The sequence below is a fragment of the Acomys minous genome (assembly GCF_964271855.1).
Source record: "Acomys minous genome assembly, chromosome: 2".
Classification (NCBI taxonomy): Eukaryota; Metazoa; Chordata; class Mammalia; order Rodentia; family Muridae; genus Acomys; species Acomys minous.
The window spans coordinates 27,006,591-27,078,679 of NC_140484.1; the positions used below are offsets into that span (position 1 = coordinate 27,006,591).

The 72,089-nt window shown below is 43.8% G+C and overlaps 1 long non-coding RNA gene across 1 annotated transcript; it reads left to right on the forward strand.

Moving 5' to 3' along the window:
• Window positions 1-1,010: 1,010 nt before the first annotated feature.
• LOC311581704 lies at window positions 1,011-24,483 on the forward strand. Its single transcript, XR_014773860.1, has 4 exons — window positions 1,011-1,074; window positions 6,057-6,226; window positions 21,278-21,356; window positions 24,095-24,483. It is a non-coding gene; the product is annotated as an uncharacterized lncRNA (long non-coding RNA).
• The last annotated feature ends 47,606 nt before the right edge of the window (window positions 24,484-72,089 follow it).

A 72,089-nucleotide genomic window follows, 5' to 3' on the forward strand; every position in this document is an offset into this window, starting at 1 on the left:
GGCCCCACTCCTTACTGAGGCGCTATTGACACTTGATGGCTGCTGGGGGGAGAGAGAACCAGCCCTCTTTGAGGGTGTGGCCACTGATAGATTCCCCGTACTTCAGAGAATATGGACAACGGTAATTGGACTTAATGGACTATCACAAACACACACACACACACACACACACACACACACACACACACACACACACAAAGATCTGAAGTTCACAGGAGGACATTCTGGAGAAAACACAGGAGTAGCAGGAGGGGGGAAGTGGGTATGCATAGGATCATATTCCATTGTGTGACGTTGTCAAATTATTTTTAAAATATAATTAAAATGTACATGAAAGTTTGAATGTGCACATGAACGGCTGCAGGTTCTAAGGATACGCTCTACAGATAGGAATTCAATACGTTACCACTCAGTACCTACCACGTGAGGGGAGGCAAGACAAGCATGGTTCCTTGCAAAATCCTCACAGACCCTCTATTTCCTATGCCTAAGTCCCGAGGGAGGGCAGTGGGAAACAACACTGCTTAGTGGAAAGACAGCGGCCCAGGGACCTTCTTTAGGGCCTAGCATGTCTCAGGCCAGCAATTTTCCAAAGGGCAGCCCTTGTACCAGTTATTATATTACAAAGGTGCATCTTTGGTAATTAACATGTGTACCATATCAAACCTATTTTTTGTGTGTGTGGGATTTATGGCTTAAGACAAGGTTTTAAAAAAAACCAGTCTATTCAAAAATGATATTAAGAAAGCCGTCATGTTAGTAGCATGAGGACACAGCCAAGTTTCTGAAATATCAACAGAGATAATGTTTGCAAGTGACTGAAATAAAGAATGCCATGTGTGAAAGTGCACACAGTCCACGGAAATAGCAGTGGCTCCAACGATCCCGCATTGCACCTTTGCTCACCCATGCGCTCAGGCAACGAGCTAAAGCAGCAGCTATGCTACAAACCGCAAGACTCCAACTGCGCATGCTCTTGCCACGCATTCGCATTCGGAAGACAATGTGCATGCTGAGGCCATGGGGGACCTCAGCAAGAGCAGGATCTGCTGCCTGGTCATCGGAAAAGAAAAGGCAGGCATACAAATAACTGTAAAATGGGATAAGCCCCAAAGAGGAGGTACAAAGCCCCTGAGAAGAAACTCAAAGGAGGGATAAGTCACGCCTGTGGGGAAAGGTCACGGAAGACTTCATGGAGATTTCAGATGGCATTTGAGATAAGCTGGGGGTAGGGGGGACCGGGTGGGGGGGGAGAGAAGAGAAGAATTTCAAGGACACAAAAGAGGGGGTGAATATGAAACATTCCAGAAATGGACGGAGGGCTTGAGCACCAGTACAGAGAGACCAGGAAGTGACAAGAGGGTAGAAAGTCCCTTCTGTTGATTCAGCTGGGGTATAGAATGCAGCTCAGGCAGATGATTAGGGAGTTCAGAGTGTGGCCAGAGATCAGGGCAGAAAGTGAGGTCAAAATTAGCACAGAAGAGAAGCCAGAAGCAGAAAGGAACACTGGCGCTTCATCCTCCAGAGCTGACATCTAACAGATCACACACACGCGCGCGCACGCACGCACGCTACGTGAACGACCCACCGATCCGCCAGGCAGGTGTGCCGTCCAGCATCTAACCTTTCTCCCAGCTCTGACTTACTTCCTCTCTTCGAAGTACACCTTTCTAAACTGTCTCTGCCTCTGCTACCATCCATATGTCTTTGTCCAGTTTTTTGGTTTGGGACATGAAAAACCCTGGAAACCCCAGAGGGTGCCTGCTTGAATCAGGTGTCTGGAGACAGTATCGTAGCCAGCGCCAAAGAGCAAACTGAATATGTTCTGCGGAAAGTAACGGGAATGGCAGGCTGCTGGGGAGAGGACTGTGAAAAGCTTAAAAGGATGAGTGGTGAAGCCGAGCTCAGTGGCACATGCATGCCTGTAATCCCAGCACTCTGGGAGGCAGAGGCAAGTGGATCTCTATGAGTTCGAGGCCAGCCTGGTGTACAAAGCAAGTCCAGGGCAGCCAAAGCTACAAAGAGAAACCTTGTCTTGAAAACAAAACAAAACGAAGCAAAAATAATGAGTGGATCTGCCTGCACCAGAGTCTAGAAATGAGGTAAAGGTTATTGCCACCAAGGCCCTAGTTACTGTGACTCCCTGAAGAAAGTACAATAAAAGTGTGAATTTGGGGTATCAAAGTGATTACACTGGGGGAAGAATCTGTAAGACCTGGGAATTAATTTAAACTGGGAGAGAGACAGGAAAACTCCCAGGGTAAGCAGATAACTACAGGTCTCAGACAAGGCTTTGGGGCAAAGGGAACACATGCAAGCGGTGTGATGCAAATGCATGCCTTAGGCATCCATGCTGGCCTCGGAAAGCCAGATGTGGTCCAAAGAGGAAACTAGAAATGACAAGAGCTGGCCAGGTGGACGATCCCTGTGTTATTCACACATGAAAACTCAGGGACAGAAGAAAAAGCAAAATGAGACATAACAAATGCCAATTACTTCTATGCACAATTAAGAGGTTTTTTAAAAAATAAGGAACTTTATAATAAGGTACCTAAATTACTCCCATAAGCAGGAATATAACAACATCAAAAGAAAAGGCTGTGTTGTTATTAATGTCGTTGAGAGCATTAAGCATTGCAGAAGCCTGAGAAATGGCCCCTAAAATATATCTGATCATAACCCCTGGAATTTATAGACATGACATTATTCAGAACAAAAAGGATATTGATATGTGGTGTATATTCTGGATTATTCAAGTGGGCCCTAAATGCTATCACGCTTGTCCTTGATCAAGGAAGCTGTGACACGTACAGAGCTGGAGAGATATATGGAGAAGTCAATATGAAAACCTAGCTGTTCCAGTTAGCTTTAATAGTCAACTTGACACAGCCTACATTCATCTAAGGGAGAAAACTTCAACTGAGAAAATGTCTAGGTGAGATTGGCCTGTGGACGTGTCTGTGGGGGTTGTCCTGATTATTAATTGATGCTAAAGGGCCCAGCCCACTATGGGCAGCACCATCCCTAGGCAGGTAGTTCTGGGCTACACACTGAAAGCCTGCTAAACACAAATCTGAAAGGAAGCCAGCAGGCAGCTTTCCTCCATGCTTTCTTCTTCAGGTTCTTCTCAAATGCCTGCCCTAATTTCTCTCAATGGACTGAATAAGCCAAAAAAGACCTTTTGTCCCCTAAGTGGCTTCAATTAGCGTTTTATCACAGTAGCAGAAATGAAACCAGAACTCTAGCCTAGAGAGTTTTGAGGATTTTGGCCTTGATGACGGCTTCCAGCTTATTGAGCCCATGAGGCATGGATATCAGCAACCAACAGAAACTGGAAGAGACGAGGCATGGAACATCATGTCAGGCTTCCACAGGGTCTACAGAATACCTTTGTGATTTTGATATCACACTTCTGGCCCCTTAAAATTTTTTCTGTTGCTTTAGACCAGTGGATTGTTAGTAACGTATATTAACAGCTCCGAGAAACTAATGTAAGCAGAAATCCTCACTGAATTCCTCTTCAACTAAGAGGCCACCAGAAGCAGCTACATAACGTCAGATGAGCTAATGTTTTCCTTGGGCTCTCTTTGTTAGATTGTGAGCTGATAAGTCCTACCCTTTTAAGTCGTTTCAAGGTTATAAGAGTGAATATATTTTGTGCCAAGTCCTGGACATGTAAGGCTGGTCTTCTATATCTGGAGAGTCCCACCATCCAAGCAGAGCACAGGAATGATACGCACCAAGTCCATAATTAATACTACAAATACCATAAGGATGCTGAGAATGTCTTAAAGCTCCCGAAGTAAGGCATGGAGGCATGAAATGTGGAGACCTTTGGATCATGATAGAATCTCTATGGTAGGTAAGACATTTTGCTGGGATTCAAAGATCTAAAGATGAGCAACTGATGAACTCAGCCTGAGGAAGGCTTATAGCCAAGGCTAGCATGAGTCAACATATGCTAATGGTTTGGAAATCCTCAAATCTTCTATTGAAAGACCTTAATAATGTACAGAGATGACGTGTATATTCTATCCCTGTCCATCCCCTGACCTCTTCCCACACCCGTACTTTCTTTCTGAAGACTTAACATACTAGTGAATTTGTCGCATTGAATCCTGGGTACTAGCCTGGTTGGACTTTAACTGTCCTAGCTTTTTCCAACTTCCTTCATGTGCATTAGCTATTTATTTTTGGGACAACCATTAGAATAGTGTTCTCCTCCTTAGGTTGTCATTACTTAAAGGTAGTAATTATTATGCACTTAAAGATTATGTTAGGCATAGTAATCCATCAAAATGTGCACACAGAGTCCAGAATCTGTGACTATGTTACCCGACATAGCGAGGAACCTTGAGATGACGCGTTTATTCCAGATGATCTGGGTGGGCCACCTAGACCACAAGAATCCCTTAAAAGTAGAGATACCTTCTCAACCAGTGTCAGAAAAGAGGGCTGATGAAAGGAGGAAGAGTGAGAGAAACAAGGCACTGCTGCCTTTAAAGATGAGAAAGGCAAGCAGCTGCTGATGCGGGGAAAGGCAAAAGACAGATTCCTTCCCTGAACCTGGGGAAGGAACATCGTCAAGAGCCTTCTACTACCGTGCCTGCTACCTCCTCCTCAGGGGAGGGGGGGGGTAATGGGAGGGGGAAGGAGGCACAACACATAGTCTCTTGCTTCTCTGGGTTAGGCAGGTCAGTTGGAAGTCCCGTCTGCTTCTGAAAGGAAAAAAAAAAATAGCTAATGCAGTTAGCAACTACTAGGTCATATCCCTTCTCAGCTCAAAACCTCCCACAGGCTCTCCCTAGCTCAGTCCCAGAGCAGCCTGAAAGACTTCCTCTGTTCTCTAGTCTTCAGGGCACAGCTGATCCCATTTTCCCTCTAGCAATCCCCTTCCTTTCTGACCCTTGCTCCCAACCCACTGGCTGCCTTGCTGGTCTGTGCACACCAGGAGCTCCAGGCCCAGGACACTTGCACTTGAGGCCTCTCTGCCTAGAACCCTCTTCTCCCCCACTTTGTTCTCTCAGCACCTTCAGATACTCTCCTACACGTGGCCTTCCTCCTGACAATCCTATGGAAATAGCAGGGTCTCCCCAACCCAAACCACCACAGCAGTTTCCAATTCTATCATGACGCAGAGTGTTGTGGAAATGTCGGCTTCCTAAGAGTTCTTCGTGGAGGATGTATTAGGTGTGTGATAAATATCAAATCGGCATATATCCAAACTATAATCAAGAACTGAATCTCTGTGTTGTCTGTCATTAATTACCTAGCCATTTGGTTACAAACGGGAAACGAAAGTCCGTGGTCTGTCTGTTGTTGAACAATCAAGATCAAATCCTGAGCTGGCCTCACTGAGGCCAGACAAGCCAAAGAGTGGAGCCGTGAAGGTTCTCAGCAGCCAGCTCTGGCCACCCGCTGGCTCCCAACGCAGAGGGTTGGTTTTCTGAAACTTTGGCCTTTCCCATTTCAGCCGGCGGCTAAGAAATCCTAAGAACAGCTTGTCTCCGTACTTCAGTGCTTCCGCTTCCAAGCCCAGGAAAGAGCAGGAAGTGCAGGGGCGTGTGAAAATTGAGAGAAAAGAAGAATTAAAGCCACTACACGGAAAGGGCCCCAGAGACTTCCTCTGTCTACCACGGCACACACTGTGCTTTCACAACGAGGCTGAGGAAACCACTCTCGGGCAGAAGGAAAACTAGACTATGTAGCTGCTAGGTCTCTGTGATTGCACACACACTTATTCAGGGACAGCTAGGGGTGCAGCCGAAGACAGACCTGGCCCCTGCGCATTTGAGTTTCCCTTTCTCAGCAGTCTAACATTCCAAGGGTCAACCTAGTTCATATTCCCACCTACTCCATGTTTGCTCTGGACAGTCTGAGTGCCCAGCATGTCCCAAGGGGGTATCTTAGATGATAAGAAATTATATGTAGATTTTAGGTAAGCTCCAGAGTCAAGCCAACCAAGGCTCCAGTCTTGACGCTGCCACAATTAGTAGCTGAGTGCCAGCTCCCTACAGGAAGGACCGAGCTTATCTCATTTCCCATTGTATCCACAGCATGACCCACACAATGGCCAACGTGCTCAAGAACCCCTGCGTGGAAGAAAATCAATTTTAGGCGCCTCGGTTTCTTCGTTACTAAAAGGAGAATATAACTTGAGTGCCCCATCTCTATACCGGGCCTGCTACACGACAGCGTTTGCCATTATGATGCCGGTGATCTGAAGGTAAAAGGTGGGGTTAGCTCTAAGTGAACTGTAGAGTGTTGGCAAAGCTTGATTTTCTACCTGGGATTTTTCGACTCTGCCCCAACCTGAAGGCTTGACCATCCTGTCCTCTGGAAAAGTCCTGTTTCAATTCTGCCAGAGACCCTGGAAAGGGGAAGAGCGAGCCCTACATCCCAGCTGCTGGGGTGATGGGCAGCAATGACCGAAGCATGACTAAGCACAGCCAGGTCTCACTTGTCACAGGGGAGGGGGAGGGCAGGGCACTCAGGATAGTCAAACCCGGTAAGTGCTTGGTGAAAACCCAGGGCAGACAGCTGAACCGGATTCCTAGTCTTTTCTGTTAGATTCTCACAGCCAGAGGAAGTGTGGGGTGTCTTTTCCTTAACTGCAAGTCACCCTGTGAAGCCCGGTTAAATCCCTCTCCTCTCTTGTGATTCATCAGCCTGGGCCTTAGGAGCCACCTGTCAGTGTTAAGGGATTAAATACAGAAACGAATGCCTAAGACCTTTCTAGAATCTCCAAACCCCCCAGGAATCCTTAACACATTCATTTGGTGGGGGGCGGGGGGGGAGGTCAGTTCACAACCTAATTAGTTAAGAGGTTTGCTTCTCTGTTTCAAGCTGAGCTATTCTTTCTGCCTTTGCTGACATTTCTCACTGTCATAATTCAATGAGGGAGATCTCTTCCAAAAATAAAGGAACGAAGCCTCAAACTGATGTGTGGGTAAGGGGTCCATTGGTCTAGCAAGGAGCAGCTTTGTCGTCACGAACCATTTCAAAAGCGTCTACAGATACGGTGGGTTTGTTGTGAGCCGCTGTGGTGGGGAAGAGAGGCTGTCCTCTCAAAGAACCAGAAAATGCAATGACTCAAATTGTCTCACGCAATTGCCACTGTGACTAGGCTTAGTCATTCACATTGCCTTTGTCTTATTTTTAGACACCTAGCTTTAAATTAACCGCTCCGATAAACAGCAGCAATTTGGTAATGAGTTCCTTTGATTTTTTTTTTTTTCCCCTCCTGCGTGGTGAAGGAGACTCCTGAATTCCACTTCTCTAAATAACCAATAAGCCCTTGTATGAAGCTATTGCAAGCCTTCAGGGGAGGAGAGACATATCAGGAAAGCTCAGGGGACCCCCCCCCAAAAAAAAAAAAAGAGTCAAGACTCTGCCTCCCAAGCTGTCTTCTCCATCATCCACCTATCCTTTCCCTGGGGGCAAACTGGCTGTGCTCACTGTGTTGGGTGAGGGAGACAGGCGGGATTTCTGGAAGTCAGCTCTCCCACTGTCTCAACCGGTAACTAAAAACCCACCAATCAGAGAAGAGATGGAACAGTGGGGCCTGACACTCAGCTTCAACTTTGCTCCTTACTTACACCATGCAGAGGGACCCTGTTCCCTTCAAAGGAGCACAATCGAGTCGTGCCCATCCCCCTTGAAATGTTCTGAAATGACTTCGAAGCCTAAAGTTTGAGCTTTCCAAATACCTCCCCGGTGAGGGTGCTGAGTCAACCACTGCCTTGAGCCAACGGTGCTACAACCTGACTTCGGGGGACTTTGCACACTTCAATCGCCTAGCTGGAAGCAAGGTGACTTCTCCACCCACATGCCCCCTCCTTAGGTATGAATTGAGAAACCCAGGGGTGACCACAGCCCTGGCAACTATGTATAAAAAGGGGAACTGTTGCTTGGCAGGCCCTCCCATGAGTTTAACCAGAAGCATCAGCCGATAGACTCAGGAACTACGTGGCTTGACCATTTTGCACGTTAAGCCATATACACTGGCCTAAAGGAGACGAGTGAGCAACAATTCAATTTAGAGTTCACTGAATCCTCTGGTTTGGGAAGGAAATTGCCGGTAATCAATTGCAGCAAGCATACAGGCTCAGGGCCAGGAAGAGAAAAAAATCACTTTAATGGGCAAAGCAGATGTTGCTAAATTCATTGCAAAAGTGAGATGGGCACAGAGCCAGGCCGCGCATGAGAGATGCTGATTTTTTTTTCTCCTGAATGAACAAAACAGAGACACTTCAAAGCAAAGGCTGGGGGTGGGGGGGCAGGGGGTGTTCCATAAGGGAAGCAGAGGTCTAGGTCCCTGTCAGGCTGAACAAAAGAAAACGCAGCCAGGTGTTCAGGTCTCTTTTATCACCACAGGACTTAAAGCTGTTAACATCTCTGAAAGGGTTTTAAACAAGTTCGGAATACCGGCTTAAAACTCTTTGGGAAGTCTTATTCGGTCCTAAAGGGCTGTGTGGCCTAGGGGCTAGAATATGGACTTTTGTCTACCAGTGCGTTGGTTCCTTCATCAAGATGTAGTTTGCTAAACCAATTAACCTCCTTCAGTACCAGTTTGCTCAACTATGAAATGGGCTTAACCTAGTTACTATAACAGAGCAGTGGTGAGGGTTAGTAAGACTGTGTGTAAGGACAGTAGAGAGATGCACCTCAGCAGTAACACATGAAAAAACTAGGAACACAAGGGAAAATGCTTAGTGACTCAGAGTATTCAGGAGTTAGTATTTATTGATACCAGTGTATGGAAGGGTTGGGTACTTCTAAGCCAGGCCAGATGTTTCTTTGTCTGTTTAAGACTCATCAAATGACTCTTAGGTGTATAAGAACGGAGAGAGCAATGGTATAGTCCATGAGAGATCTGTATCTGCTTAGAGTGTCTTCCTGAATCTTCTAGTGAAACTCATGCAGAAAGAAAGGTTGTTCCCACTTTCCAAGTCTGAAAAGTTCCTAGTGGCATCCCCTCTCCTTTTTTTTTGCAGCCCGACAGAGTCACTTCCCCGAGGGTCGTGCCTGATTCCATCAGACCATTTCTTCCTACTCACACTCACCCAGGTCTCCATCAGCTGCCGCGGGGGGGTCTCTGAAGCCAAGCACATGACATTAGGCATAGTTAGTTAAAAACTACATCCTACGGGCCCACTGCTTTGCCCTACAACAGTAAGTTATCACATACTAAATGTGATATCGTGTGGGTCTCCTCCAAATATTTTGTAACATGCTAGAGTCCAAGCACTGATCTTGCACTAGTTTAAATCTCCAAACCAGATGCTGAGAAGGCAGAGGACTTCGCTTTGTGGTTAGATCCTATGAACTGAAAGCAAGGTCCTCAGCTTTCCTAAGCCTTCTTCCTGGGGCTTATGTAAGGATTCTGTGAACTCAGCCTTAGGAAGGGCTGAGCCTCATATACCAGTTGAGTGGTAAGTCAATTCCCCAGGGGCTTCTTCACAAGGCTGTCACGTTGGCAAGTGGGACTAAGCCACCACCACCACCACCACCCCCAAAACAACCAAAATTGCATACACATTGCCTGAGATTTCCAAACCTCAGGCTTTTTCCACCAGTGGCCACCCTCCAGGAAGCTGTGTCCCAGCAAAAGCATGTTTCCAAGTTGCCATAAGCTTCAGAATGTTCCCGATAAGCAAGCAAAACTGCAAAGGAGCTTCAGCCCTGCATTTCTGAGGGCTGGTGAGAGAAGGATGTTTACCAGAGCACAGAGGCCAGGTCCTCAGCACAGAATATCTTGGCCCAAATAGATCTTGGAGAAGGCCTTTTTTTTTTTTTTTCTCTTCCAAGAACAGGCTCCGTTCTCAGGTCCCGAAGTCAGCATTAGAAACTAAACAAACCTCCCGAGTTCCCGTTTGTTTACTTTTGACCAAATGCAACTTCCTGTCTGAAAGGAAATGGGCAGTAAAGCTTTCTATAGCCTTCTTGGACATAACGTCTCTCTTAAAAACAATTGATTTGCTAAGCATAAATGAACCACACTCACACAATGGGGATCTCCCTTCTCCTCAAAATGTTCATGTTTTTTAACAGGGAAAGTGCTCCACAAAACCAAAACAAATATTTTTTCAACTGTTGGCCTGCAAGGATTATTTAGGCCGTTGCTTCTCCTGAGAACAAGAAAAACAGACGTCAGGAGGGAGCCAGTCTGCATGTGCTGTGTCAGAAAAGTCGCTTTGACACACTCAGGGGTTGAGATTTCAGAAACACGCGAAAGTTGAAGTTCCCACAGCCACTCAAACCACATTCCTAGCATGAACACGGGACAACCAGGTCTTTCACTATATGGCAGTGTCCCAAGTGACGTCCTCAAGGTCTTGTGACCCCCTTTGATGGGACCAACATTTGAAAACTGCCTGGCAGCCCCTAGAACAAACCCACCATAATCTTTTGACAAGATTTGAGATAATGTATTCTGTAATGGGTGTGGAATGCAGGGGGAACGTCTGCCATTAATTTCTAGAGGACCTCTAAGTTAACAGAAGAATCAGAATGAAAGTTGGATTCATCCTTTTGTTCTAAAGCATTAGATTTGTACAAGATCTTACAAACTATCTGGTCAACCTCTCCCTCCCAACCCACTCACAAACCACAACAAAAATAAGGGAACAATGTAGAAGTTTTCAGAAACCTAGATATAATTTTTTTTTGTACTTAAGGGAAGAACTAGTTCAATTATTCTCACTTCTCTAATGCAATACTCTGTCTGAATACAGTAAGGTCTCCAGGAGAACGTGGCAAATGAACACAAAAGGGCTAAAGTCAATCACAGATTTCCTCTTAGTTATCTAGGCTTCCTGGTCTACCCCTGTGGACCCTCTAAATTGCAATTTTCCTGAAAGCTAATGAAGCCATATGTGCTTCTTGCAGTGGTTTGAATTAGAATGCCCTGTCCCATGGGTTCATATATTTGAATATTTGGTTCCCAGTTGGTGGACTGTTTAGGAAGGATTAAGAGGTATGGCCTTGTGAGGAAGTGTGTTGGAAGGTTGGGGGGAGGGTAATTAAGGTTTTAAAAGCCCATACCAGGCCCAATCCCCCTGCCTGCTCCCTATGGGTCAGGATGTAAAGCTCTGAGCTACTGTTCCAGGGCCATGCCTGCCTCCTTCTCATCAAATGATAATCCTGACCTAACCCTCAAAACCTTTAAGGAAGTTCCTGGTCAAATGCCTTTCCTTGTAAGTTGCCTTGGTCATTGTGTCTCCTCACAGCAATAGAACAGTAACTACCACAGTTCTTTTGGGTGGCCATACCCTATGTGTGAATAAGCACACTTTGTGTATTGAATAACTAAAAGAAAGAAATTAGTCATCAAATACAAGCACATGAATAAGATACCAAAGTATGTTTCTTGGGTAAATTCAACATTGGCATGCCCCCAAAAGAGACTTCCCATGTCTGGGAAGAAAAAAATGAATGTGTGTATATTTCATGTGCTTCCTTGGCTCTTCTCTGCTGCTATCTAACGGGACAATCATTAAACAAGAGACAGGTACAACAAACTATGTCTCCTCCCTCCCCCTCCTCATTACAGAACAGCCCACAAACCAAAGCTCACTAAGTCTGTTGCCTACCTAAAGAATTAATGAACAGAGTGCATCTTAGCTTAGCCCTTACATCCATCTCTGCCCCAACTGTCCATCTTACCCGCCAACATCTTACCCACACACGCTTTTCCCAGGTTTGGGGACCTAAAAAAGGTCTTTCATGCCCCCAGGTGTGCTGTGGCCTCTGTCTGGACTAGATTGTTTTATTACTATAATTGTTGGGACAACTGTGGTCACCGCAGCCATCTCACCACCATTTTATCATCATTTTATCACCACCGCCCTCCTCCACTATCAATATTATCACCACAACCACAAGCACCGTCACCATCACCGTCACCCATAACCACAGCCGTTTCATAACCAACATCACAGGCTTGGGGAAATAGCTCATCTGGTAAGGGTGCTTATCATACAAACACTAGGACCTGAATTTGAGCTCCAGCAACCAAGTAAGGGAAAAAAAAAAAAAAGACCAGGCCCAGTGGTATGCCCTTCTAATCCCAGTGTTGGAGAGTTAGAGACAGAGGGATCCCTGAGGCTCTCAGGTTGGCCAACCTAGACAAGTCAGTAAGCCTCGGCTATACTGAGAGACCCTGCCTCAAAAACTGAGGTGAGAACCTCCTGAGGAATGACATCTGAAGTTGACATCTCCCTACACATGTGTGTAACTACCCCATGCATGTGCACACTCACACACGCACCCATGCGAACACACATTTTTACTTTAAAATACACCTTGACAAACTCTTCACAGTCTTGACTACCCAATTACCACCATGGCCTTACATTTGAAACAAACAAGCAAACTTCTTGTCTCAGAAAAATTCAAATGTAGCTGCCTCCTACAGCCTGCCAGTGTCTTGTGTCTAGCAGCTCTCTAAGCTCCAATAGTCGCTTGGTATCAACTACGCAATTGCATTGAACACAGTTGCATCGAACACATTGTACTGTAGCTTAGTTGGTTGTACATACTTCCTCCGCACAGATCCTCTGGTAGGCCCTGAGTCACTGGCTTAAAAGAATAGTCAAGGAGTGTCTGACCACACACTACACAGAAGTGCAGGTCAGGAGGAAGGGTGGGTGTGGAGAATGATGGCACTAAGAACAGGGTGGCGATGCCTACCCAGATAAGACTGGATGCTTTCAGAAATTAATTGCTTTGGTTCTCAGCAAGCTGCCAATATAAACCACCTCTGTAGGCTGCCTCTACCATCTTCCTGAGTCTCTTGTTTTCATTCAAATAGCCACTCAACAAAGCTGTAGGCTATCTGTTCAGTCATGAGACCTCTGACATGTTGGGAGTAGGGCTCTCACACCACTCCTGTTAGGACCAGAACTGAGTGCGATGGATCCTATAGAAAGGGCACCTTAGGAGTAAGGGAAGGCTCCAAGAGGAAGGAAGGCTTAGGCTGGAGTCTGGCAGCTGGGTACTAGCCAGGTAAAGAGAGAGAAGAGGCCTCCAAGATATGGAAACATCTTTTTGTTTTCTGAACACGCCAAGCTCTGTTGCCATTCTGCCCCTTGCACTTTTTTGCTCTTGGTGCCTGAAATGTGCTACTCCCAGGTCTTGCCTCGGGCTCAGCTCAGATAGAACCTTCTGGGCACTTCCAAGCACAGTGCTTTTTCAAGCACGATCTTGCAAATGAATCATGAAGGGAATCTTGTTTAAATGGAGACTCTGACTAGTTGTCTGAGTATCTCCTGAGACTGTACATTTTTGGCAAGGCCACTGGTGCTACGGGTGTTACCAACCCAAGCTTGCCTTAGGTAGCTCTCGCTGTGACACGCCATCATGTCTGACTCTTTTCATACCACTCGTTATTATATAAAAGTATCTTGTCCATCAATTTTTCCCAGTTGCCTTCATATACAAATAATCTGCAACGGAGTAAGAGTGTACTAAAAATCAGTATATTGTTCATTTTTTTCACCACTGTATCCCTAGAGGTTAGTATACAATGACTGAATATCAAGTATTAATAAATGTATGAGTTGATTACCTAATGACTAGGGCTTTGTCCTCCTCACTCAGGACTTTGTTGCTCTCCTGTAACCTAGACCTTCACCATGGAACATTAGCACCCCAGGCCAAAGGCCCCTGTAGGAAATTTCAAGAAGCAACTTATGCTCTGTTGTAGCATCAGCACCCAGCAGGGTTTCACTGTCCCTCACAGCCATCCTAAGCTCACCCCAGGGCACGCTGTTCTTTCCTGCTCAGTTTCCCATATAAACCCTTAGTGATTCTGGACAGAGCTACCTACTCCACCTGATGCCTGACTTGGTGAAAATGTTGGCTTCTGCACCACAATCTTTGCCAGTTATGACTTTTCTTAGCCTCTTTAGTCTATAAGCTCTCAAAATTATTCTTAGGAAGTCTTCTTTCTGGTCACCTAGGGAGTCTCCTTCTGCAGCTTGATGAGCCTGTGTGTGTAGTATATATATTTTCCAATCGCACCACTTTTCCAAATCAGCTTTTCCTTTTTAAATTTTATTTGTTTGTTTGTTTGATTTGGCTGGCTGATTGGTTTTGGGCAAGGGGCCAGTGTGTGTGTTCACATGTTCAGGTGTGCATATGTGTCCGCAACTTTCATGAAGTTTCAGTTTCCCTTCTGCACAATGGGGAGGAATAGACAGGAAGTTTTCATAATGCCTGTCTGCTGGGACTGTCATGTGCAGATGGGATCACGGAATATACTCTAACCTGGTAGTGGTACTCCCTATTCCCAGAATGTCATCAGGAGATGAAAGCTACTGTGACATTCCTTGTGACGTGGTTGTCACTTCAGTGTCTGTGTTGTTGCCTTTTTCCAATGGAGTAAGACGGCCGACCTATTGCTCAGATGAGGAGACCGATACAAAGGAAGCAATTCTCACACATGCAGTCTGTGATTATGGAGATCTGTTCCAGAGGAAATGAGACTCAGCGTCATCAAAAGTTAGATGTGGAGCTAAGAGCTTCTTTGTTGCGTTTACGACTTGCTATCATGTGAGTCTTCATCTGTTGTTAAAAACAAACTAACAAAGAAAACAAAAAGTCCTGTATCCAAACCTATGCCAAACTCTGCGCGACAAATAGATCATTACAGATCTCTGCAGCTAAGAGCAGATTTCGCTCACTGTGATTTAAGGAAACAAGTTTGACTTTTAGGTTTTTGTTTGGGGGAAGCTCTTTGTTTCCTGCCTCTTCTTTTCTCAAGAGGAAGTCAAGCCCATAGATATATCCGTGGTGAGATGGGAGCTGTACTGTGTCGGGTTGGGAGTTTTTCTCTTGTTGTTTGTTGGTGGTGTTTGTTTGTTTGTTTCTTGTGTGTCAACTGGAGATAAGCCAGCGTGGTTTGGGAAGAGGAGATTTTAACGTCTCCATCAGACCGGACTGTGAGCATTTTCTTAGTTAATGACCCATGGGAGCGGGCCATACTACTCCTGGGAAGGAGGTCCTGGAGTGTATGAGAAAGCAGGCGGAGCGAACCAGGCACAGTGTCCTCCATGGCCTCTGCTCCGGTTCCTGCCTCCAGTTCCTGGCCCAGCTTGAGTTCCTGGCCTCACTTCCCCTGGTGACAGACTGGGATTGGGACATGTACGCAGGATAAATCCTTTCCTCCCCGCGTTGCCTTTGGTCATGGCTTTTATCACTGATAGAAAGACATGATTGCTTTCTTGCCCTCAAGGCAGCCACTCCACACAGCCATCTGGAATCCAAGCAAGAACAATAGATAGATGAATGGGGGAGCGGGATTCTTTTAGCAGTTGAATCCATTTCCCAGACTTCTGCCCCAGAAAGTCCGCCTTACATCTCATTGGCCAAAAGTATACCACACAGTCAGTCTTTTAAAGTATAGGGATTTATTTAATTACGTTTATGCTCACACCAAATATTTATCCTATAGATGTTACATAATTTATATTATACAACATTATATTAGTAAGAAAGAAAGGGAGAATAATATATATTGGGAAGCCAATCTCAGTGTCTGCTCTAAAATCTACATCAGGAAAGTCCTACTATTCTTTCCTTAAAAACAGACCATAGACACACCCTTCCTCTCCATCAGCACTGCCACTAGCGCCAGGATCCTGCCCACCAAGTCACTGCTTGTTTCGCCCACTGTTTCTCAGCTCAAAAGCCAGAGCATTTTTTTTAAAAAGCATAGCAGATCATGTAATTCTCTTGTTATAGTCACAGAACTTTCTGCCATATGAAAAATAAAACGCAGGTATATCCATCATAACCCAGAGGGACTGTGTGATCTCCCTCTCTGGTTTTATTATATTCCTTATTCTGTCATTCATGCATTCAATTCACTCACACTTACTTGAGCACCTACTATCTACCTTGCGTTGTTTCAGATACAAGAATGAAGTATCAGATCAGACAGAATCGCCCTACCTTTTCTACTTTAACATAATAAGTGGGGAGCTAGGGCCAGGGCTATGTTTTGGAATACATTCCATTATCCCATCTGCACGTGAGCCTAGCCCACAGAAAAACATTTTGGTTTGGGGGTTTTTTTTCTTTCTTTCTTTCTTTCTTTTTTCTATTATTAATCCCCACCTTGCAGAAGGAAATCTGAGGCTTTGTGAGAGGAAGTGTTGCTTTCAATTTCACGCAGAATTCAGAGTTGAGCCCAGATACTTAGATCCATGACACGGAGCTATAAAATGCAAAGCATCCCATCATAATCCCGGCTGCAGAGGACCTGTTTTGAGGACTTGCTCCATGGCAGATGTTGTTGCAAGAGTTGTGTCTTCCTGCAAGCAGAGGTTACTTGAACGGTAGCTCCTGGGGGAAGGTAAATAGTCCCTTAGAGGGAAAAAAAAATCAAGAAGAAAAAGAGACTTGTCTTATTCCATCCTCTTTCAACCCGAGAGAGAACTGCCTTTACAGAAAACTGAGACCCAGAGACAGGGTGCTGGGGGCGCTGCACAGCCTTTGCTGGTGAGAACCAGTTAGAACTGGTTCCAACTTCTTTGAAAGTAATCATCTAATTGATTCTTCTGAAAACATGGAAGAAGAATTGACTTCTAAAACTAGAGCCCCAGGGAAGAGGTATATCAATCATGGTTTAAAACAGCAAGAGGTAACTAGCAAAGAACCCCCGCCCTCCCCATCCCTCCTCCACCCCCAACCCCCACCCACCCTCACCTCCCCACCCCCCACCTCCCCCACCCTCCCACCCTTAACCCATCCAAACTAAAAGCTTTAGAGTCTTAACTCCTCAACACTTGGCAGCTCATCTCTTCTTCTCTCCGCCCTACACTGACCTCACAGGTTTGGGCCTTTGTGTGTGTGTGTTTTTCAAAGGATCTCACCTGGTCTCCCTGCATTAATCCTGATCGTTCCTCAGCCGCCTTGACCTCATCTTCTACAATGCAATGACCCACTAAAATTCCCTCGGTGTCTCCCTGATAACCTAAAAAACAAAGTTTTGATTGTATGTTCACATCATCAGATCATTCACAGGCCTTTTTTCCCACATGGCCACTTCCTCCTACCCGTGGCAGTTTTAACGAGAGTGGCCTCCGTCCTCGATTTACATATTTGAATTCCTTTTTTTTTTTTTTTTTTTTTGGTTTTTGGGTTTTTTGAGACATGGTCTCTTTATGAAGTCTTGGCTGTCCTGGGCTCTCTCTTTGTAGACCAGGCTGGCCTCAAACTCACAGCGATCCGCCCACCTCTGCCTCCCAAGCACTGGCATTAAAGGCATGCGCCACCACACCCGGCTTATATTTGAATTCTTGCTCCTCAGTTGGTGGATCTGTTTGGGAAGGATTAGAAGGCCTAGGCTTGCTAAAGAAGGTGTGTGTTCCTGGAGGTGGGCTTTGAGGTTTCCAACGCCCATGACATTTCTAGTCATTCTCCCCTCCCCCGCCCTCTCCCCCACTCCCACCTTCAACTTGCACATTAGGATGTAAGCTGGCAACTAATACTCCAGTGCCTGCCTGCCATGCCTGCCTGCCTGCCTGCCTGCCTGCCTGCCTGCCTGCCATGCCTGCCTGCCTGCCTGCCTGCCATGCCTGCCTGCCTGCCTGCCTGCCTGCCATGCCTGCCTGCCTGCCTGCCTGCCATGCCTGCCTGCCTGCCTGCCTGCCTGCCATGCCTGCCTGCCTGCCTGCCTGCCTGCCATGCCTGCCTGCCATGCCTGCCTGCCATGCCTGCCTGCCTGCCTGCCTGCCTGCCTGCTGTGAGGCTCCCCTCTCCCCCCATGATATTTATGGACTAACCTCTGAAACTGTGAGCAAGTCCCCAATAAACTTTCACAGGTGACTTTGGCTAAGATACTACCTCTGGGTATTTTATATACATCTATTCTCTCCATAGAAGTTTTCCTTTATCTTTCCACATGTAACTCTTGCTCTTCCTCCTTAAAAGAGTCAAACGAATCCATGTGTTCCTCACCCAATCTCCAAATAAACATACACTCTAAGCACACTGAGTGACATGCACCTGCTTACATGATTATCTAGCCCACCATACATATATTTCTTTATTATTATTATTATTATTAGTAGTAGTAGTAGTAGTATTGTTATTATTATTAATTTATTATGTGGAGGTGGGGTTTTGCCTGTATGTATGTCTGGGCAACATTTTCTGCCTGGCGCCAGAGATGGCAGATTCCCTAGGAATGGAGTTACAGGTGCCTGTGAGATGTCACGTGGGTGCTGGGAATTGAACCTGGGCCCTCTGCAAAAGCTGCAAGTGTTCCTCACCTCTGAGCCACCTCTCCCAGCCCCACATCTATTTCTTGAAAGAAGTTACAGTTGTTTCGGTCTTCTCTGCATCCATAACATTTATATATGTTCAATGTGCGACATAAAATGATTGCTCCATAAAGATTCAAGAATCAAAGTAAAGAGTGGGAATTAGATATCATTGTGAGCAGTATGTAAATTCTTAGCTTGTTGCTGTCTGTAATTAATATTTAGTGAACACCCCTAAGCTTGAGTAAATATAAGAAGCTGCTCATATAACCATTTGTTAGTCTAAGACTTTGACTCCTTCCATTTCATACTGGCCCATAAGTTAGTTGTTGCTACCATTTCCATTTACAGACACAAAGTATGGAATAAATTAACTTTTTTTTCCCCAGGATCACAAGTCTAGGAAGTAGCAGGGTTATAGTTTGAGTCTGACTCTAAGGCCAATTGCTCAGCCAATAAGCACAAGGCTGGTTGTCAGGGTCAGGCAACCAGCATCTATGATACAGTCCAGGCAAATATTGCCACCATGATACACGTGAAGCAAAAATAAGTAGATGATACCTACCTTAGAGACAGAACCAAAAGAGACCTGCACTGAGCATAGGTTGTCAAGGCAACTGACACTAAGGACAATGACCTGGTTTTCCATTTATTTACATGAAGCTCCAGTTCTGCAACGTAGGAATTGATGCTATGGTCAAGTTCACGTGAGCCGCCATTTAAAGGCAAAGGCTCCAAGCCAAACAGACATAGGTGTAAAACTATATACCATTCACTGTAGATCATTAGTCTCTAAGCCTGCTTCCTCATCTGAAACTAGAGATTAACCAGTTTTTAAACAGACTTAAGGATTAAAGGCAAGGATGTAAAGCAAGTATCGGGTGACCTGCCTAGCCCACAGACACACTGCTCAAAGTGTCTGTTCTACTGTGGTGCTTATTACTATCACACAAGCACCAAGTTAGAAGTCATGCCCTAGATTAAGAATCACACAGTGTGTAAGCACACTATAAACATTCTCCTCCCTTTTGGGGAAGGGGTCTTCATGATCTGGGCCTCCCCGGAAACTCCCTAAGGGCTGACTGCAGTAGAAGGCTTTTGCTAAATATACTCCTGATGAGTGACTGAAGACGAAAGCTAAGCAATATTCATGCTGTGGCCTAGAAAGAAGCTCTGGACAGATCTGGCTTCACACTGCCTTGGATTTCACCTTAGTAGCTAATCAATCAGAAACGTACAGGTGCCTCTGAAATGGACTCTTCCAGGAAGCCTGGTCTCTGTCATCTCTGATCAGGGTAAATCCTGGAGAAGCATGTTCTATGTGGCCTCAGGGAAAGCTGATGCCTCTGTGCCTCAAGTGTGTCACCGCAAGTGTATTTACCTCTCGATAAACCTGGTCTTCCCAAACACTGTTGCTGCTCTCAAGGCATGATGGGAGTGAACTGGGAGTAGCTTTGCAAATCTAAGTCATGAGGCATTGCTTGAAGTTTTCTGCTTTTGTTTTTGCTTTAAGTGATTTTTGTTGTTCTTGATGCTCATTTTTTACAGGGGAAAAAACCCTGAAAGTGAGTTTTCTTATTTTTCTAATGATATGTGTATGAATACACATATGCATGTATGTACAGGTGCACATGTGTGGAGGCCAAACGAACACCTATGATGTCACCCTCAGGAAGTCCATCCACTTCCTTCCTTTGAAACAAGGTCTTTCATTGGCTGAAAGTTTACCATGTAGGCTTGGCTGGTTGACTAGCATGACCTAGGGATCTTCTTGTCTTTCCCTACCCAGTACTGGCATTACAACCTTATACCAACACACTCAACATTTTCCATGGGTTCTGGATACCAAAGGCAGGTCACACAATTGCAAGGCAAGCGCTTTACCAAATGGCCATCATCCCAGACCCTACTACCTTCCTATTTCACTTCTGTTTCCATGAATACAGCGTTAGAGCATGTTTTTTTTTAAATTGTACAACTTCTTGACTCAACTGTAATATCATAAATAGCTAATATTTGCTGTGCTCCCTGTACTCCAAGATCTTTGTTGATAGCTTTTCCCCCTGCAGCTTATTTTATTACAGTAAGCGTACATTTCAGCACCCATCAGCACCATCCACCTCCATAATTCCCCGTCTCTAAAATGGGAACTTGACTTGCTCCAAGCTCTCTACACATCCTGTTCTGTTTGACCCTCATGGTAAGTACGGGAAGCTGGGTTTAATGGCACACACCTGGAATCCCAGCTACTCAGGAGACCAAGACAAGAAGAGACAAGTTTGAAGCCAGCCTAGATAACAATAGATAACAATCAAGAACTTATCTCAAAATAATGTAAAAAGAAAAAAAAAATAGCTGGAGATACTAGCTCAAGGGTAGAGAACTTGCACAGCACACGCCAAACTCTGGGTTTAAACCACAGTGCCACAGAAATAAACGATAGCCTTTTGAGATGGGCAGAATTATTGTCCTCAATTTTTTTTAACCAAGGAAACAAAAGTTGAAAGATAAAAAGGGGAAAAAAATACCATCCAAGTTCACACATCCAGTAAGAGATAGTAGTTTGGGATGTTCTGGGGCTTTCTAGTAATCCTGAACTAGAACCTTCTCCCATAATCCCATCGGACTGTTTCCCGACTGTGCTTGCATCAAAATGACTCAAGGAGCATTGGCTTCTGGGGCTGTGGCCCTACTTGTGCTCTGGATACTTTATGGAATTTTCTCGTTGATAAATGCATCCTTCCCACAAAGAAGTGTTTCCAAGCTCTTTTTCATGTGGCCTCTGCATCAAAAATGGACCTTGTAGAAAACAATGAGGTTATCGTTGGAGCGGCCCATGCCACTGTTTTCTCCGTCCATTCAGTCTGAGCATGTGTCCTGCCAGAATGTGGTCTTGTATTGTTTCTGCCTCATGTTAGTATTAAGTACAAGCATTTCTCCATAACAGATGCACTGCTGACAAGGATGCTCATTTTTCTTTTCTTTCTTCTTCTTCTCTTTTTCAGTTTTTTAAAGAAAGAAACCATCTGCATGGCCCCCAGCAGCAAGCCAGCTACAATTAGGCCCTGAGTCTTCCCCATCCAGGTGGCCTGGCATCTACTGTCTAAGATGAACAATTGGATCTTTTCTCTGTGGCAAATGAGAAGTGCTTGGGAGATTGGGTATCATGGGAAAGCAGTACTTTAGGAAGATCAAGTTTTCTCTCTAGAAGGGGATGGTACAGTCATCTGTCAGTTGCTCCTTGGCCCACTATGCAGAATCTCCATATTTTGACTTTTTTTTTACTCAATTTTTGCCTATGAGAGAAAGGAGAGTTGCAATGTAGAATTTTATCAATTGCTAGGAGACAGGTGACTCAGGTCTCTAATCTGTAAATGAGAAGAAAACAGCCATTGCTGGGAAATGAATAAAACATGCTCAGCATGGTTCCTGGCATATAAACACTGGCTCTCCCAATGTAGCTAATCACACAGCATCAACAGTAACTGGAGGCCACCAGAGCAGACCCCCTTACAGTCACCAAAACCACACTCCACAAATAATATCCAAGGATTCCTCCATGCTCCCCAATGTGGAGGAGATCCAAACAGGGACCAGGTCTGCAGAAGCATTGATTGGAAATGTGTTACATACTTAAGAGGGCTGAAACAGTTCATCAGGAAAGCCAATCAAGTGTTGATCCAACCATGATGGCAATCCCCCAGAAAACTTAAGGTGGTTGGACAATCTTTGACTCATCAAAGTATTCCTCACACATGTCAGTCTGTTTGGACCCCTTTACAAATGGCAGTTGTTCTCAGATATCTTTGTTTAAATCTACCCCACGGGAATTGTCCAGAAACAGACATGGCATGTTCTGGGCTCCTCCAAAGTCAACTTTTACTCCCAAAACACATCCTCTAGGAGCAATCTTCCTGTTTAGAAGTTCCTCTCTTGGGTTTTAGGGAACTTTTAGCTTGAACTCTTTGAAAAATTGAGGCCAACTGCTCTTACTATGAGATGCAAGGATACCTCGAGCTGGCCACTGCTGACCGTCCCAGACACATCCCAAACCACAGCCTTTCTAATTGTTTAAACTCTTACGCAGCTGTTCAAACATACCCTAAGATATCAAAGCCACTCTAATTAACTTCCTGCTTCTCTGGGACTTCAAAGTCTTTCAGAAAGTTTTAAATAGAGTTTTTATAGAGAATTTGACCTAATATTTAAAGTAAAATTTGCAAGCTTGCCCAAGAGACTTTGACTTCTCCTTGGCTGTTCCACCCGTGCCCCGCCCCACTCTCAGTCGCAGAGTTCAGAAACTAGCTCTGAGAATTGGTGAGAAAATTAAAAATCTGACATCAATCAAGTCTCTTCCTACATATTCACACTATTTCTCAGGCCAGTCACTGACATCCTGTCTGAATGGCCTTCCCCACCCAGCCCATTTCAATCTGGTAGTTTTGCCCAGGCACAGCTCAACGTACCTCAGCAACATGTCCCTGGCATGCTCTCTCTCTTTCTGTCTCTGTCTCTGTCTCTGTCTCTGTCTCTGTCTCTGTCTCTGTCTCTGTCTCTGTCTCTGTCTCTCTCTGTCTCTCTCTCTCTGTGTCTCTCTCTCTCTGTCTCTCTCTCTCTCTCTCTCTCTCTCTCTCTGTCTCTCTCTCTCTCTGTCTCTCTCTCTCTCTGTCTCTCTCTCTCTCTGTCTCTGTCTCTCTCTCTCTCTCTCTCTCTCTCTCTCTCTCTCTCTCTCTCTCTCTTGCTCTCTCTCTCATTGAGGGCACAATTCCTTTTTTGGGAGCCTACACAGCCCTGCTAGGCCATAGTCACCATGAATTGGAATGAATCCATTTATATGTCTGCCTCTCTGTCTAGACTGTGAAGACCATAGGGCAGGAGCTGTTTTCTACTAAGCTTTGTGTTTCCATAGCCTGGAAGAAGACTCTTCCACTTATAGGCAGAGCTTAACAGATCTCAAGAGAGTCTAATAAGTGGTTTCAGCTTATTCTTGAGAAGGTTGCATTGTAGGTTTGTTTGTTTGATTGATTAATTGACTGACTGACTGACTGACTGACTGACTGATTGTAATAGAGTCTTGCTATGTAGCCCAGGCTGGCTTAGACCTCACTTTGCAGCTATGGCTGCCTTGAACTCCAGATTCTCCTGCCTCTGGGACTCAAGTGTTAGTATTATAGGCACACACCACTACACTCACCTGAATTATACTGTAAGGTATCTGTTCCCTAATGGTTTTTCTGTCTGCCATCGTGTTTGCTATGCCAGGGGAGTACTAGCAGCAGTATCATAAAAATTAGCCAGAGCTTGGAAATAAAGGGGAGGGGGGGGGAGAGGTGCTTGCCCCTTTCAATGGTCATCCAAGGATTTTCTAGAATTGAACTCAGTGCATCTCCCTGTGTGACTCAGTGGAGTTACTTAATACCTCACAGATTTGTGGCCAATAGAAACACAGTTTCTATCTAGAGAAATAGGTAACCCCAAAGATTTACAGCCTATTAGCCCATTAATAAACATCTAACTCTTCAATATTGTTCTAGCCTTTTTATTAAATCACCTGAATTCTGGCTTGTTAGGCTTAGGCTTAGTTAGGCTGTATGGCATCTTACTGGCTGCTTCATTAATTAATGGCTACATATAAAACCTTTCATCTGTATTGCCTTTATATTTTCCTCAGTCAAGTTTTTGCCTTTTAAAAGTTACTTTTCCCCTAAAGCCTAGGAGAGGGTAATAGAGTGAAAGTGGGAGGGAGGGAGGAACAGGCAGATACAAGTGATGGGATAACAATTGAGATGTAATCTGAATAAGTTAATTTTTAAAAAAAAAAGATCCAGGGTACAGCAGGAAGCCAAGGTGTCATGGGGCAGATTTCGTGGAGCAGCTGACCTTACGGAGTGGAGTGTGAAGGATTGGCTCTGCTAGTCCCTATAACTCAGGAAAGAGCCTTTGACTGACTGACAATGGAGAAGACATCCTATGTTCCCTGTTGCCTTTCCAAGGATACGGAGAGAGTCAATGGGGACAATTTACTTAACACATTTTGGAAAAGTCAAAAGTGTCAATCCTCGGGAGGACAGTCCACAGAGCACGAAATAAAGCGGTTGCCATTCTCCTGTTTAAACCACTCTCGTCTCTCCTGGTGAAGGCTTCTAGAACTCTCACGCTTGCCTTCATCCGATCCATCCTCCCCACCACACTATTTTCAGCCACTCCCCCCAACCCCCCCCCCCCCCCGGTGGCTTTTCACCAATCTTGGATAAATGGTACAGCATTTCCTTGGCCTACGCAGCCCTGTGGTTTATCCTCCACACTCAGCCTTACTCCAGCTGCTTTGCTACACTCCTGTCGTCCGGTGCCTCGGGACCTTTGCATAGGCTGTTGCTTAGCCCTGAGCATTGCAGAGCCAATTCCTTCTTTATATCACCGGCTTCTCTTTATAGTAATTTAAAGTTGACCTGTTCAGGGACACCATCCTGCCTATTCTTCCTGAAATACATTTAGCATTTTTTCTCTCTCTGACTACCTTGGCCCTCAAAACATTCCCCAGAATGTGAAATTACCTGGATACTAACTATCTCCTCATTAGACTATGTATAGACCTGGCATGTCCCCCCAAAGGCTTGTGTGCTAAAGGCTGCTCACTGATCCATCATGGTATTGGGAGGTGGTAGACTCTTCAGGGGGTAGAGCCTACTGGGAGGAAGTTTGGCTATTGGCAGCTTACCCTTGAGGGGAATTCTGGGACCCCAGTCTCTTCCTATGTCTCTATCTGCCCTACCAGACACCCGGATATTCTGCCCTAAACCAATTAAAATACTTTCGTTTTCTTTCTTTCTTTCTTTATTTATTTATTTATTTATTTATTTTTATTATATATATATATATATATATATATATATATTTTTTTTTTTTTTTTTTTTTTTTTTTTTTTGGAGACAGGGTTTCTCTATGTAGCACTGACTGTCCTGGACTCACTTTGTAGGCCAGGCTGACCTTGAACTCACAGAGATCCACCTGCCTCTGCCCTCCCGGAGTGCTGGGATTACAGGCGCGTGCCCAGCTCTCTTTCTTCTTTTAAGTTGACTCTAGTATTTTGTCACAGCAGTAAAAACTTGACAAGCACAAACTAAGTACCGCATCAACAGAGACTGTCTCTCTTAGGTTCACCCCCCAGCCTAGCAGCCCCTAGGAGCTTAGCTCATATTTGTTGCCAAAAAAAAATATGAGGGGTAAAGTCTCAAGATTGTGGTGTTGGCCTCAAGTCTAAGTGGCCTGGACAGTGCGTGTTCATTTGTAAACCAGTGCAATAGGTCAGAATGCCTAGCACAGTCAAGATTGTAGCCAAGAAGACAGACGCCCAAGCTCCCAAGGCCTAGTCTCAGAAGCCGCCTTCAGGAACAGGACCCCTTAGAAGTGTTCTGCTTAAGGAAAAGCAAGTAATAACAGGTCTCCTCACCAACACTTCATTCCTTAACTCCAAAGATAGCAAATCTCTTTATGAGAACAGCCTTTCCTACTGAGAATTAAATGTTGCCCAGATACAAGGCTGCATCTGTGCCCCAGGGCTACGTTTGAGTCAGATGAAAGAAACACCCAACTGGAATTCAAGAATATTTCAACAACATGATGGGAGAGAAAATCCCGGGCAATCTCACAGGACTTTACCCACCCGGGTTTGCTGCAGGGTATCCAATTACACGGCTCCTTCTACACAAGCCTGCCTTTCTTAATAATCAGAGCCGAAGGGCACAGCTTCCCTTCCAGAATTTCTGTGAGGCTGTTCCCGTCCTCTACAGTGACTTCAGTACAATACTCGCCTCCCCCACCCCCAGCCCCACCCCTTGGGATCACTCCACACGCCCCTGGGCACTGCTGGCTGAGGCTCACGTAGAATGAGAAGAGACACTGGGAAGCCTCCTATGCTACCCACAAGCAGGTGACTCCTGCCAGAGCGTCCCTGCCTTCTTATATTCCATCTCAAGGATGAGAACACCGGAGCCTGTGCCTGCCAATAGCCAATAGCTGTTCCCCAAAAAATGTGCCTGGTGGGGGAAAGGTCCCCCCCCCAAAAAAAGAGAATTCACCTTGTGGCTGACTTCTGGCCATCTTTAGAGCAGGTGCTGCTCCGAAAGATCCCCTGGAAGTCCTTCCAACAGGCAATGATGCCAACAAGGCCACTTGCTAAGGGCAGGGGTGGGGGTGACGATTCTGCTACAACCATGAGCAGCTCACTACAGATACTCAGATCAAGACTGCCTCTCACCAAGAAGAGACTTGATACCCTATGAGCATATAAAAGGGGGAGGAAGTCCCCCTCAGTCACAGTCATAGGGGAGGGGAGTAAGGGGAAAACAGGGAGGAGGGAGGAATGGGAGGATACAAGGGATGGGATAACCATTGAGATGTAATAAGAATAAATTAATAAAATTAAATTAAAAAATTAAAAAAGACTGCCTCTCTTGAAGTGTTTTGCATGCACGTCAGTCTTTTTTCTCCATGTCCACCAATTGGCCATCTACACATTTAAGTTTAAACTCTCCTATCCGAGAGCCCCGTGCCCCCATCCTCAGAAACTGACTCTGTATCCAAATTGCACAGTTTCTCTTATCGTTCTGAAACCCTCACATCCCCCCCCCCAAATGGCCCCTACTTACCCAAATGCATTAACCTCTTACAACTCAGAAAACCATGCATTTGGAAATTAGGGCCATGCTTTAATTTTGTTTTTTCCTCAGAAATATTCTTGTGGCCAAAAATAGAACATTTTCCATTCTGGGAAACGAGCAGCATTCATGGGAATTGAAGTAGTGCTTCTTGCTTCTCTAGAAAATTCCTGCCAAATACAAACACACACAAACACACACACACACACACACACACACACACACACACACACACACACACACTTCTGCACACATAAGCCATCCCCAAGTTCTAAAAGGCTGCTTTCTGTACATGTGGTTATGGTCAAAAGTTCTGTGCTTATTTTCTATTCAAGAAAGTCGCCATGACGTGAGAAGCATGCAAGCCTCAAGGACACTTTATAAGACAGATATGACTTGGTCCAGCTTAGAGATTTGGGGAGTAGCCTCCTCTTGCCGACCATCATCTCAGAATTTCTCTCAAGACTCTTGTAAAATCCCAAAGCTGCCCTGAGAACAAAGTCGGCTGCCTTTACTTCAGCCAATCAGTGACGGGTGGCTTGCCTTTAGGTCTCTCTAACCTTAATTAACAGTATGATCTGAAAAGGTGGTGTGGGAGAAGTTATTTTTGATCTCCAACACTTAACAAGATGTATAGACAAAGTCAGACTTGAATAAGTGTCAGAATGACTGAATTCTAGAAATTACACTACTGGCACCAGAAATTTCCACTTTTTCAAACACTGCTCTCAGCATTTTTTTTTTTAACTTTCTTTCACAGAGCCCCACAGCTACAGTGATGGTTCAGACTTTGGGTGATGTTTTGTTTTTGTTTGATTTGAACAAGGTCTCACACTATGCAGCACTGCCTAGCCTGGCATTCTGTGAGTAGAGCAAGCTGTCCTCAAACTCATGGACATCTCCTCCCCTCTGCCTCCCTGCTACTGGAATTAAAGGTGACCATTATCACACCCAGCTGCATTTCAGACCTTTATATGGAATATCCTTTTCCCTCCCAAACAGAGACTGACTTCGCTCTGAAGTCTGCAAGGCTATGTTTGGATACACAGCTATTAACAATTTAGCATTGAGAAAAAAGAAAGGCCCCTTAAAATAGTTGGATCCATTACTGATATCACATATAGAAAACAGCAATATGCCAGTCACCGAGTGAGTGCAGGAAGGGCAGGTATGGTAAGTCAGTAGAATCAGATGGATGGCTGGGTAGAGGCAAGCAGAAGCAGACAGATTGGCCCATGAGGCCAGGGAGAGATAAGGACGAAAAGAGAGGAAGTTAGAAGGAGAGAGCGAGAAAAAGACAGTGTAGGCTAGTAGTGAAAGGCCATCTATTTACCATGTGGGCTACACGGGGCTAGCTCCTCCATCACTCTGGATGTCTTGTCACTTTGATATGAAGTGGAGGCCACACACAGTTTTTCCTAGAGGAATGTGCAGAGTAAATGAGCTGAGGCACACGATGCTCACGGTAGTACTTGGGTCCCTGAATAGGCTTTCAACAGGAGAGAGGAAAAAGAAAAATGTGGGCGTTGTTACCAAAAGACAGACACGTCGCTCGAAAGTTAGACCTTCAGGGATATTTCCTTGAGTCTTTTGTTTTTGTTTTTGTTTTTTTTTTTCTCAGAACACGCAGAAGCACAGAAAACCTAAGGAATCTGTGAGTTAGTGAGCGGTCGGTGAAGAAAAGGACTCTATGGTCATAAGCAGTTGGCATCAACAACTGAACAACAAAGGGGACTGACCGCTGCTCTTTCAGCGTCTCTTCCCTCATCAGGAAACACTGTCCAAGCACGGCCTGAGGGCATGTGCACGTCGTGTTGTTCAGACAATCTTCTATCATCAGCTGAAGGGGTCTCCACCCGTCCTGCCGTCTCACTCCAGGCTTCAACGCAAACACTCTGTCCCTTCAGTCCTGCCTATTTGATTTGCCAAAGCCTGCTCACCTGGAATCCTCCTTCCTGATTTAGTGCGGTGAAGCTGGCCAGGGTGGTATTGGGGTTTGCACCTCACCTTCTCCTTCTTTCCATCCACCATCTGTGGGTTCTTTTCTCCCAAAGGCTGGGCTGAAAATCTGGCCATAGAGCTGTTGTCGTTGTTGTTGTGGGTTTTTTGTTTTTGTTTTTGTTTTTTGTTTGTTTGTTTTTTCAGCCTTCTGGAGGCTGGCTGAAGAATGCTCTGTCCTGAGAACCGGTCGCAGAGAAGGCCTTATGGGCAGGGAGGAAGTGCTCTCAGCCTGGTTGAGACAAGAGAAATCTGTCTGTGTCTCTTCCAGAGGGGAAGAGGGCCCCAGGCTTGCAAAAGGCCAGACTACACTTTATCAAAATACAGACAAAAGAGTCAAACAACTAGATTTTAATTCACTAAGCTTAAAATGAGAAGGGCAGAGAGCTTTGAGGAAGGGATGGGGTGCGCTGCTCAACCTTCCAGCCCCTGGGTTTTTAAACCAAGCTTACATAGCAGGAGACACTCCCAGGACACTTCCCAGGACTTGTCTCCAGGGTACTTTCTTCAAAGAGCCAGCTTTTGACACCTTTTGTGTGGATTAGGGTCCACAAGGAACTATCCTTTAACACATTTGCGTCTGGCGGCCTATTGCCAGCACAGGGGTCCGCTCACCTAGTCAGAGCACAAAGCTTACCGGGAGGGAGCATCCATCCTCCTGCCTGCAGACAAAAGCCCACAACCATCCCATGAGATGAGTTGCCCTCTGCAGCCCTTACTTACACATAGTAACTACATAAACCTCATATGGCAGAAGATGACATTTTGAAGCACTGATCCTTCCTGTATGTGACCTCACTTGGAACTAACGACTCTACAGAGATAAGCTAAAATGAGGGTACAGAGTGGGCCCTGATGTAATGAGACTGTGTTTCTTAGGGACACTTGCATTTGGATACTGAAAGAGACACTCAGAGTGAGGACTAAGACAGCCATGCAAAGGCGAAAGCTTGGAGCATCTGCGAATCAGAGGATGTCAAGGTTTTCCAGTAAGCCAGACGAAGCTGAAAGTGTGGCATTCGGAGCCCTGGGACATCCTGTCCCTGTGACAACTTGACTCCAGATGTGCAGAACTGCCTCTGTAATCGAGAGCCACTTGGGTTGTGGGGCTCCGTTTCTGCAGCTGTTGGCTCTAATTCATACCTCAACTTTGTGTCTGGTTTCCATAGGAGATCCCTGAGGCAAAGAACCCAATCTCTCTTGTGTCTTATGTCATCTGGCAGGTAAAGGGCTCGCTTCGCTCTCAGTTCTGACTAACTAACTCCCAGGAGGCCGTGGTGTGGAATGCTGGCTCATAGGCTGGTCTAACTCACCACCTGCTTTGGTAAGTAAAGTTTTATAGGAAACACAGCCACATTCATTCATCATACTGGCTAAGGCTGGTTTCATCCCAAAACAGCTATACTTACTGGAAGCAGAAACCATACCATCAGCAATCAGTAAAAAAAAAAAAAAAAAAAAAAATTTTTTAATCACTACTGACCATTGCTCTAAAAGAAAACACATAAGTGAACAGTTACAGACTAAAAAAGTTCTGGGACGTTTCACAAATAAATACAAAACAAGAGATGATGGGTAGGTTGAATCCGTCCTTATGGTGAAAATGACAATTAGACACTGAGAAAATGTTTATTTGGCAAAAACAAATCATACAATACATTCACTCTACTGTGCTAGCCAGACTGCTCCTGTTGACTGGTACTAAGGGCAACGGAACGGCTGTGTCAGAAAGGTAGAGCCGATCCTTGGAGGTTAAGTTGTGATTGTAAAGCTGAAGGCAGGCTCGACAGGCGAGTGTCATAGCAATGTGAAAATGTCTTCCATCACCATTGCTGAGCAGACTAGCTTAGAGATGCCATGAGGCCTTGACGTGATAAAGATGGAATTTTCCCAAGAGGAGAAAGTAGGCCAGGAGAAGAACTTCAGAGCAGAAGCAATAGGCAAGGGAAGAGGAAGCTCCCCTGACATTCCTTAGAATAGAGAGACAGGGAGAAACCCAGAAGTGGTACCACTAAGACCAAGAGAAAGGACGAGAGAGTCGAATGCTACCTGAGACCAGTACGGGCAATTCCTCAGACACATAGCCTGATGACTCTTGTTTGCTTGCATGACCCCTAAGGTGGAAGGAGACACCTTGGTTATCAAAAAATGAGAGAAAAGAAACAAGAAGTTAAAGATGAAAGAAATAGAAAATGAAGGCAGCAAGGCTGAAGCAACATTGCACATGCGAAGTTTTAAGTGTTTCACTCTTTCTCTTTCTATGTACAGTCTATCCTTTCTCTAAATTCTGTAAGACTGAGAAGAAAGGGGCATTCCTGCTATGTACAATAACATGAGTGAGCCAAGACGGTTTTATGTCTGAGGAAATTAGCCAGACACAAACCAGATCATCTTACTTACCTGTGTTCTCTGAAGAAGTCAGATCCGCCAGGCATGGTGGTGCACGCCTTTAATCCCAGCACTCAGGAGGCAGAGGCAGGAAGATCTCTGTGAGTTCGAGCCCAGCCTGGTCTACAAAGCAAGTCTAGGATCAGCCAAGGCTACACAGAGAAATCCTGTCTTGATAACGGGAGTTTTCAAAGGGAAAGGAGATGGGACTAATAGGTGTGTATAAGTCAGGGTACCATCAGCTATAACATGGTGAGCCCTGGAGTGTAACATACAACCTGGTACCTGTAGTTCACTGCAAAGGACTACATGCTCGAAATTTGCCAGGAGATCAGATTTTAAGTCTTCTCATTCACCACTCAAAGGAACTGTCTGTGATGTTGGCTACACTAACCCTAGAAATCATGGGGCAGCATGTGCAAATATCAAAACATCACAGGTCCACCTGAAACACAGGGCAATTCTACATCAATAATCCTAAGGAGATGATAACTTCAGTGGGGCTGAAAACTAATCAAGTGCATATGACCTATTCCTGCAGCTGGCCCAGCCACTTCAACAGCTGGCTTAAAGTAAGTTAACAGGTTTTAAAGTAATCCCAGCTACAAATTACTGGCCCCATGCTCTGTGCCAGGTACCACGCAAGTTACTTTACACTGATTACCTCATTCGATCCCGGCTAAACCCAAGCGTGGAAGATATATAGTAAGGTATAATCTGTAGTTTTTCAACTAAGGAAATTGAGGCTCACGGCAGTTATACAACCATACAGCATTCTGGAAAGGAGCCAGGGCAGGGGACACCCAACGAGGAAGGGAATTAAAGTTCATGTGTATTGAAGGCTTACTCTGTGAAGTATTCTTCTTTGGCTCGTTTAAGCTTCGGGACAATCTCTGAGGAAGAGGGGTAAGTAAGGAAATGAAGTTGGTTCAGTAGAGTGGCAAAGGTCAGAATTGAATGGATGGAAAAAAAAAGTCTTCATTTTCCAAAGAAATCCCTCAAGGGCGGGGGTAAGGGATGACCAGACATTAGGCTACTTGAAGAGAAGAGCATCCATGTTGATCTAAAATAAGACAAGATAATGCCAGTTGTCTTCCAAAACGTTTAACAAGAGTTGTTCTCTTCTTGGCCTCGTGAATGACGGGAAACAGACTGTCCCATCCTCAACCCTAGAAGAGGGAAGCCCCGCCCCCCCCGGGAAGTGGCAATGGCTTCAGGATTCTCCTCCATCTATTAAGTTTGGGGATAACACGGCCAGACCTCCGTCCAGAGTGGAGGGGAGTCGAAGGCATGGATAGAGTCTGGCAGGTGAAAGTGCTTAGGACATAATCTACTCAAGAAGGAATTTTAAAGCCCCCTGTAAAGAATCTTTAGAAGGTGCTCCAGTCAAAAACACATCCCTCTAGTTGGAGGGTTTTATTCTGCAAAACAGAGGTCCTTGTCTGCTTTACAGCGCTTCGAGCTGTACAGTTCTAACCCAGCACTGCTCAACCAGGATGTCTCCCTGCTCTGTCACATGTTCACTTCACAGACAAGAATGTCCTCTGAAATGTAGGCACGAATTCCAGCAAACACTTGAAGCTGACCCTGAAAGAGAGCATGCCAGCAAGCTAAATAAAAGGTCAGTTAAGAAAATTCAAGTTCGCACACCTGGTGAAAGACAAGCCAGAGGATTGTTGTTGTTGCTGTGACCCCAATGTCTGGGATGAAGCTGTTGAGGAAGGAAAGGCTTGTTTTGGATGAGTTTTAGGATAGTTAGTCCATCATGGCAGCCAAAGCAGAGGCAGCCAGTGATGGCGAATCAGCACTCAGGAAGCAGAGACCAATGGCTGCCAACGCTCAGCTCATCCTCTCCTTTAATTCACCACTTAATGGTACTGCCAACAGTCAGGGGAGATCTGCCCGCCTCAATTAACTTAATCTAGGAACTGATGTGTCCGATGGCTTCTCTTACAGGTGATGCTAGATCTTGGCCAGGTGCTAATATTAACCATCCCGAGGTTCTGACTACGAATTTGGGTTCTTCGACATTGTCTATAGAAAGATAAAAAAACATTCATATTCTACTGGTGGAAGTTCTCAGTGATTTTGGGAAGCCTACCAGTTCTTACCACATGCTTTAAAATAAGCCAGGCCTTTAGCCATGTAATTCTTTCTAAAGACATAAGCCTAGGAAAGCCACCAACAAAACAGCTGAAGAGAAATAACATCATGCCTTGCTTGAGTTCTAGATGTACAATGTCTTTGCTTCTGTGCTCACTTACAGAGGCTTTTTGGTCTCTCTGTTCCTCGGTACCCTCATCTACAAAACAGAGACAGCCTCTGCATCACAGAATTGGGAGGACCATAAAAGAGGAGTTTTTCCATTTCTTTCTCATAGAAAGTCCTCAAGGAAGGCAATAAACACACTGGCCTGACCTGGTGGTCAGTGCTAAGCACTGAATTAAATTCATGTACATTGCAAACACTCAAAGATCACAGTTTTGTACATTACAGTGAAAGCTTGTCAAAAGTTAGTTACTCGACAATGAGAAAATCCAAATAAATGATACTTGCATGTCATAAAGTAGGAATGCAGGAAAAAAGCAAAAAATAATGAATAGGCTGTGAAGGAGCAAATGCCTAATGACCCATAATCTAACACAACACTGCAGTGCATAATAAATGCAGTCCTTGCCCCAGTTTGCTCTTTGGAACACATATCCCTCACCAGCTGCTGGGAATGTCGCTGCTAATAGCTCACAGCTGCATCCCTCACTGGGAATTGTTCTTGGCCTTAGGAAGTACACTCATCCAAAATCAACCGCCTCTAGGAAGGCCAAAGACTCCCTGATTTAGAGATACCAGTTTCACCCTAATGTTGGTCCAGAGCCATTCAAAAAGGCCCTCCCAGCTCCGGACACCTCCCCCAACCCATCCCCAACACACACACACACATGCACCCAGAGTTGGGGATGTGGCTGCAAATGCATTTGGGGTCCGACCCTGTCTTGCACAGTGGAGAACTTCCCTTACCTCCTTACAGGGCCATCTCCCTAGAGAACCCTCCCATTCATATTCAGCAGGCAGCTCTCAGCGTCTATTTCCAGGCGACCCTAAGACCCAAGATATTTTTATCAAGCTATAACAAAGAAGAGAGTCACAGAAGGTTTTACAGCAGAGAATCTACTCTACAGGAAATTTAATGCAGCGATACTCGCCCTTATTAGTTTATCCAAACCCATAAAGCTGTGCAGAAGTAAACCCCACATGCGAGCTGTGAACTTGGATTGGTGATAGTGTGTCACAAGTGCCTCTCTCTAGCTGCTGAATGCTGCACATGTGCTGGGGAAAGGGCTTGTGAATCATCTGGACACCTCCTCCTTCATTTCACTGTATAGAAAATCACTTTTTAAAAAGTGTATTTAAAAACACAGATTATGAAGAATGTTTGGGTTTTCTTGGGTTTTCTAAGTTCTCTATAAAGAGTCTGTGCTATTTAAACAATAAGATTAAGTGACATTGTTTCAAAAGAGGCGGGGCCTTCCCCGGGCTGCTCTCTTTATACAAGCTCATTTTAACACATGCATCGCACTTTTCTTCTTAATATCAGAATGAGTTTTCTTTTAATATATGTAAATAGTATGTTTACATCTGAAAGTATCCTTGTGTAGCAAAGTGCCATGTACAACTAATATTTTGAATGAAATTCTTAAAATGAGTGAGTAAAACATGTAAATAACTAAAATGATACCACTAAGGAGCAATGAACCTAGACTAGGTCCATATGTATCCACTTTGGAGAATGAAAATATCATCTGCTCATCAAACTCAGTTTACTTACATGTCCTCAAGACCCTGCTGTGGTTAAAATTCAATTCTATCCTCCCAGAGACGGATCCTTTCCATCTCAACCGCACACTGGTTATTTTAATCACCTTCCTACTCGCTCCGCTGTCCACTCACATTTGATTCTAAATACTACTAAAAGTCTCAGAAAATCTAAAGCTTCTCAAAAATATTAAGCATTCTCCTTTTCCACTGGGCTTCAGGTTTGGTGATTCACACCTGTAATTCTGGCACTCAAGAGGCTCAGGGAGAAAGATCACAGTTTGAGGCCACCATGCTCTATGTAGCAAACTCCAAGGCCACAAGCCTGGGTTGCTTGGCTAAGAAGAGGAGGAAGAGGAGGAAGGAGGAGGAGGAGAAGGAGGATGAAGAGGAAGAGGAGGAGGAGGACGAGGAGGATGAGAAGGAGGACGAGGAGGAAGAGAGGCTGCTGGACAAGCAGTCAGCCACTCAGAGTCACCACCTAAAGAAGACAGTCGTTCAACTACGTATGAGCTTTGAGTGTTTATTTAAATAAGGCCCACCACACAACCTAGAGCAACTTTTATGTTTCATGGAGACCTTGAGTAGTAATTAATACATGGATTTTTCAACCCACACCTTTGATTAAAAGCTCACAACAAAACTTCCGAAGTCACTCTTGGAGTCGAACTTAGTAGGTACGGCGCATCACTTCCCGAGGATAAACAAACGCCAGGCTATTGTGGTGAGAGCAGAAGAAGCCAGCAAGAGCCACAGAGGCTGGAGCTTTTCTGGCCCCACCCGGCATATGCTGCCCTCAGATACACATTAATGTAACCACTGAGGAAAGGAAAATATAACGCTGGCTCTAGAGAGTTTCTAAACAACAGATTTTACTTTTATGAAGACCACTTTTCTTCTATCTATAACGATAAGATGTATTCTCCAACCAGAAACACCAAGTACGGTTTCATATGGTGATAGGGTATTCAATAAAAGACATCTATGGAGAAAAACTGAACCAAATCTAGGGAAAAGAAGTGCTTTTTACATGGCTCTCTATAGTAATCCCAATTCTATTTTTCTTCTTAATCTCAGATTGGGCTTTCTCTGGAAACATAGGTTATTTCATTTAAATGGCGTCATTAGTAAGCAACGTACCTCAGTTTAGTAAACATTTATACTTTTGAGTAGAAGACTCTCAATCTGGCCATCTTAGTTGAGTTGTATATCCCCAAATAAATAGAGACAGGGACAGTCACATCGCAGTAATTTATGTGTCTTACTAACAGTGAAAATAAGCCAAATACGAGCAACACTAGGGGAATGGCTATTTAAACTCTACCGCCTCCTCAGCTCATGTTCCTGAAGACTCCAGAACAGGAAGGACGGTTCCTTAATCATTGTGTGGCATGAGCAAAGCAGGACATACATGCCCCTAGTTCTCATGATAATGCTGACTGCCTGGGAGATAGGCACAAGGCAACCGGTCTAGTTTAGTTCTGATTGCTGTGATAAAACACCAACCAAAACCAACTTGAGGAAAGTGTTTAGTTGGCTTACACACCCCAATCATAGTCCACCACGAAGGAAACCAAGGCGGGAGCCCAGGCAGGACAGAAACCTGGAGGCAGGGACCACAGCTGAGGCCATGGGGAAACACTGTTCACTGGCTTGCTCTCTGTACTCTGTTCAACCTGCTTTCTTATACCACCCAGGACTACCCACCTGGAAGTGGTACCCACAGTGGACTGGGTCCTCTCACATCAATCATTAATTAAGGAAATGCCGCCACAGACTTGGCTACAGGCCAACCTGATAGAGGCATTTTCTTGGTTGAGGTTCTGTTTTTTCCAGATGCCCAAGCTTGTGTCAAGTTGACACAAACTAACCAGTACCTCAACTGAGTAGCAAAAACCAACTAGAGAAACTAATGTAATATCAGCGAGCCAGAATCTTAGAGATGCCAGTTTATGTGACTTTAACTCTTTCCCTCTAACCTGTCTGCATGTGACTAATTATGATGAGACAAAAATTATAAACTCTATACAATAATTCCACTTTTTAATGAAAGGTTTTAGAGACAGGGTTTCTCTGTGTAACCCTGGCTGCCCCAGAACTTGCTTTGTAGACCAGGCTGGCCTCGAACTCACGAAGATCTCCCTGCCTCTGCCACTCGAGGGCTGGGATTAAAGGCATGTGCCAGCACTGCTGGGCAATAATTCCATCTTCAAAACTGATTAGGGACCGTCAGTGGAGGACATGTAGAGGAATGTTCAGGAAGCAAGGAAAATCACACATCTGTTCTTCCACGGAGTTTTAAAGAGCACAGTCACTGAGGCAAGGAAGAAGTGAGAGCACAGAGTGAGAAATGAGAAACCACTGGCCAGCCTTAGCAGCCTCAGAGAGCTCCTGTGTCTTGGGGGGAGGGGGATGGGGCAGGGGGACTGAGCTGCTGAGTGGACTGAAATTTAATTTTCATTACGCAAAGGAACAAGAACTAGAGTGAGAAATCAGCTGTTTTGCCGATACCACGATGCCGCTGGTTGTAAAATGCATCATTAATTTGTGTGCCACTAAGAAAGAAGAATGTCTCAAATTACCCTCTGAGATAGTCCATTCTCAACTCTTAAAAATTTTTATTTTATTTTTTCTGAAAATAACTCTGTAGACTTATTGGGACATAGATTTTTATTACTTGTCACTGCGACGCATATATAAAAGGGGAAAGAAATTGATCGAGAGATTCCTGCAAACATCTCATGGAGGTTCTATTCCAAGTCTGCTTTTCTCCACACTATCGCCCTGGGTGGGAGATAAAATGTTCCTCATCATATCTTTATTATTGGGTCCAGGCTTCCTACCATGATGTTGCCATCCATTCTAAAAGGACTAATGTGGGTGCATTTGGGGGGGGGGCGGGGGGCGGGGGGGTACTGGTACCTTTCGTTGACCTCCGTAAACATTGCAGCCACCTACCTTGCCACAAATCTACCTCTGCAGCACATTGCAATGACATCACTGCTTTGAAGCAGTTCCTGGAAACAACAACAACCGTGAGTTTGCTTTCCTAGCATTATATGTACATTTCCCTTCTCTATTCTTCATCTTTTCAGTGCACCACAACTTTCCATGTTGCTAATGAAAGACAAACGTTTTAAAGATGCCCTTTTATTTATGCGTGTGTCCCACATGTGTGCAGGTGCCCAAGAAGCCAGAAGGGGCCATGAGATCCTCTTGAACTAGAGTGCACGCATGCATAGACAACACCAAATATGTTAGTATTCCAAGATTTCCTCAACAAGCTCCTGAGTTCAGAGATGCTGACATGTATATTGAACTTAACTTGATGTGGCCATTTGAGGTGAGAAAACCGCACTTCCTACACACCTGAGCTCACAGAATAAAGCTATGCCCATTACACTGGTTGGGCTCTCCAAACCACAATGGGGAGTGTTTTGCGCAGCTGAAAGGCACCCAGCTGAGAGTTTCAGAAAAGCAGACTCTGCTGCAGGATAAGATCTAGTGTGGTCTCACAGCGTCTGCAGGAATTGGTTAAGCAGGAACAGTGCCCTTTGAGCTGATGACGTGAGTAGGCTTCACACAGGAAGTGTCACAATGTCCATCTTTCTGTCCCTACAGAAGACATTTCAACCTGGCCCTCAGTCTTCTACAAAAAAAAAAAAACAAACAAACCTAATCTTCTCTTCAGGATGTAGCTAAGCACGGTATTAAAAATAAATAAATAATAAATAAAACCATAGGGGAAGGGGGTATAGACATGAGGTTAACAGCTCAGCCTTAGAGTCTAATTGATATGAGCTTGAGTCCCAGATGGTATTTACTTATTTTATGACAAGTCACTTGATCTCTGATTGACAGAGACTAAGTAGGTTAAAAAAAATCCTTTCTTCTCTTTCTAATTGTATGGGAAGGTGCTCCCTAGTCTCCTACTGTTTAGAAGGAAGCATGGAATTGATTTCTGGCTGATGAGGGTGAGATAGAGGCATGGACTTTAGGCTCTACAGTGACTCTCCAAATCTTCTCTCTCTCTCCCTCTCTCTCTCTCTCTCTCTCTCTCTCTCTCTCTCTCTTTTTGTCCAGGTGACACATGATTCAGGTGACTGGAGTAGGACTCTGAAACCTTGGACTACGATTACACAGCCTGGCCTGAATCTTTGACTAAACCCATAGAATAAATGACCTTGACCATGTCTGTTAGCAAAAATGAAGGCAGGTATCCCAGTGGTTGCTATGTTCTGTATACCTCACACGACCTCATGTAGGGCGGAGGCTGGACTGATTATTGCAGAGAGTTGCAGTAAGATATCTACTAAAACTTAGTGGACATCTTATTCTTATTGTTGATAAAGAACCCAGATATAGAGTTCAAAGAACCAGGCAGTTTCTTGCAGCATGGATTAGAGCAGTGATTTTCAACCTTCCTAATGCTGTGGCCTTTCAATACATTCTAATTCAATACATTCAATACAATACAGTTCATGTGGTGCTGACCCCAACCATAAAATTATTTCATTACTACCTTGTAGCTGCAATTTTGCTACTGTTACTAGTCAGGAAAAAAAAATCTAATATACAATTCCACCACCACTACCACCACCATCACTACAAGTTGAGAACCATTCTATTAGAGAAAAGTAATATGTCTTTCTTTCTTTCTTTCTTTTTCTTTTCTTTCTTTCTTTCTTTTTTTTTTTTTTTTTTTTTTTTTTTTTTTTCCTTTTCCTTTTTGGTTTTTCAACACAGAGTTTCTTCTGTGTAGCCCTGGCTCTCTGGAACTCGCTCTGTAGACCAGGCTGGCCTCAAACTCACAGAGATCCGCCTGCCTCTGCCCACTGAGAAAGTCTGCAGATAGTTTACAAAGACCCTGAAGGAAAGAAGTGGCTGGTTCTGAGCAGACAGAAAAAGGTTAAAGACTAGCAGCGAGTGGGAGGGCACTGGCATGAGCTGGGAGACACCGGAGCAGAGCCCTCACCTGTAGGCCAGATTGGCCTGTGTTTTCCAAAGTCCCTCTGGGAACAGAAAATGCTCAGTCACCACCAGAATTCTGTCCTGTGAACGCGTGATGGATAAATCCATTTTTCATTAAATGTAGAAAGTGCTTCCTTAGCAACGTGATTCCGTTATCATCTTCGGCTAGCAGAGTCCTCCAGGGACTCACCCCATCCATCCTATGGAGTCGATTCTGGGAGGAAAACTGGTCCTCTTTGCCAAACATTGGTTTCCCAAGCTTTATCTCCAGTTGAGCGTATGGCTCATTCTATTAACTCCTGAGACTTCCCTAAGCCATCTATCTATTCCTTCATCCATTCAAGAGAAAGCAGCACCTACTCTGTGGCAATGGATACATAAATACAACCCCTGCTCAGACAGACCATATCATAGAAACGGTGATCTCTGAACGTGGGAAAACAAAGAAACCGTGTTCTGATGCAGAACAAAAAGGATTACATTTAGAGAGCCCATCCCTCCAGGGAAGCCTGCCTGAGGAGATAGTGCTTACAAATGTCCAGGAAAAGGAGTTGAGCGGGGACGAAGTGGAGGATAAGGCATCCCAAGATGGCATTAGAGCTCCTGTAATTGGAGTCCGAGAGTGAGCAAAGGAGGGTGCCTCATCAGGAGACTGAAGAGGTGCAGGCTCACCCACGTAGTCGAGGTCTAAGCCAAAACACAGCTGTGCTGTGGTCTGACTTGCAGGGTTTAAGGTCCTAAGGCCCTATTCAAATGGAGAACTTACTGGGGCAGAGGGGAGGGGGCCGCGATAAGACCCACTAGGTGGTTCTTTCAATTCTCAAGCGCAAAGATGGGGTGGGGGTGGAGGGCAAGCTGCCATTAGCAAGACGCTATGGCAGTGTAGGTCAGGGGACTTGTGAGAGATTTGGGGGCAAACCCCTCTCAGATTTCCTACTTAAACAGCTGGCCATCTGGGTGAACACTGAAGTGATCTGGGAAGAGGCAGGGAGTAGAAAGGTTTAGGAAGTAGGGAATGGGAAATTCCAAGGCGTCCAGATGTCTCCAGCGGTAGAAGCTGCCTTCCTCTGCGGCACCGACTGATCTTCCCTTCTTCAAAATCTCCCAATCTATTCCCTCCCAAGTGATTTGTTGTTGATTTGCATTGCCACTAGACAGCGTTGAATCAAGAATGAAAACCATGGGTTCGCGGACGCCTGGGTTTTCTCCCTGGCTCTGCCATTCACTGGTTATGTGACAAATTGGACACAAGCTCTTTAACTTCTTGGAGCCTCAGGCTTTTTTTTTTCCCTTAAAAGTCAGAGTCAACGCCCACTGTGACAAATACAATTAGTTATGCACTTGGTATCAATCCTACTTCTATTGTTCTGTGCTTTTATTGTTAAATATTTATTTACCTTTATGTTCATTGCTGTTTTGCTTGCCTGCATGCCTGTGTGAGGGTCCCAGATCCCTTGGAACTGGAGTTGCAGAGAGTTGAGCTGCCATGTGGGTGCTGGAAATTGAACCCAGGTCCTCTGAAAGAGCAGCCAGTGCTCTGAACCACTGAGCCATCTCTCCAGCCCCTTTCTTATTCTTTTTTGAAGAACCTTAGTTTTGTTAAAAGAAAAAAAAAAAAAAAAGGTTGCCGGGCAGCTAGCATGCTTAATCTCCAAGCCTCTTTCTCTAAGTTTGAGATTGCCAGAGACACTGTTCTGGCAGATATCAAAGAGGAGGAAATGTGCTGAGACTTCTGAGAAACCTTTGCTTTTCTTACATACATACCATCCTCTCCTCCTCCCTCCTCCCTCCTCTCCCTCCTCTCTCCTTCCTCCCCTCCCTCCTTTCTGCTTTCTCCTCTCCCTCCTCGCTTCCCTCCTGTCTTCCTCAGAAGTGTCCTTTTCATTGCGCAATGCAAGATATTGCTACACCGGCTGACACTGAACTTGAAATCCTCCCTCCAACCTCAGCTTCGAGGCCAGGACCACAAGTGTGTGCCACCAGTCCCTGCTCCTCCGCCTTCTCCGCCTTGCCTTTCAGAACTGACCTTTGAAAGAAGAGCTACATCTAAGGCTAAAGATTGTGGGGGTGGGGGTGGGGGTGGGGTGAACAGAAGATCATGAGTGCTGGGGGCCCCAGCCAGGAACAACAAACTCCAGGGTTTCTGAGGCGTAATATAAGTAATCCGTTCATTAGGCCAATATTATTTGAGTTTTCTTTTGCTAGCTAACAAACAAGGCACCTTCTTCAAGTGCTGACTTGATATCTAGCCAACGGTGTTTACACGCGCTGGAGAGCTTTGGGTAATTACTCTGTTACTAGTCCTTTATCATAGAAGTTGCTTCAGTATATACATACCTCGCTCCTCAGTACACTACATATGTTGACAAGACAAGGATTCCCAGGCTTTGGTGGTCATATCTGTCCATAAAAGGTGTGCAACCAAGTCATTGACCTGATACCCGCCTTTTCCTCCTCTAGAGAGGACATAGTCCAGATCTGAATGCCCGTGTCACCTTCATTCCAGCACCATCTCTTGCTCTCGCCTTCGCTGACAGCACCAAATTCAAGATGTTTTTCTTTGATTTTAATAAGTTTTATCATGCACATGTAAGCAATGTAACACGATGCTGTAGTAAATGTATAGAAAGTGGAATGGCTACTATAGTGAAGCAAATTAATATATCCATCATCGCACATATTTTCCTTTTTATGAGCAGGCTTTGTGGTAAAGACAGCTAAAATCTTCTCATTTCATGAGACTCGTGGCTACAGAACACTTTTCTCGCCGATGGGATTCATATTATATACTGGATCTCCACACTTGTTCATCTTACAAACCTGCTATTTTGTGTCCTCTGGGCCACGTGCCCTACTTCTCCTCTCATGGTCATTGTTTTGTTCTCTATCTCTGTGTGTTTGAACTTTTTGATCTACATAGAAGATGGTGCAATCTTTTCCTCTTGGTTTCTGGCTAATTTCACTGATCATAGTATCCTCCAGGATTATCTATATTGTGCAAATAACAAATTCTCACTTATTTTAAGGCTTTAATTGTGTGTGTGTATGTGTGTGTGTGTGTGTGTGTGTGTGTGTGTGCATGCACAGGTGTGTATGTGTGTATATATGTGCATGTACAGGTATGTGTGCGCAGGTGTGTGTGTATATATGTGCATGTACAGGTGTGTGTGTGCATGTCTGTGTGCAGGTGTGTGTATATATATGCATGTACAGGTATATATGTGTGCATGTCCATGTACAGGTGTCTGTCTGTGTATGTCTATCTGCATACATGTGTGTGTTCAGGTGACTGTGTGCTGCAGTGTCTCTATCCATCCACTGATGAACACTTAGGCTGTCCCCATACCTTTGCTGTGACAGACAGTGCTACAATGGCAGGGGAAAGTCACACTTCTTTCTGAGGTAGAAATTTTACTTCTTTTGGGTGTGTATTCAGCAGAAGGATGGCCAGATCATGTGGTAGTGTGATTTTAAATTTGGTCTCATTGTTTTTTAATATTTCCCCTAGTGTCCTTCCAGGTAGGCCTGATTTTTCATGATTTAAAAACAACAACAAACAAACAAACAAAAAACCCTAGATGGTGTTTGGGGATACTTTTGAGAAGTGCTGCTTTTCACACTGCTGAGACCAGACTATGTCCAGCTATAAGTTACTCCATAGTGTGTAAAACAGTGGTTTTCTAGGCCGTACCTTGCCCTAAAACTCCATTTTACAAGCATCCTTTGACTCCACTTTGAGGCTGAAGGATGATAGTGCTCCTGAGTGAACTCACAAACAATACCATCTGCCTGGTACCCACGGAGCATAGACTAAAAAATGACTTATGCTTGGCAGTCACTCCATACAATTATTGAGGTGAGTGGAGACGGTAGAGGAACGTGAACATATTAAAAACCATGCCTGAGAAACCAGACCCAAGAACTTAGTGGATACACCAGACCTTAAAAAGGATATAACTCTCTTGCCTGGACTCCATAAAGTGTATACTTAACACTGAAGGAACAACATATTATCTAATAACTAGAGTGTGCATGCGCAGTGCCTGCATGTGTGTGCATGTGCCTGGAGGATGCACAGGAAGAGAATTCTCAGCACCTGGAGCTTCAGCTCAACTTGATCCCCCACTGTGATGTGGCATATTCAACTGCCATCGGCCTGTCCCCCTACTCACCCATCTGGACCTGAACCTTTCATTTATGTTCCGGACCAGGCCCTGCTCTTTCATCTCTACAGTTGGCTCCATGTTCCAGCTCAACACAGACTGTCCCAGCTCTCAACAGCACTGCTTCTGCCCTGGGGCTAGTATGGGCTCACTACCTCATTCCTACCTTTCCCTCTCTCTCTCTCTCTCTCTCTCTCTCTCTCTCTCTCTCTCTCTCTCTCTTTAATAATTTACTCAGATTACATCCTGATTGTTATCCCCTCACTTGTATCTTCCCTTTCCCCCCTCCTCCCTCTTTCACCCTCTTCCCCTCCCCTAGACCTGTGACAGAAGGGGACCTCCTCTCCTACCATATGACCACAACCTATCAGGTCTCATCTGGATAGCCTGCTTCCCCTTCCTCTGAATGATACCAGCTATTAAATACAAGGAAATATTGAAATTTTCAGGCAAATGGATGGAACTAGAAACGATCATTGTGAGTAACATAACCCAGACCCAGAAAGACACACATGGTATATACTCATTTATAAGTGGATATTAACCCAACATGGGTGTCCTCTGATAGTCTTCACTCAGTGGGGGATTGGGACAGATGCTGGGTCTCACTATTGGACTCCAGATGAGAGAGGTGGAAGAATGGGGAGATAGAAGGACCCAGACGGTCTAGGAGCCCCACTAGAAGACCATCAAGTCTGGTGGATCTGGACCCGAGGGGCTTGCACAAACTGCTGTACCAACCAAGGACAATGCATGCAGTAAACCTAGACCCCCTATTCAGATCTAGCCAATGGACAGCTCATTCTCCACAGTTGTGGAGAGAGCGGGCACTGCCTCTGAAATGGACTCTGGTGCCCCCCACCCCCGTTTGACCACTTCCTTTTGTTGGGAGGCCTACCTTGTATTTCTAACAGTTCATTTTATAAAACCTCTTGAATGCCGCTGCAGCCCCTTCAGCCTACATCCCCTCCGTATACCACATCTTGCACATATATTTCTCTGTGCTGTGTGATAAGGTTGTTAACAGTAACAGTTAAGATTGGAATAAAAGACCCTGCATTTGCCTCGGTTAGACTAGCAATGTAGGTAGGATCGCAATCACTGAGTTAATCGTCATTCAATAAATACGGACACTGGAAAGACACAGACATGTTCATCTGTGGTTTTGACATAGCATGCACACATAACATGTGTGCAGATCTTTATCAGAGGGGCAGGCATCAGATGGTTTGTGTGACTTTCACCCCTTTAAAGAGCTCTCTGCTGCTTTCTTTTCTTTTCTTTTCTTTTCTTTTCTTTTCTTTTCTTTAGCTACCACCTTCCCCAAAATAAAATCTGGAGCCCCTGCTGAAGGGAAAAGTCAAAGCATGCTTTAGAAACATCCAAAATGTTATAACCAGCGAATCTCTACCTATGGAAATGAAACCGCCAATGTCTGAATTTGAGCATGGAAGCCAGCTTATGGGGATGAGAAGCGGCAGACAGCCTGCTGTTGACTCAAGCCTTTGACAAATGGTCCTTGATGAATCCTAATTTGCACAGGGATTTGAAACTTTCCATGCTCTTATATTTCATCAGCCGCTTTGAGTTACTTTTAAAGGAGCTCATTTTTTAATGAGAAATTTCTGACGGAGAATGCAGTGCAGATGTAATTCTTTGAACAATTATTTCTTTTGTTGCTGTCTTTTTTTTCCCCCACAGGACCCACTTGCAATTAAATAAAACAGTAATTAAAACTAAATTCACTCAAAAATCATTGTTCCGGCAATCACCTCCGGGACTCTTCACCCTTTCTTTCCTCCGTGGAGAGAATGCCTTATCAGCGATCCAATCTAAGACAGAAAGCCTTTGAGTTTCCTAATGTGGAGACATAAATTGGAAATACTCTGGAAACTTATGATTATAAAGTCTTCGTAATACAGTGACAATCCAAAGATATAAGGCCACAGGATAGCTGAGTTCTCTTTTTAAAAAAAAATTTTTTTTTTACAAATTCAAAACACATTGAAGAATTTAGTGACAGTAGTGTTACAGGCAAAAGCTAAAACGTCTCTCCTAGAGCCGACATGAATAATTCAGTTAAATTTAGCTGTAGCGAAAGTATCTTTCTGCATCTTCCTAAACTGAGAAAGACCTGATCATAATTCCTCAGCTGAATCTTTGGGATGTCTCAGAATGCTTTGAGGGTGACCCTCCTTTATTCCTTCCTTCTCGCCACCCCATCCCTTCAGGCTTCGCTTCCCAAAAGGCGACATCAACTTCAACAGTTTCCTGGGCAAAGGCAGACCTCTTTTCAGGCCCTTGTGAGCTACTCAGCAAATTTCTCATTTTTCTCCGTTGACTTAAACTACAGTGTTTTCTTATGATCTTGAACCAGGCCTCCAGAGGTCCACCCCATGCCAACCATCCAAACTGATGTCCCTAAAGGGAGTTACTGAATCAGTCCCAAGCTCCTGTGACTCTCTTTGACCTATCATGACAAGGCATGTTAGAGGTTGACCCCTACTTCTCTTCCTGGTCCCCATGTGTCTTCTCTCACATAGGAACTGACAGAAACTCAGCCAAGTTAAGTAACTCTTAGTTTTTCTACCTTCAGCCCTTAAGCTGTTTCCTCCAGAGAGGACAATTCTCTCATGTGTGTCTCTACCGGTGGTTCTCAACCTTCCTGATGCTGCAGCCCTTTAAGGTAGCTCCTCATGTTGCGGTGACCCTGCAATCATAACATTATTTTCACTGGTCTTCATAACTGTAATTTGCTACTGTTGTGAATCATAATGTAACTCTGACATGTAGGATATCTGATATGTGACCCCTGAGAAAGAGTTGTTTGACCCTTAAAGGGTTCTTGACCCACAGCTTGAGAACCTATGTGTGAAAAACTATTCTGTGAATTCGATCCTGAGGGATGCCTTCAGGTCCAGAACAATCCTAGAGTGTGCAAGAAAAATCCCTGGGAGTTACTTCTGGTACATTCTTCTCTTTCTCCACTCACCTGATTGTCCGTGCTTCTTGTAACTGTGTGTGTTGCCACATAAGCATGTTTTTATGTGTTTGCATGTGCACGTGCACGTGGAGGTCAGATGTCAATATCCTCAACTTCTTCTGCACCTTAGTTTTTGAGACAGAGTCTCTCACTGAATGGGAAACTCATCAGTTTGGCTAGACTGGTCAGTGAGTTTTGGGATCTCCCTGTCTCTGCCTCTACAATACTAGGGTTAGAGCACTACACAACTGTGCCCAGCATCTTACTTGAGTTCTGGGGATTCAAACTCAGGTGCTCATGCCTGCACAACAAGCACTTTCCCAGCTGAGCCGTCTTGCAGTGTCATTCCCCGTAATGTATTCTCTCCTTTCTCTTTTATTCTTTTGTTGCCCAAGAAATTGAAATAAGGCATGAGTGATCCTTTCTCCATGACTAGTTTGAGGCTCAGGTTGACGTGTGGGAGGTCCACGCAGCATCACTGCTCATTTCTTCTTCTTCTTCTTCTTCTTCTTCTTCTTCTTCTTCTTGTACTTGTTCTTCTTGTTCTTCTTGTTCTTCTTGTTCTTGTTCTTCTTCTTCTTCTTGTTCTTCTTGTTCTTGTTCTTGTTCTTGTTCTTCTTCTTCTTGTTCTTCTTCTTGTTCTTCTTCTTCTTCTTCTTCTTCTTCTTCTCTTTGATTTTTGTTTTGTTTTGTTTTTTGAGACAGGGTTTCTCTGTGTAGCCTTGGCTGTCCTAGACTTACTTTGTAGACCAGGCTGGCCTTGAACTCACAGCAATCGGCCTGTCTCTGCCTCCTGAGTGCTGGGATTAAAGGCATGCATCACCACACCCGGCTTCAAAGCTCATTTCTTTTTTTTTTTTTTTTTTTTGTTTGTTTGTTTGTTTTTGCTTTTGTTTTTCGAGACAGGGTTTCTCTGTGTAGCGTTGGCTGTCCTGGACTCACTTCGTAGACCAGGCTAGCCTCGAACTCACAATGATCCACCTGCCTCTGCCTCCCGAGTGCTGGGATTAAAGGTGTGCGCCACCACGCCTGGCTCCAAACCTCATTTCTTATAATCATTTGGTAAAACGGAAAGTAGCCATATCTCTTCACCATGAGAGCAAAGAGAACTGAGCTCTCCCTTTGATCACCAAGAACTTCATGGAAAGGTTCCACCAAGTCCTCCTTGAGGAGAAAGCTAAAGTAAAAACAACTGGTTCATGATAAAGACAAAGCTCTAAAGTTTTCCTGTCTTCCTTACAATGGATTTCCTATACCATCAATCAGTATTTTATGCCAAATCTATCCCCTTTGAGACAGGATCTCACTGTGGAGCCTTGGCTGGCCTGGGAACTCTCTGTATAGACCAGGCTGGTCCCAGTTTTGCTGTAATCTTCCTGCTTCTGCCTCCAGCATGCTGAGATTGTAGGCATACACTAACACACCTAGCCAACCAGGTTTTTGGATGGCAGAAACACTCAGTCTAACCCATATAAGGCTGATGTTGGTGATCTGAGCATCCTCAGAGAGCCAAGGGAGCTAAGAAGACACGCAGATCCCTCATAAGATATAGAACCAAGAGACTACCAGGAACAAACGGGTCACTTTTTTTCTTAGTACTCACCTGCTTTTCTCAATATAATTGTTCTCTTTCTCTCCCTCTTTCTCTGTCTCTCCAGCTCTCTCTGTCTCCTATCTGTAACTCTGTTGCTTCATTGTCATTTCTTCCTCAAAGCATCAACTTGTATTTGGCCTCTTACAACCTCTAACTTTGCCTACGATCTTCATTCCCTAATTAATTTCGTCTTGTATTTAATTTTATTTATTTACTTACTTACTTACTTTTACGTGTGATTGTTTTGCCTGCATGTATGTATGTGTACTGTGTGCATGGTTGGTGCCAGAAGAGGCCAGAAGAAGACATTGAATCCCCTTAGAACTAGAGTTACAGATGGCTGTGAGCCAGTATACGGACTCGGGTCCTCTGCAATGACAAGAGTTTTTAACTACTGAACCTCTTCTCCAGCCCCTGATGTAGTCTTCCAGTGATTTGACCCTTTTTTACTAGGAGAAACGTGACACACCCTAAAAGAAAAGCATGTTGCAGCTAGGCATGGTGTAATGACAATTTTGGAATTTTGGTTTCTTTCAAAACCCAGAAATATTATAAGAATATTTTTTGTTTTAATCCCAGGTATGGGAATGTGGGGTGGCTTGGCAGCAGCTGACTATGACTTGTCTTGTGCTCTGGCAGTGGCGTGGTTTTGCCAGCTGCGGATAATTTCTGTGGTTGTGTGACCTTTGGAATTCTGGGGACTTTTCAGGGAGTAAATAAATGCTAGGCCCCCAAGAGGCAATGTGGCTTGTTAGCTGGTTGTTGTTCACTGTTGTTGGCTGCAGTTTGTTAAGCAGTCATACACAAAGAAGAAACAGCAACAAGAAGAAATTAGATATCCTGACAGCGAAGATCAAATGTGCCCCAAGGAGCTCCACGCCTTTAATTGTCTAATGATAACGTCACCCCCTTTCTGACCCCTACCTTTATCCAGGGATCTCTTTTCCTTTCTTCTCTCTCCTTTTTTCCCTGGTATCTAGTGTTGGAAGAAAAGGAGTAGAGAAGGGTGGAAGAAAGAAGAACTCACAAAGATAGTAAAAGACAGGTTAGAATATGGTGCTTCATGCCTGCAACCTCAGCACATGGGAGGCTTAGCCAGGATTCCCACATGTCTGAGACCAGCCTTGGCTACACGGTAGGATTTGTCTCAAAAAGCAAAACATAAGAGGAAGAGGAAAAAGAGAAATGCATCTGGAACAAGGTTACGAGCCTGACTATGGCTGGCTATGAAACCTGTGTATGTGTGATGTGTGATGTGGGCGTTAACAATGGGACAAATGATCGTAACTGTGAGAACTCACTGGGAACAGGTTCTCCTCTCAGAAGGGACCTGTGATTGGGCTGCAGTGAGCTGTCATCAACCCAAATAATAAAGGTGGTGCAGACTCTTGAGTGTGAGGCCTGGAGGTCACATCAGGCCTTCCTTCTCTCTGGTGGGTAAAGCACCAAGTAACAAGAGTACTCTGAATATCATCCTAATTTGAAATCTTCCCTATATGGTTTATTTCTAGGGCTTAGTCTTTACTTGTGGTCTTAAATACTGGGTGAACACAAAGAAAGGCCTTTCCAATCACACACTCAATGGAAAGATAGTTGTTCAGCTTTGGTGAAGTGGTAGGGCAAGAGATTAATTCACATTCACATGCACAGTCCACTTGCTTTATACTTAGTTAGAAAATTCCATGATGAACTTTGTGGAAATATTGTGAGCACAGGGGTGAGTTGGGCACATTTATCAAATAGTGTCCACACAAAAAACATTTGCCCATAACTGTTGGACATCCTGGGACTTAGTTCTAAGAATTTAGAGTTAAGGAAAAATGTCTACATGAAATAGTTCAGAATCAAACCCCTTTTAGAAAATAATCAAAATGAGTAAACAGTGCAAGAGCCACTTTTGGAGAAATTTGTCCTAACTCCGCCACTGCCTCCCTATTGGCATGTTGAACTGAGAAGGAGTCCTGATATCTAGTCTACTGAGTAATAGGCAGTGGTGTTGGTCTGACCAGCAGCATTGGTGCCACGGTTGCTACTTTATTGGCTTCATCTTGTCCGATGGTTGAAGCATGTATCTGGCACCTTGGCCAGGATGCAGAGTCTTGGCAACTCCTGTTCTTGAGAAAGAGTTAAATTTTGGATAGTAATAAAGATGGGTTTTCCTTTCCTTTCCTTTCCTTTTTAAATACGAGGTCTTTTTATACAGTTCCATCAGACCTCCAACCCTCCATCCTTTTGCCTCATCCTTCAGGGTACTGGGATTGCAGCCATGCATCTCCATGACCAACTATGAAGACATTCTGCTGTGTCTTGTGGCCTTTGCAGAGAAAAGGATCCTAGAGAGGAACAGGATTGTTATGATTTTGGTTGATGGCTTTAGAGCATTCGACCCATGGACGCTTGATTCTTTTATTTCTGAGCCTGATGTAGGACAGAACATCACATCAGGGAGCATGTGGTGGCACAAAGCTGGTCACCTCATCATGAGGAGAAAGGAAAGGAGAGAGGTCAAGGGAGGAGAAGGAGAGAGACCCCTAAAGACCCACTACCTTCAAGTAGATCCTACCTCCTAAGCTACCATCACCATCCAAAAGCCCATCCAATTATGGGCTCACTAGTGAACTCAATATGAACCCACTGATGAGGTCAAACCCTTTCTAGGACGATCATGTCCTAAATGTAGATTGGCTCACAATCAAAACTTTAGGGACATGGTGTTTGGTAGAATTTCACATCCAATCCATAGCACTATGATTCTGCAGTGTAGAAGTAAAAAGAACAAAAATATAACCCAAACATGATAGGGATGTCTATGCAGGCATCAGTGCTGTATGTTGTATGCATAGTGAAAGGCTGAGTCTCGTTAGCACCGTAAGGGTACCCTCCATCAATCACTGTGACTATCTAATGGTCTGAACACTCGAGGTAGTGAAATAACAGAACTATAGCCCCAAGAAATAAAGCCATTTTAATGTTTGCATGTAACATCACTGTCTACTAATGAAAAGAACCTGCTGTTAATTTGAAAATGAGAAACTAACAGAGCCAGATAAAGTACAACAGGAGGGACACAACAACAAACGCACTGAGTTAGATCCAGATCCCAAAGTGAACATAGACGGCTCCTAGTCCTCACACTTCTGTTGGTTTGTTTGTTTGTTTGTTTGTTTGTTTTTTAATATTACAAAAATAAAGGCTTTGAGCCATGAAAACAGAATAAAAACACCATCCACTATTAGAAATCATGAGTGATATTTTGGAAAAAGGAAACAAATGTGAGAGAAGGAGAGTATGAAAAACATGACAGAAGACAAGGGCCCTAACTGAGCTTGAACAAATTCAAGAAAAGGATAAGTTCTCACATCAATATTTGATTAATAAGAAACCATCATTGACAAACACTAGATACAAATAGAATACTTTAAAGTTGGATCCAGAAGAATTTTAAGAAAATTATGTTATGAGCAACTAGAACCTAGCTTATGCCTTCTATGTAAAACACACTCAGTGACCCATAATCTTGGAGCAATGTAAAATAAATACAAATCTTAATAGTGCTTCCATAACCACTGGTAAATTCCAATGCACATTCAAATAACTGTCCTAAGACTATGCCAGTTGACCAATGAATGTAATAGTAGCCTCAGCAGATTTTAAATGTCACCTCCAAGCTAATTATATCCTTTTTTGGTTTTTTATTGAGGTTTGTACATTTTCACCCATAATATTCACATTGCCTCTTGTGTGACTCATCTAAGGACAATTCCTTGGTGATAAGATAAATATAAAAAAATAAATACCCTCTTAAGAAGTCCCTCCTAGGGCCGTGTCACTACTGAAGACTATGTTGATGTCTGTGGGCTGGACTGCCACTAGGCCTGTGCTGCAGCTGAGGGCTATGCTGGTGTCCACGGCCCATGCTGTGGCAGAGGGCTGTGTTGATGTCCATGGTCTGCCTGTACTGTCACTGGAGACCATGCTGAGATCCATGGCCCATGCTGACACTGGAGGCCATGTGGAAGCCTGTGCTCCGTGGTGTCCCCAGAGATCATGTGGAAGTCCGTGACCTCTGCTCCGGCTGACTGTAAAGGACAAGAAGCTTCTTTTGCAGCGGTATGACAGATAACTGCAGACTCACAGTGGAGAAGAGAGATGTATAAGGCTTTGGTGACAACCCCTACCCACAACCCACCCCCTTAAAAAGTAATAGCCTAGACAGGGAGTCATCAAAGAAAACTCTTTAACATTGTGACAAGGATGCTGACGTGTAGCTCTCCACAACTGATAGCTTCTGGCAGGAGATTGGTGGGGAATATCCCACATTCACAGCGTAGCAGTCTCCATTTTGTCCTTTGAAAAGTGAACAATCTGACTTTACCTTGCCATCCTGACTCTGTGCTTATGAAGAAATCCTGATTTTCTAAAAAAAACAAAAACAAAAACAAAAACAGAAAAACAAGCTGTGGTTTGAGGAGAATGCTACTTCTGTGTCTTCTTTTTTCTTTTATGTTTTTATTTCTTGTTTATTCTTTTTTTTTGTTGTTGTTGTTGTTTGTTTTGGGTTTTTTGTTGCTGTTTGTTTGTTTTCTAGACAGGGTTTCTCTGTATAGCTTTGGCTGTCCTGGGCTTGCTTTGGATTACAGGTGTACTCCACCATGCCCAGCTTCTGGGTCTTTTCTAAGGTTTTGAAGGAAGCTCTGGGCTTAAGCAGGTCAGTTCCTACTGAGGACTGAGGAGTCAGAGGTCAAGTCTGTAACTTGGGACTGCTTCCGGTTACTGAGAACAGAGGGCACACTGCTAAGGCCACTCAGTAATCTAAAGCAGCCCTGTGAGGCTCCCTTTCCTGTCAGCTTTTGCACGTTCAGAGACTGCTGTGAGCTGAGAAGACAGCTCAGTGAGTACTGGCTGTACATGTGTGAGCATCTGAGCTGGGGCTCCCTAGAAACCAAGTAAAATATCAGGCTCTGCACAGTGAGCTTCTAGCTCCAGCACTGGGGAGGCAGGGACAGGAGGAAATCTGGGGCTTGCTGGACAACTAGCCTAGCCAAATGGAGAGTGCTAGATTCAGTGAGTGGCCCTGGCTCAACAAAATAAGGTGGAGAGTAATAGAAGAGAACACACTCAATGATGAAGCCTGGCCTCCACACACCCACAAACATCACACACACACATAAACACATACATATGCATACACTATATATATATATATATATATATATATATATATATATATAGAGAGAGAGAGAGAGAGAGAGAGAGAGAGAGAGAGAGAGAAAGACTAAAGGAGCTCGTTCGCTCTCTCTCTCCTCATCCTTGTTCACTGGCTTCTTACTGGTCCTCTTATTCTTCCAGCAATAGACACCCATTTGCACCATCAGCATAGCATGCTCAAGTCTTTCCTAGATGGAAGTAGGCATCCTTTTAGCTCATCCTTTGCCTCTTGATGACTGGATTCTAAATAGTGCCCATGCTACGACAGAACACCTGTGCCCATTTACCCCCTACAGGTCCTATGCTGGAATCAAAGCCTCAGCATGATGGTCTTAAAAGGTAGGACCTTGCAGAGAGATCGCGTCATGGGTGCTCTATCCTTACGAATGAGTTTAATACCCTTATAAATCAGGCCAAAAGGAGCAGCTTTGCTCTTTCCACAAACTGAGGACATGAAAGGCACCACCTGTAAGGAAGGGGTCGCCACACACAGTGAAGGTTGGACTTCAGAGCCCCCAGAAAGAGGCAACACGGCTTTCTGATTTTTATAAGCTACAGGTCTCAGGCATCTGTGACATCAGCATGACAGACACACACACTCTACTCCACCACCCGTTCACTTCCCAGCCTGCGGTAACTAGCCTCCCACACAATCCCTCTAGGAGTATTCTCGCAAAGGCTGTCCTATCAGCTCAACTCCGTCACTGACAAAGTCATTGGGTATCTTTTAGACCTATTTATGCTGACACTTCAGATTATTGATCATATTTCTCTCCCTGAAGCTCTCTCTTCCTCAGTATCCTTGGTTTGGTCACACGAGAATGTGTATGGACCACGCAGGCAGGACTCTAATTTTGCTGTGTGTCCCAAGTTCCAAAAGCAGCGATTTGCCCACTATAAATATTCAATAATAAATATTTGATGAATTGATTACTTATTCTTCTCTGGACATTGTGAGCATCCTCTGTTCAGTGTCCAGTGTTCGGCTTCAGCTTTGAAAGACCAAACAATCAAGTACCAACTTCGTTTTTATTTCTAGAAGCCCTGAACTTGTACTTAAGCAATAATCACATATCTTAGGTAAGGTTTCTATTGCCCTAATAAAACACCATGGCAGTAAACAGCTTGGGGAGGAAGGGGTTTGTTTCACTTATACTTTCATATCATATTCAGGGCATAAACTCAAAGCAGGATAGGAAAAAAGCATGGCATTTTGATATGCTATATACAGGCATACATATATTTCAAAAGCTCGTACCAGGTCCAGTCTCCCTGGCTCGCTGTGTATGTATGTGTGTGTGTGTGTGTACACATACATACACAGAAACTCTATCCATTAAAATATACATAGCACTACAAGAACAAAATAATATATGTAGTTCAGTGCTTTCCTAGCATATACTAACCCCTGTGTTCAATCTCCTGTCCTGCACCGATAAAAAACCCAGGCTTGGTGACACACACCTGTAACCCCATGGCGGGGCTTTGAATGCAAATGGCACCCATAGGCTCATATGTTTGAATGCTTGGTTTCCAGTTGGTGGACTGTTTAGGAAGAACTAAGAAATATGGCCTTGTCAGAGGAGGTGTGGCCTTGTCTGTGGAGGTGTGGCCTTGTCAGAGGAGGTGTGGCCTTGTCAGAGGAGGCGAGTCACTGGGGGAATGGGCTTTGAGGTTTCAAAAGCTCACACCAGGCCCAGTCCCCTGGCTCTCTGCCAAATGCCTACAGACCAAAGTGAAAGCTCTTAGCTACTGCTCCAGCCCTATGCCTATTTTCTTGCATCCATGCTCCTTTCCATGATGGTCGTGAACTCACCCTCTGAAACTGTAAGCAAGCCCGCAATTAAATACTTTAAAAAAAAAAAAACTTGCCTGCCGGGCGTGGTGGCACACGCCTTTAATCCCAGCACTCGGGAGGCAGAGTTGGGCGGATCGCTGTGAGTTCGAGGCCAGCCTGGTCTACAAAGTGAGTCCAGAACAGCCAAGGCTACAAAGAGACCCTGACTCAAAAAACAAAAAAAACAAAAAAAACAAAAAACAAAACAAAAAAAAAAACTTGCCTTAGTCACAGTGTCTCTTCATAGAAATAGGAAAGTAGTTATGACACCAATCATTCAGAAGGCAGAGATGGTAATATCAGATCAAAGTCATTTGGGCTGGTGAGTTTAAGGCTAGCCTAAGTTACATGGGATTCTGCCTCAAAAATAAAAAATAAATAAATAAATTGTAAAAATAGAAATGCTGTTTTAAAGATCTTCACCAACTCTACATCTGACAAAGGTCTAATATCCAAAAGATATAAAGGACACAAGAAATTAAACACCACCAAAACAAATAACCCAATTGAGAAATGGGGATTGGAACTAAACAGAGAATTCTCAACAGAGGAATATCAAATGGCTGAGAAACATTTAAAGAAATGCTCAACCTCCTTAGTCATCAGGGAAATGCAAATCAAAACAACTCTGAGATTCCATCTTACACCCATTAGAATGGCTAAGATCAAAAATTCAAGTGACACCACATGCTGGCAAGGATGTGGAGAGAGAGGAACACTCCTTCATTGCTGGTGGGAATGCAAACTAGTACAGCCACTTTGGAAATCTATCTGGTGCTATCTCAGAAAACTGGGAATAGGACTTCCTCAAGACCCAGCTATTCCACTCCTTGGAATATACCCAGAAGAAGCTCCAGCACACAACAAGAACATTTGCTCAACCATGTTCATAGCAGCCTTATTCATAATAGCCAGAACATGGAAACAACCTAAGTGTCCCTCAGTAGAAGAACAGATAAAGAAACTGTGGTACATTTACACTATGGAATACTACTCAGCTATTAAAAACAAGGAATTCCCAAAATTTGTGGACAAATGGATTGAGCTAGAAATGATCATAATTGAGTGAGTTAACCCAGAAGCAGAAACAGTCAAATGGTATATACTCACTTATATCTGCATACTAGCCCAAGGGGCATGTCCCATGAAAGGCTTCACTTACCAGGAAACTGGGACAGAGGGGAGGACATCCTATTGGGACTCTAGATGAGAGAAGCATGGGTAGCAAAGTAGAAGGATCCAGAGGGTCCTAGAAACCTACAAGAAGAACATTATGAGAGGCAGATTTGGGCCCAGGGGTCCCTCTCAAACTATGGCACCAGCCATGGACAATACAGGCTGTAAACTTTGAACCCCTACCCAGATCTAGGCAATGGACAGGACATTCTCCACAGTTGAGTGGAGAGTCAGGTATGACTTTCACACGTACTCTGGTGCCTCATATTTGACCACATCCCCTGGATGGGGAGACCTGGTGGCACTCAGAGGAAGGATAGCAGGCTACCAAGAAGAGACTTGATACCCTATGAGCATATAAAGGGGGAGGAAGTCCCCCTCAGTCACAGTCATAGGGGAGGGGAGTAAGGGGAAAATGGGAGGGAGGGAAGAATGGGAGGATACAAGGGATGGGATAACCATTGAGATGTAACAAGAATAAAAAAGAATACATACGCAAGAAAAACCACGAAAAAAAAATAAAGTGAAAAAAAAAAAGAAATGCTGTTTTATGTAGAAAAACTATTAAAATATCTTAAATATTTAAGTAAGAAAATATATCTTAAAACTGAGGGGTTGGGGGACTGCCAGGTGAGTAAAAGTACTTGCTGCACAAACATGAGTTCAAATCTGCAATATCTACAAAAAATCCAGACCCTGAAACATGCACCTATCTCACAGCCAGAGAGAGAGGAGTGAATTCCAGGGACTCCCTGGTGGGCCAATGGAGCCAAAACAGTGAGCTCCTGACCTAATGAGAGACTGTTACAGAGGACAGAAAGGCAGCTGAGAAGGACGTTCTGATGTCACATTCTGAACCACCCCCCATGTGCTTACACACACATGCATGCACCTCACAGAAAGAGAGACAATGTAGTTCATAAGTGCCAACTTACTTATATAGTTTATAGATGCAAACTATATTAGTTAGGTATTTTTAGCAAGAATTATTACACCCTAGGCCAGAGCTGGTGGCACAGACCTATAACCTTAGCATTCAGAAGTCTGGAGCAAAGGGCTTCAGAAACATAGTGAGACCCTGTTTTGAGAAGAAGAAAAAAATAAAAGTCCTTTTAATTAAATTTAACTAAAGGTTCATATGAAATTACAAATAATAGAAGCCAAAATAATGATGATAAGATATAAATTTCAATCTCTGTGGAGTTTCTTGGTATATTGACATTCATATAAAAATAAAGTCACTTTTAAGAAGCATATTTAATTTTCTACTAATTAATTGCATTAGGCCATGAGTCTTTCAAAAAGCAGTCCTTTTGGGGATCCTTTCATGTCTTGTGAGGATAAATTAAAAGGACAATGTCAACTTTGCCACCTCAAAGCTTCACAAGTAGGAAGCCTTCCAAATTCCACAAGCGACCTACAGTAGAAACAGAAGAAAGTGCATATCAGAAGCAAACGGAACAGAATAAGGTACTCCGAAACAATTTACTCCTTGAACGGATTTAATAAAAAATATCCCCCACAGGCTCAGATCCTTGACCAGGGTGGTGCTGTTTGTGGGGTGGGGCTTTGCTGAGGGAGTACATCGCTGTGGCTACGCTCTGGGTGTTTACCGCTTGACTCCACTTCCGGATTGATCTCAGCTCCATGCCTGCGTTTTATGATCTGAGCTCTCAGCTTCGTGTTCTTGTTGCCATGTCTGCTACTTGCTGACATGCCTCCCCTCCACCATGAGGGACTCTTGCCCCTCTGGAAGCATAAGCCCAAATAAACTATTTCTCCCACATGTTGCCTTGGTTGTGGTATTCTGTCACAGAAATAGAAAAGTAACTAACATAGAAGTTCGTACCAAGAGTGGGGTGTTTATGTGACGATTCTGAATGAGCTATTTGCAAGTCAAAGTTATAGCATGTAAATACAGGCTTATTAGGAGCAGCTTTCAAGGCAAAGCATGAGGAGGCGGGCGGCTGGGGGGGACGGGGAGGCGGGGCCGGGGCAGGGCGGACGAAAGTGCTGAGAGAGAGGGGAGAGACACAAGAGAGAGCAGGGAGCGCACAAAAATGTCTGGATTCTATAGTGAAGGGAAGGCCCTGCCACTGGGCTGGAAAGTTCAAGGTAGAGGGTGCTGCCAGCCACACCCCGCAGCAGGTAGTGACCGACCGAGGGATGCTGGGAGAACCTGAGAGGCCAGGTCCATTTTGGTATGGTCTGAAACCCACCCCAGACCAAGCTGGATTTTGGAGGAATGGGGGAGCCTTTGAGAACTCTGGGCTAGAAAAGCAGTCGAATGCTGTCAGAAGCACGAAATGGGCTTTACTAGCAGCCTGGAAGACGCTAGCACGGAAGCAATGCAGGCTAGCACGGAAGCAATGCAGAGCGCGGAGGCTCAGCTCTGGAAGACGCTAGTGCAGACGCGATGCAGACCGCGGAGGCCCAGCTCAAGAGGTTTCAAAGCGGAATAATATTAGCAACTGGGCTAGAGGCCATTCATGTGACATTTCCACCAAGAATCTGGCTGCCTCCAGCCCTGCTCCTAAGAAAGAGCCTGGGGCTAAAAAAGTAAGGAACACATGTCTTTGGCCCAGCAACCTTCAAGAATCTGTGGTGTGGTTGTCGCTGGTAACTCCTGTGCGGGTGTACAGTGAAAACGCACTAGTGGGACAGAAAGAAACACAAAATGTACACACTGAAGAGAAACAGAGCACTAGGAAACTTCATGGTGCAGCCACTGCCTGTGCTGAGAGAGGGGCCACGACTGTTAAGGACATTGGTGTCAGTAGGAGAAGCCTTCTTTGCCCTGTGATGAATGGAAGGGTGCCCTTAGGGCCAGGCCCCATCTAGCTAAGCTTCCTACACCTGAAAGGCAACCTAAGGAGTTTTAACTCTAGAAAGCAGTTAAATTAAAAAAAAAAAAGCTGCTGCTAGGAGCTGGAGACACCGCCCCTGGGTTAAGAGCACTGGCTGTTCCTCCAGAGGACTTGACAGGGGGTGCTAATTCCCAGGACCTACATGACAGCTCGTCTGGCCCCTGTAGCCACCAGGCACACCTGTGCTGCACAGACAAACAGCCAGGCAAAACACAGACACACAGGCACATAGCATAAATAAAGTAACCTCTTTTAAAGCTATTGGTCATGTGATTCAAGGTGCCAGGCTCCACCCTAAACTGGCAATGGCATTTGGCAGTGTCACCTACAGCTGGCGTGCTGACTTTTAAAGTATGAAGAATACTTCCCTTAAGGGGGCTTGGGTAGGTTTGGTGTTGCTTTCTTGAGGGATAGATGTTTATTTTCGTTGGGAGTTGTTTATAAGTTATTATTGGTCTTATTTAGAGAAAACAAGGTTGGACTCAAGGATGTCTCTGCTTTCATTTACCTTTCATGCTTAGGTTTGGAGATAGGGGTTGAAAAGAAAGAAAGGGGAATACAGGAATATACGGGAATGACAGGACAAAATGTAGATTAATGAATCTACTTCACAATTTAATGCCTTAATTGTTACTCACAGGGTTATTTTTAACTCACTGGTATAGAATTTTATATATAGATGCAAAATAAGCTTAATTTTAGATACAGTGGTATAGAATTCCAACTTAAGATTATTCTTCACACACATTTTATATATATATATATACATATATATATATTTCTATCCTAATATGTGGTATTGTATGCATATAACTCAATTATAATACAAGGTTTTCTTCCATTACTTTGAAAGAGCTATTGCAGGCTGTTTGGGATAAGTAAGTTATACAAGTTAATTGTTCGTTGGTCAAATCATGGTCATATCAATTACTAGTCTATTTTTATCACAAGAATACACATCCTAGGTCTAACAGGTAGATATGATTCTATAGAAAGATAAAGTACTTAGATAAGGTCTTCAAAAGCCTCAGAGACATACAGATTATGGCATTTAAAGATGTTTTTATTATTTTAAAGACTCTTTGACAATAAGACAGGTTAACTCCTGGCAACACCCAGCCTACCTCAAAGAAGATAATGAGCATCGAAGAACCTCCTTATGGAGATGGCTTCAAATGTGGCAAACAAGCCACTGAGCAAAATTTCCTTTTTTCTACCACAGACAGAATTCTCCCTAAAAAAGGGCAAGCTTGAATGCAGGCAGAGTCAACAGCCATCAACTCTGCCAAGATAGGGTAAGCAAATCCTCAGTAGTTCCTGCCTCACAAATATGTATGTCAGATATATTGGGCAAAAAGGCTGAAGATGATGCTCCAACATTATGGGGAATTTTGGGTGACTGTTCAGGCAGCAAACTGTCCATCATCTTCTCATTTGGGAAGCTGCTATCCTGTACCCCTGTATACTCAGGTAATTAATTGTATTCCTTCTCAAATCTCTGATGGGGTTAATGACCAGATAGTTTAGTTTTACAATTAAGCTTAGTCGTTTAGGGGTTAAGATGTTTTTAGGTCTAGATAGATGTTTTGAGTTGATAATGATGAGATATGATAGATATTGACTTACATTCAGAATTTTAGACTCACCAAGATAGGAAAGATGTTTTCTTCAAGGCTACCAAATACAAATAGCAAAAACACTATGACTGTAAGTAATATATATATATATATATATATTTCCTGACTCTTTCATGGTTCTTCTTGATGTAAGTAGTTTATTGTTTATATGTGTAATAATATAAATGTATATGTAAAAATATTTTTTAAAAAGTAAAAAGTAAAAAATAGTGAAACAAGTATGAAGAATACAAGAATAAAAGAGTCATGGCTTCTTCTTCCACAGTTGGAGAAAACCACTAAGACCAGGTGGTATGTGCCGAGAGAGTCCCTGTGTAGAAGCCCTGAGAGGCCATTACATAAAACTGTAAACGTGAAGCCTATATTTCAATGGAGACCCCAAAGCCATGGGATATCTGCCAAGAACAGCTGTATTCAGGCAATGGATCCAGCCCAAGAGCGAGATACACTTTGCAGGTAGAGAAGCTGGAGGGAAGAGCCATCTACACCCTTTGATACCAGAACTGGAGCTAAAAAGTTTAATGTTTTACTACCTGCTAGATTCCAATTTTGCTTTGGTTGGTATTCCTTTATTATGCCCTCATCTCTCCCTCTTGGGATGGTAATACATATTTTGTGCCTTTATATTTTGGAAGTAAGTCATTTGCTTTTTTTTTATTTTACCAAGGGTTACAATTAAGGGATTGTCTTAAACTGAGAATGATGGTGCATGCCTTTAATTTCATCATTCAGGAGGCAGAGGTGGGCAGATCTCTGTGGGTTCAAGGCCAGACTGGTCTACATAGAGAGTTTCAGGACAGCCAGGACTATATAATGAGGTCCTGATTAAGGAGGAGGTTGATTGCCTTAAGTCTCAGAGATACTTTGGACTTTTACAACTGTGCTGACAATGAAAGACTATGAGGAAGTTGGACTACACACAATTTGCATTTATGATATGGCCATGAGCCTATGGAGGCCAAGGAGTGGAACATAGTGGTTTGATTAAAAAGTATCTCCCATAGGCTCACTAAATTGAACATTTGGTCCTTGTTCTTCAGAAGGATTTAGAATCTTTGGGAGGTAGGTCTTTGCTAGAAGAAATACATCACTGGGGAAGGCTTTGGGGGCTTATAGTTTCACCTCCCTCCTGATCACTTTTTGCTCCATGCCTGCATTTAAGAGACGAGCTCAGCTTCCTGCTCTTCCTGCTATACCTGCTGCTTGCTGCCATGCCCCTCTGCCATGAACGCTGGTCCCTCTGGAACCATAAGCCCTAATAAACTATCTCTTTGATATCTTTCCTTGGCCATGCTGTTCTATCACAGCAACAGAAAAGTAACTAATACACTTCCTTGTAGGGGAATTTTAATCGAGCAACATGGCTACTTTGGCAGGGGATCACATCCAAAGGCCTAGGTCTGTGTGACCCAGCTGTCATACAGACATGCCCTCAGTATACACCTTTAATCCTTCCGGCTGTGATCCAGACACACCTTTAGTACACACCTTTAATTGAGGAGCAGACAAAGTGATGAATCAGAAAAAGATTTGACAGAACCAGTCAGAGATAGGCTAAGTCCAACTCTTGTGAGGAGAGATAGGAAAAAGAAACTACTTAAGAACAGTGCAGAGGAGGGGATAGAGAGGGGGAGCAAGAGGGAGAGGGAGAAAGGAAGTTGAATTCTTGCAGTTCCATTCAATTTGTGCAGTCAGGGCAGTTCAGTTAGTGCAGTTCAGAAGCAGTTTTTCCAAGCAGAGCAATTCACTGAGAAGTGAAGAGAAGCTAGTTTGAATCAGTCAGAGGAGTTTTGAGCCAGAATAGCTGAGTTGAACCAGCCATCCAAAGTTCAGAAAGAACTAGAAAGGGTGGGCTTATTCAGCAGTAATTCTCCGAGGCTGAAAACATTCTAAGCCTAGGTTAGCCGACTGAGGCTGGATGCTCAAGGTCCAGGCTTGCAGAAAGTTAAATTGTACAGAGGCTAGAAACTTTCATGCCTAGGCCTAGGGATATCTAGGGCAAAGAATGAAGTGCTCTGGGCTAAGCCCAAGCCGTGTATTTGTACAGCTTGGGTACATTTGTTTCTCATCTCATCTCATCCCTTCCTCTGAGGAAATAAAAACATTTACACTTCTTCATTGATCTCAACCAAAAACAAGAGATAATTCAATGTTGTTAATGTGTACATCCACCCTTGGCCACAGGAGACAAATGAGAATAGATATTAGCAAGGAATAAAATCTCTATAAGATTTTCAATTTTTACACAATGAAATAGTAATAATAGTTACATGTAAAAAAAAAAAAAAAGAAGAAGAAGCCAGAGTTGTGGTGGTAGCTTGGTTGTGAAAAGATCTTAGCACCTACATGTCATGTGGGCATAGAAATCACAGTTTCAAAAGGTAGAGTAAGGGACTACCCAGAGCAAGCCAGCTGAAGAGACTAGTCAAAGCAGTGAACTCTGGGCTTGACTAAGAGACTCTTCTTTAATGACTAACGTAAAAGGAAAACCAAAGATGATTTCTGTTACCAACCTTGGACCTCCACATACACAAATACACATGTGCACATACTACCCACATATACATGCCTATACCCATGTGAATATGCATACACACATGTAAGCACAGCACATACACATGAAAAGAAGGAAATAAATAAATAAAAAGAATATAAACTTTATTTTTATATGTTTAGAAATTCATTTTGTGATAACTTACCGCTTTGAGGCCAAATACAGATTCTAATACTAAGGCAACCAGAAAAAAATTGTCTGTTTATAATGTTTTTTTAATTTAATGACATATTGATTTTTTCAAAGAGAAACACAGCAAGGAAACAAAGGTGTTAACACTGCAATCATCAGAAAGGAGACTGTAGGACAAGACAACCTAGTTTCTTCAGCAAATCAATGTGACCCTTTAAAGGGATGGGGGAGAGGGGCAGTGGCTGTGGGTGTGTGCGGAACATGATGCACAGCTACAGACAATCTAAAGAAGAAAGAAAAGTCCCTCTTCCCCTAAAAGGACCATCACCATCCCAAGCTAGCTCAAGCAGCAGCCTAGGGAGTTAGCCTCTCCCCTTAACTGTTTGTTGTCTGTCATTTGCGTTCCCAGCACCCTACTCATTCTACTTCCTTGAGATGAATAGGCTCTCTTTCAACTGGGTGCTTTGGTTTTCTCTCTTCCCTTCTCCATCTGACCTGTCTCATAGGATTGTCAGTCTACACCTTCATCCTGCAGGAGAACTGGGCAGACAATCCCAATGGCACTTGTCAGTTGCGGCCAATGTTAATCACTGGCCCTAAGCATGAGGCTGGTCCTGATTAAATCCCAAACACTTCTCAGCCTCATCCTTACATGCATTGATGGCCACAGAGTCCCTAAGCATAAGCTTCTACAAATTCAACCCCAGGAGCTCAGATACCCTGTGCAAAGCAATTTTCTGACTTGCTTTCCACTCATCCTTTCCTTTTCATAAAACCCATTCTCCTAGAAATAGGTCAAATGTCTTTTTTTCTCAAGTTCTCCTGAGCACAAAATAGTTTATAAAGGACGCTCCACAGAGTATACTGTAGGCAGTTGCTTGGGTACCATTTGTATACTATTGGTTCTGCATCCATCTCCCAAAGCCATCAGCTTTCTCACGTTTTCCGTCCTCTACTGTATATTACACATAACTTCCTTTCTCAGGTTCCCCTTCCCCTAACCCTGAGTAAATCTGGCCAGTGAAAGATTGAAAGTTCCAGGTCCTGGAAAGCCAAAATCACACTCCCGTCTCCCTCAGTTTCTTGAGGTGTTACAGACATCACAGAAGTGGCCTCTCTGTTCCTTGGCTCTTCCTCCTTCCAATACTAATCCCACCAGCCAGGTCCCAGGGTGGTTATCCTTATCCCCACACAATCCTGACACCCTTTGGTTGTGTCCCTGCCCTAGGGCAACAGCAATGTATTATCTTACTAATCTCTAGATTGCTTGCCTCCCCATATTTAGGCTGCAGTCTGACCACATAGCCATTTAGCAAAATAATAGTGGAGTCCACACTAGGAACTATGACCTTTCCAGCTATGAGCTTTTGACTAGGTTTACTGTACCAATCACACGTTGCTCACTCTTCTAGAATGGAGCAGAAAGCGATTTGTTACCCATGTAACATTCATGCCACTATTGCGCTAGTATGCACTAATCATTAGTGTAGCTCACATTGTTCATGGCTGGGTAACACTGTTAATAACTGTGGTAGTTTTAATGAGAGTGACCATAAGTTCATATACATCAAAGCTTCATCCCCAGTTAGTAAAACTGTTTGGGATGGATTAGGAGATGTGGCCTTGTAGGTAGAGGTGTGTCATATATGTGGCGTGGCTCAGATAAAAGGTGTGCCCATCCCATCTCAAGATCCGGATTACAGGTGTGCCCTCCATTTCTGGATTGTAGTTCATTCCAGATATAGCCAAATTGACAACCAAGAATAGTCATCACAATTAGTCCTCTATATCACTCTAGGTTCAGGAAACATTAAAGAAGAGCGTGGGAAAAAAAAACAGAAGATGGAGAGGATGGGGAGATATGTGGCAGAAAGATATCTGCAGGGACATGACATTTTCCTTATACTCATGAACTCACTACAGGTGTGGATACCCACACAAGACCTCCACAATACTGGGACTGTCAACATTTCATCTTGGAGGAGGAGGAGGCTTATGAAGCCCTGCTTCACCCTGATCGACTATTGACAGGTAATGGTGGCTGGGGAAAGTGCTGTCCGTTTCTTTAGTGATATGATAGAAAGAGGAAGGAATAGAGTAGAAATGGCTAAAATTCGTGGTATGAATGTGTCAAAACATCAAACAATGAAAGTCTTCATTAGTGCTTGCCTTAGCCAATGTTTCGTTGCTGGGAAAGGTCCCCATGACCACGACAACTCTTTTAAAGGAAAGCATTTCATTGGGACTGGCTTATAGTTCATAGGCTTATCCCGTTATTGTCATCGTAGGGAGCAAGGTGGCATACAGGCAGACATGGTGTTGGAGAGTAGCTGGCAGTTCTACATGCCAATCCTCAGACCACAGAAAGAGAGAAACAATGGGCTTGGCTTGAGCTTTGAAACGTCAAAGCCCACCCCCAGCAATACACTTTCACCAACAAAGCCATGTCTACCCCACCAAGGCCATGTCTACCTCAATAAGGCCTCACCTCCTACTGCCACTCCCTAAGCATACAAATATAGAATCCCGTGGGGGCCAACCTTATTCAAACCACCACAGTGCTTAATAAATATTTGTATACAAGAAGGAATAGACCCCATTAGGCTCAGTTGTGAGCTAATTCATACACCTTTAATCTCTACATCTTACAGAGCTGCGTAACTAAAAGATTCTAATCAGACATGCCAAGAGAGATTCAAACAAAGTTGAGACCCTGTGCACAGGCTGAAAATTCTTCTAAACTAACCCTGACCCTTGGCCCTTCTTTACTAAGATCAACCCATATCCCAATAAAACGTCTCAGCCACAAAATGAGCATTCTTTCTTTGTGATTCATACTACCCAGAAGCCTTTAGCTTCCCAGAATTTGTGTTAAGCAGTAACTTTCAAAGATGATAATGTTTGCCAACAATCCCCGGGGCACTGCTTTACATTTTCCTGAAACAAAGGGGATTGTTCTGTTCATGTTTTTCTTTTCAGCCGCCTTTCACATACATTAGCTCCTTCTCTTCTGGTATTAAATAGCAAGGATGCCTGCTCCACTACAAGAGTTACTCCATTATCTTTAAAAACCTTAATTTTCTTATAATTTTTTTAAAGATTTATTTCTATTATTTTATATGTATGAGTGTTTTGTCTGTATGTGTGTCTGTGTTCCACATGCGTGCATGGTACCCAAGATGGGTGCCTAGAATCAAACCCGGCTATTCCACGACAGTGCCCTTAACCACTGAGTCAACTCTCTGGCCCAAAACCCAGTTTCAATTAAGATTTTTTCAATATCTTCAAAAAACATCATCTTACCCAGGCTGTGGGAACCACTTTCCCACTTGTTTTGAGACATGCAAGTCATGGGCACCCAAATGTACATAAAATTATATAAGTACATAAGAATTTGATTTTCACCAACTCCCAGAAATTGTGTACTCACTTGTATCGGCTTTCATGTTCATCAACAATAATTTTGAAACTTTGTGGAGAGGGAAAGTGCCACTGTGGTTCTTATTAATCCAATCAAGACCTATTACTCTCTGTCAATAGCTTAGCATTGCTCTTCTCTGGCTTTATTTTTTAATTGTTGAATAACTTTTCTGTTACTCCCACCAATAGGTATGTCAAGATTCTAAGTTTCCTGCCAAATCAGTCACAATGCCAACATCTCCTCTCTGAACTGTCCATGATGCACTCCTCCTGTCCTTGGTATGGTCACTTCTCTAATATTCTGCATGACATTGTAGTCATTACTGCATGTGGTTTAACTTTGTTACTATACTTTGAATTCCTTTTTAAAATCACACAAGCTCTTGTTGTGCCATCCTAAAAGGATCTATCACTAAAGATTCTATACTAAATAAACACGTGCTTTAAAAGCTTTGGTAAGGGGTTTTAGTCAATTCTGTCTGTCTTCTTATGTGGATGCTTCCTCTTTCCACCGTTCACTTTGTGGTATGTTCTGCTCTGAAGTGGCCTCTGCCAATGGCAAGAGCTTTCTTTCTAGCCATGCTTTCTTTTCTATATATGAACTAAGAATGTGACTTCATGTCCTTCAATTTATGTACTCTTATAATTTCTCCCAAAATATAATACCTGCTCCAAGCCAGGTGAAGTGATGCAGAGCTTTAATCTCCATATCAGGAAGGCAGAGGCAGGAAAAGCTCTATGGGTTTGAGGCTGGCCTAGCCTACATTGTGAGTTCCAGGGAGCCAAAGCTATATAGTGAGACCCTGTCTCGAAAAGACAAAACAAAAATACATGTTGATACTCCTTTCTTTCTACTATTTGTGTCTCTCTTGCATTGGCCACCTCTTTCCTAAAATCTATTCAGTTAGCCTAGAATGGCCAGCTTATTCTGCGTTTTTCAAATGTTACAAGCAATATACCTTCATTGTAGGGATATCAGAAAACATATATTAATAAGAGGAAAAATATTGATAAATAAAAATATCAACATCTGGAGGGGGAAATACTACCAACACTGCACTCTCAATTTTTATCTAATATATTTTTGTATAGATTATTTGAATATATTTTAATAAAATTACATTTATATGTGAGTAGCTTTATAAAATGTATTGTTCTTGAAAAAAGAAAGGGTACTTACAAAGAATTAAGTCTATTGTATTTTCAAATAAAACCTGTTTATTCTATTCTTCTGTCTAGACATGAGTCTTCCCTTATCCTCAGGAGATATGTGTCTAGGCTTCCAGCTGATGCACCAAACCCGATGTACATATATAATAAAGTTTAACTTATAAGTGAAGAACTCAGAGAGATTAAGAGAAAGAACCAATAATAGATATAACTGTTGCAGAATAGTTACAGTATATCAGTGTACTCTAATAGCACTGTGAGCATCTCTACTGTTGTGCTTTGGGTCCCACCCGCGCTGGGTGAAATAAGAGTGACCCAAATACAAGTGTTGCTGTTCTTCAATGGCTAACCTAATAAACATGTCAGTTATAAATGACTAATGAGCAGAGAGACCATACGGATACATTAGTCAAAGGTACTTCACACTGCAGGCACGATGGACTAAGATGATAGGAGATTTCATCACAGTGCTCAGGCTGGTGTAGAAATTAAAATTCAGTAATAGTTTACTTCTGAAAACAAGTGTAGTCGAGAGTATACTTGGCCATTTAGAACCTACTTAAATCCTTGGCAGAATTCTGTAACAGTGGAACAACAAAAAGAAAAGTTACAGGTAAGGTGGACTACTACAATGCTATGTAGTCCATCTTGCTGATTAATCAAGGACTCAGAAACTTCTCACGTCAAAGCTTCTGAATCTTTATCACAGACAGACAGTTGTCCTTGAACCTTCTATGCTGTATGCACCCTCTGACTGCCTCCCTTCTATTCGATACTTAGCCAATTAGGTAGTGGTAAAATTTAGCTCATGTTTGTTGTTGTTTGTTTTGTTGCTCTTTGTTTTGTTTTGTTTTGTTTTGGTACCAGTGTGTTGCTGTTAAACAGTCACGGTTGATGGAGGCATCTGTAAACCACCAAAATCTGAAGATGGAAGAAGTGTAAGTCTCTGTGAGGATATTGGCAAGTAAAACGTATCTACATGTAGCAAGAGATGCCAGGAAGAAAGTCCATTTACATCGCCACACCCTAGAAAATGACCAAAGTCAAGTTACTTACATTGTAGCGTAGGAAGTAAGTAAGACCAGACACAGAGCTTTGGGTAGACAAGCATCTCCAAAAATTTCCACTAATATAGAAAACAAGGACAGAGAGAGTCAAACAAACTTTGAAAGAGAAACTGAAGAGGGGGAAAAGATAAAAGCAGAAGAAATTGTTCCTTTCAGTTTAATGGTAGGCCTAATAAACATTTATTATTAGGCTTATAATTATTCCAGCAGTATTTTCTAACCCTCTATCAATCAATAAAAGACACAGGCACCTGTTGTATTTTAGAATAGCCTTGGTTCACCTAGGGCATGGTATATGTCCTAAGCTACCTTCCCGTATCTCCCAGCCTCCATCCCATGTCATCTGCTTCTACTCATTTCTGTTTGGTCTGCTTCTCATTCATAATCCCAAAATGCTTGCTAAGGTAGTTTGTCTGGGCCATTTCTTTCATGTGGAACTTCAGAGTTCCTCTCTGCACCTCCATATCTCTTTTCTATCCTCTTTCTTCCTCCTCTGATATCTCTCTGCTTCTATTTCCCAAGATCCTCTCTGTCCCAAAAGCCCAAGAACCTTCGACCCACCTACCTCCTCCAGCCCTGCCTTGGTATCGGCTTCATTTATTAGTCAAACAGGGAGGCAAAGCTAAACAGCAGTATTTGGGGTATACTTGACAGTCTGCAGTGAAAATCTCAGGGGGGCAAGCAATTAACAAATACAAAGCACCAGACCATAGTCCAACTAGAAATATTAAAAATTTTAAATTGTATATATTCTACTCAAATTTGTGAGAATATATTGTGTTGATAATGCACATCAGGAAGCCACATAAAAAGAAAACCTTCAGGTATAAGGTGCAGCTCAATGGCAGCATGCTTGCTTAGCATACACAGGGCCCTGGGTTTGATCCTTGGCACCGGAAAAAAGAAAACCAGAGAGCAGGAATAAGATCCCAGAAGTAAAAATATAGTAAGAGCCCCTTAAAAACCAACAAAAGGATGTGGTCTAACCTATGGTCCAAACCAGATACGGATGCTGTCCAACACAAAATCGTGAACTTATTCAAACTTTAGGAAGTTTATTTTAATTCAACTACATGGTTCTGTAGCACGGACAGCATGTCACAAGGACAAAAGTTTGGACAAGGCTGGTAGAAGATAAAAACAAGAAGATCAAAGGGAGGAAGAGCTGCAGTGGGGACAGCAGAGAACAAGGTGAGAGAGAGAGTGACGATCCTACACCCACATACGTGCTCACACCCAGACAAGTTACGTAAAAACTTAAAGCATCCAAAATAAAAAGATCCGAAATGGTCCTAGAGACGGAGTCGGGGACAGTGTGTGAGAGGCAACAGACATCCAAGGGCCACTGGCTGTGCAAGAGTCAAGTGAGGACCAGGCAACAGTGTGGTACAAAGTTGGAACTGGCTTCCTGGCTTTGCATCTGCATCCACTCCCTATGGCAATATGACCCTGAACAGCTGATTTCTCGTGGAGGGAAAAACCCCACTAGTTATGGCTCCTGCTTCAGACTGTAGTCAGGCGTGCAGAGGGTCTGGCACCTGGCATTTGCTGAGTACTTTATAGCTGAGCTCAAAGAAGACAAATTGAGCACGACTTTGACAGTCTAAGGATAAATGAACTGCCAATTCAAAGTCAGTTCCTAAGTAAAACTCAAACAGGTATGCCCAGGGGGTGTGGAGGGGAAAGGTTATGTTCAGCTATAAAACTTTTTTTTTTTTTAATGTATTAGTTGTTCCATCTTTTCCCTCAGGAAGCTCCAGAATCATGATGCACAGTACAAAAAAAAAAAAAAAAAAAAGTGCAGGCATGAAAGAGGAAGCAAGCAGGCATGGTGGCACACACCTGAAAACCCCACACTCAGGAGGTGGAAGTAGAACTGTTTGAGGGCACCTGAAGCTACATAAGGGAGGCATGAATAATTCATCTAGAGCACAAAGGTTCTGACCCTGGAGAAAAGCAAAGGGGCCCACAGGACAGCGAGTCTAGAGAGCGCCCTGTGAGAATCAGAAGGCTGTCTCAGAACATAAAAGGGAATGGATAGGCAAGTTCTGGCTGGGTTGGAGCAGAAGGAACTTCATACCACAAGAAGAGAGAAAAACTGGAAAAGGGGCCAAGGTACAAGGAGATGGAATAAAGCAGGGGCTGGAGAGATGGTTCATGGGATACAAGCATTGGCTGCCTTTTC